This window comes from Saccopteryx leptura, chromosome 3 (genome assembly GCF_036850995.1).
Source record: "Saccopteryx leptura isolate mSacLep1 chromosome 3, mSacLep1_pri_phased_curated, whole genome shotgun sequence".
In the NCBI taxonomy this organism is placed as follows: domain Eukaryota; kingdom Metazoa; phylum Chordata; class Mammalia; order Chiroptera; family Emballonuridae; genus Saccopteryx; species Saccopteryx leptura.
In genome coordinates, this window is record NC_089505.1 from 85,766,431 (window position 1) to 85,837,662 (window position 71,232).

Here is a 71,232-nt window from a genome sequence, read left to right on the forward strand (position 1 = left end):
CTTCCTGGCACCTTCAGATGGAGCGGGGTCCTGTGACACCGTGACCTCACCCTCCAGCCCCCGGGGTGAGCTGTTGGGCTGGTGTCGCAGCAGCCCCAGCGCGCAAACCTCCGACTTACCTGGAAGCCCCTCTGCTTTTCCCCAGGTAGTTGCGCTGTTGTGTCTGTTTGTAACAGGCTCCGTGTGCGCCTGTATTCACTCGCTTTAGACCAGGGGTCTCAAACTTGCGGCCCGCGGGCCACATGCGGCCCGCCGAACAATTTTGTGCGGCCTGCAGACTAATCCACGAAGTTCAAAATATTTTGGATAAAATTAAGTAAGCCTAGGGGCCTACTTGTATTTTTCATTTCTCTAGCATCCTAGCTAGATATTAGCTTAGTTAACAGCAGTTGTGATGCGAACTACAGTTTCTGGTCATTTTGTGACACTGAGTAAACTGCATGGACGATTGTGCTTGTTGTACTGATTTTTTTTTGTTTTCAACTGCAGTGAGAAAAGTGTTGCGTAACAGTTGCCTTTTATAGACCTAGTGCGGCCCGCGGAACGGCTGTGATCTTGCTCTGCGGCCCACATGCTGAGTTGAGTTTGAGACCCCTGCTTTAGACCGTACCTGAACTAGCATCTCTGGAGGTGTGGTTCTAGCCCATCCGTGGAGGGGGAGTAACCCGTGCAGTGGGCGTCTGCCGGCCAGGACGGGGGTGGGGCGGGGTGCTCTGGTGGAGGCCATCTCCCCCTGAGTCCACACAGCCGGCCGTTGCTCAGAAGGAAAGGAGCTTCATCTTGTCTGCAGGTTGCTGGGTGTCTTCCTCCCGATGGTTGTTTGTTTGGAAACTCGCCACATCAAAGGCAAGGTACTGCACGCGGGGAGCCCAGCCAGCGCCGTGTACGGAGAGCCCGTGGTGGGTGGGTAGAGGGGCTTCTCTCAGCCCCTCGCTGCGCTGCCAGGGCTCACGGCCGCACGTAATGAAAGCATCCGGCAGCAAAAATATCGTCCATTTGCATATTTCTGGGGACGCGAGAAGGCAACTCGGGAAACCGACTTGTTGATGAATGCCACTTAAAGTTCACGCTTGCTTTCGTGTCTCTGCAGTTCTTTAAATTGCAAATGGCACGAGAGACGTGGTGGGTGGCGGGGATGGGGGTAGGGGGATACCGGAGATGGAACTCAGAGTCCACAGAAGTTACTGGGGGTGGTTCTGGTCAACCTCACTTAACGGAGCCCAGAAATGGCGAGCCGACTTTTCCTATGCTCTATGAGGTGGACTACTGTGCCGTCTGAGGACTCCCAGCTCAGCGCCTGCCCAGTCACGGGACAGCGTCCCACGGTCTGTGCTTACGTTTCTCTGGACCCAGTAAAACCACACCTGGTGTGGTCACCTGAAGATGCCAGGGGTCTTTCTGTATTGAGGCCGTGTCTCTTGTGTCACACACTGGAAGTGACCCCAGGGTACCTTTCAGTGTTTCCAAACCCTTGCAACTCTCTCACGGACACTCAGACAGATGAGCAGAGGGACCCGGTGGCCTGGGGGCGTGCAGATGACCCAGACACGTGAGCAAGAGCCTGTGTTCTAGGTTCCAGCCTCAGGACAACCCCACTGATTCTTAGAAAGGGAGGGGGAGGGTTCGCCAGGTATAGGGACACCATGTTGCAAAACTGCTTTTGCATTTTAATCGGGAGAAGGAGAACCTCAGGACACAGGCAATGGACACTGGGACAAAATCCGTCTTTAAACAATCAAGGGTCAGACGTTTTCCGAGGGCCTGGTGTGTGGCCCACGCTCTGCGAAGCTCTCTGTCTGTGGCTTCCCACGGTCACCGTCGCGTCCTCCTGGCAGCTCACACACAGGTTCTGAGACTGTCCTCGCTGCGCGGATGGGGTGGGGGCTCTGAGAGCACTGGTGGGTGGCTGGAAGGTGCTGGAGACGGATCTGCCTCTGGCTCTGCATCTAAACCCTCCCACGGCTGGAGTCATTCTCGGGGCTGCCATCACACATGACCACATCCTAGAGGCTTGAAACAACACAGACGGGTCCTCTCACAGTCCGACAGGCAGGTCAGACATCGGTGAGAAAGGTGTTGGGGGCCTCACTCCCCTGGAGGCTCTGGGGAAGGATCCTGCCTCCCCTCCAGCCTTGGTCGGACCCGCGGGCAGTCCTCACCGTTCCTGGGCTACGGCGGCCTCTCTCCGATCGCCACCTCTGTTGTCACATGGTCATCTATCCCTGTGTGTCTGTGTCCAAACTTCCCTCCGTGGAGACACCAGCCATTGGACTTCGGGCCCACCCTCACCCAGTCTGACCTCATCTCCTCTGTCCACCGCCTTCAGGCTCTTTGGCTCATCGCTGCTCTGGCCACAGAGCTCCAGGTTGAAGCCGGAGTCTTCCGGACCTGCTCTGTGCACTCAGATCCGTTTCCCCTTCGCTCCTTCCCGAAACCCTGCTGGCAGGTACCCTGGTCCACGTCTACGGAAGGTCGGCCATCTGCTGCATCCACCGGGCAAGGGCGGCCGGGCTAGAGCCACGCGGGCATTCGGCACCCTTGGATCTCAGTCTTTCTGGAGACAGAGGCCCCTCGGAGTCCAGAGTGCTGGGGTTAAGTTTGCACAGGGTGTCCTCAGTGGCCGAGGCCTTGCTCCCTGACCGCCAACCCCGGGCACCGAGCGACCTTTGAGCTGGGAGCGCGGGAGGAAGATTGCTTCTTGTCGCTGCAGCCTGCTGGGCCGCCTGCCTCTCTCCTCGAGCTCGGCCTTCCTGCCTTGTTCATTTGGGGAGGAGGTCTGCAGAGAAAGGGCTCTGGTGGAGATGGTGGGTTGTACATGCATGTGCGCGTGTACGTGTGTGTGTACGTGTGTGTGTGCGCGCGCGCGTGTGTCTTCCTGGGAGAGAGCATGATTTTATAAATCCTCAAGTTGGCTTGTGACCTCCTGGAATCAGTAAGAATGAGGGACCTGGGGACAATTTTTTTTCCTCACATGAGATCATCAAGCTGTGGTGGACCTGTCTCTAAACGCAAAGCTGCTGACGTAGCTCAGTAAGAAATTACTAATGTCCTGCCTTGTGCTGGCCCATTCACAGGCCGCGTCCCCTGTGCCCTCACGGTTTGTGGGAGCAGCTCCAACAGTGGACGGGGATCGTGCCCCACCAGTGGCCAGGAGACGGAGGCCCCCAGACACCATGTCCGCGGGGAGGTGACCGCCCTGCCCACCCCCTCTCAGCTTCCACTGTGGTGTTCGCTCCGCCACTGAGCAGCAAGAACAGAGGACCAGAACTTCAGAAGAAGCAGAAAGAGTAAGCTGCCTCTTCTATCAGATGACCAGATGTCTCCTTGAGACCTCAGAGCGCGGTGAGTATGGTAACTGGATACTTCCCGAAGTGTATTAGCTTCCCAGGGGCCGTGGGGACAAAGACAGGGCAGCTTCAACAGCACAAATCGCCACTTCTGGGGGCCAGACGTCCAAGGTGTCAGCAGCCGGTCCCTTCCTAGGCTGTGAGGGAGAATTCGTCCAGGCCTCCGGCTGGACTCTGGGGGTCTGTGAGAATCTCTGGGTTCCTGGTCATCATCCTCCACATCCTGGCGGCCTTCATAGGTGTGTATATATGTCTGTGTCCAGATCTTTCCTTTTCATCACCACCAGTCCCTGGACTTAGGCCCCTCCCTAACCCGTGATGACCTCATCTTAACTAAGTACATCACAATGACCCTATTTCCCAACAAGGTTGCATTCACAGGTCCTGGGGACAGGGCTCAAACATATGAATTTGGGGTGGACCTGAGTCAACCCATAAAGGAAGGCTACCAGGTATAAAATTAACATGCAAAAATCAGCAGAGATGAGAAAGAAAAAAAAAAGAAAAAATCTAGACCTGAACACAAGGAGCCACAACAGACTCCAACTGTATTTCTGCTGAATAATTCTGCATTGAAGAAAAAGAACCCAGAAAACTAAAACCAAACATTGGACACAGGGCTCTGACAATAGACCCTCTCTGTCCAGGGAAAACCCAGCGGAACAAGCCGGAACTTGTGTCAGGGGCCGTGGTTTGGCGGCCGCGAGGGTGTAGCGATTTTGGAATGATTTTGCGGGTGTTGCCGGTATGCCCAGGTGAGCACGTGAGTGCAGGGGTCGGAAGGTGGGTTCTCCCTGGGAGTGTGGAGTGGAGGGGGCACGGAAGCCTGGGGCGGGATGGAACTGGAGATTTCAGTAGGAGCGGGTATGACGGGCAGGTTGGAAGGACACAGGGGGCTCCCACTGGCTCACTCTGGGATGACAAGAGCGTGGAAGCAGTAACAGCAATGGGCTGTGAATTTGTACTGATAGTACATACATAGTTCAATAAGTACATGAAGGAGGGAGAGGGCGGGCTGGCTGATATGATGGGGGGTGTCGGAGAACACAGTTGCTATCTTGCAACAGTTACCGTCAAGCTTGGGTTGGAGGAAAATGGTCAATGGACGTAATATCGGTCCCTGGCTGGTTAGCTCAGTGGCAAGAGCATCAGACGGGTGTATGGATGTCCCAGGTTCGATCCTAGTCAGGGCACACGGGAGAAGCAACCATCTGCTCTCCTTCTCTCCCACTTCCCCTCTCTCTCTCTCACTCTCTCTCTCCCTCCTGCAGCCATGGCTCAATTGGTTCGAGTGCATTGGCCCCAGTGCTGAGGATAGCTTTGTGGAGCCTCTGTCTCAGGCACTAAAAATAGCTTGGTTGTGAGCATGGCCTCATATGGGCAGAACATCGGCCTCAGACAGGGGTTGCCAGGTGGATCCTGGTCAGGTGAGAATGTGGGAGTCTATCTCTCTATTTCTTCTCCTTTCACTTGGAAAAGAACAAGGAAAAAACAGATGCAAAGTTGGAGAGAGGGGTCAGAGAGGGACAGAATGTCTGCATGGTCACAAGCTGGGTACCATCTTGAAAGGTGAGTCCAAGTCTGCATCCCTGAGAGGGAGTCAGGGAGCCATCGAGCCCCTTCTGAGGTGAAACCCGAGAGGATCTCAGCACCTTGTGGGTGGTGTCCTGGCTGGACATGGTGACCCGACTCTGAACATCAGGAAACACCACCAGACCAGCTCTGATCAGGACTGCCCTGCGGAATCGCTGGCTTGTCTTCTTCCCAACTGTCTGTGTCGTGAAAAACAGAGCAAGCCCAGGTAGATGGCCAGTGCTGGAGACTCAAGTGATACGACCAATAAATGCAATGCGTCCCCAGAACAGGACAGTGTACGGAGGGGACACAATACCTACTGATCACGTCCCTGGGAAAATCTCAGTTCAGAACAGAGACTGTGGACTTGATATAAGTAAGCATCACACCGGGATTAAATCCTCGGCTTTAATAAGCCGACTGCGGTGATGTCAGGGAGTCAGTTTTTTTTTTTTTTTTTTTTTGGGCAGGAAAGTCACACTGAGGTATTAAAGGGCAAAGGAGCAGGATGTATGCAATTTAGTCTCAGATAATTCAGAACACCATATTATATATATATATCTGGAGGGTGAGATAAACTGTCAGAATGTTAAAGATCTGGTGAATCTGGGTAAAGGGCATTTGGGAGTCATCTGGACTCTTCTCATAATTATTCTATTATTCTGTAAGGTTACCATTGCTTCAAAATAAAAACTTCAGGAACTCATAATGCTCAGTAAAAACAAAACAAAAGAAGACAAGTTACAAAAGAAAAGACAAAGAGTCCACTTACGTGAGATGCGAAACCTGGTGCGGCTGAGCCTCGCATTGTTTAGGGACCCGTGCAAACCTTCTAGGGCGTCACCAACAGGAAGACGGAGAGGCGCACAGAATTCAGGGGGACGCGGGCTTGGGGGACGCGGAGGTGACAGGGTGGGGGCAGGGCAGGCCCAGCCCCTTACTGGTGACGTTCCTCCAGTCGGGTGGTGGGGAGACCGTCCTTTAAGCCATGTAGATAGGTTGTATATCGTCTTTTGAATGTCAGCATATTTCAAATGATAGTTTTAGAAACCAAGAAATAGATGTACAGATATTATTACACCCTTCTCTCCCCATCCCTTTTTTTATTTTTTATTTTATTTTATTTTATTTTTTATTTTTATTTTTTAGAGAGACAGAGAGAGAGTCAGAGAGAGGGATAGACAGGGACAGACAGACAGGAACGGAGAGAGATGAGGAGCATCAATCATTAGTTTTTCGTTGCGCGTTGTGATACCTTAGTTGTTCATTGATTGCTTTCTCATATGTGCCTTGACCGTGGGCCTTCAGCAGACCGAGTAACCCCTTGCTCGAGCTAGCGACCTTGGGTCCAAGCTGGTGAGCTTTGCTCAAGCCAGATGAGCCCGCGCTCAAGCTGGCGACCTCGGGGTCTTGAACCTGGGTCCTCTGCATCCCAGTCCGACGCTCTATCCACTGCGCCACTGCCTGGTCAGGCCCCTTTTAAAATTTTTTAAAAAAAGATGAAGTTCAGGGATTGGACAGGGCTGGGTTTGAACCCAGGTGCCGTAAGGAAGAGACCAAGTGAAGAGAACCAGAAAAGGAAAGGAAGGAGACCCAGGGGGAACTGGGTAGACGGGCACCTGCTCTAATGTCCAGCATGGGGTGCCCACGGTCGGGTCCCTGCGATGCACTTGGGGGGACAGCAACGCCCAGAGCGCTCCTGTGCTTTTTGGCTCCTTTCCCGAGTTGACCAACTATGGGGACTTCAGGGTAGATTTCCCTCTAAACGAATTTAAATGAAAAAGTAACACCTGACAAGAAGTGTGAAGAGCGGCCAGATCAGACTGACCCCTGACAATGGCAGAGCTCAGCCAGCCGGCCTGGACCGTGCCAACCCCCGCCCATCCCGGTGACGCTGGGAAGAGCCCCCGGGAAGCCCCGTGTTCACCAGTGAAGGTCAGGAGCACGGCGTGGCCCTGTCGGGACCATCGGCCACACGGCCAGATGGGTACACACAGCTGTCGTTATTTGCCCCGCGTCCTTTTGTCTTTGCGCCAATGTGGGCCCATGGAATGATGCGCATTTCCCGAGACTTTTCGGGACCTGCGTGGAGTCCCCGCTCCGAGGTCTGGTCACCGAGGGCACTGCCGTCCTGCTCCTGCTAACAATGATCGAGGTTTGACCTGACTAACAACGCGTTTCTAATTGGTATTTGCTTTCAGTGTGCGGGGCGGTGGGCCACTGTCTGACCATGTGATGCCCATTCCCTGGGCATCGGCTCCTTCTGCCGTGCTTGCCTCCCTGTTCCCGCGCACACGCCCTGGTGGAACTATCTATGTTTTTAAAAATAAATGCAGGTGCTGGAGAGGAGGCTTTGGAACGACCTCCCGTGCCTGACAGCTGTGCTCATGGTGGAAGCCTGCGTGATTGTCTTCGCCATGAGGGCACGCGTTTTCCTGAAGCTGCAGAGTTAACCCTTGTCCGTGTTACGGAAACCAAGCAGGTGGGAGGCCGTGCCAGCTCTCCCCTGGGGGGCAGAGGAATGCCGAGAGCTATGGGCTGTATAACCTCTCAGAATAACATGATGACCTTCCTACATCAAAACGCCTTCGTCCATGTCGGGCTGATCCACACGGTGAAGATGCTTGTCTCCGGGATAGTCAGACTTCACCACGCTGGCTTTCTACATCTGCGAGTGAATCAAGGCTCTGTCATCCAGTCGTGGCTCCGAATGGTGGTGTCATGGGACCGGGCTGTCCACTGGGGTGGTTCGGACACTGGACAACTTTGCGTAGCTCAGAGGCACCGTTTGTTTGGGGGACGCAGCAGGAGAGGACCACGTTTCCCTGCTCAGCTGCATTCGCTGGAGGAAAGAGAGAAGTATCGGTAAGTTAGAGTTTGGGGTCAGGGGGGAATCGGGGAGCCACCGGGCAGCTCAGACCGGCTTGGCCCCTGTCACGACGTCTTCTGGGCCTGTCTCCTAGAGACTAAAGGGCTCTGGACATCTTTCCAAAATGTGGGGTCCTGGGAAAGTGGCTCTGGCTCTTTGGAGGAAAGACACATCCAAGTCTAATGAAGAACGGACAGCAACCCAGGGATCCCTCGTCCAGAACCGGTGGCCAGGAGCAGCTGCCAGGGTCCGCGGTTTCTGTTTATGTAGGTTGTTTTTAGATATTTTTTAACTTTCAAGTTAATTTTTAGGGAAAGAGACAGGAAGGGGGAGAGAGAGAGAGAGAGAGAGAGAGAGAAACAGCGATTTGTTGTTCCACTTATTCATGCATTCATTGGTTAATTCTTATATGTACCCTGACTGGAGATCAAACTTGTAAGCACAGAATGTTGGGACAATGCTGTAACCAACTGAGCTGCCCGGCCAGGGCTCCATGTATATAGGTTTTTTAAGAAAATTGCTTTGCTTTGCACACAATCCAAATGCAATTCATGCAAAGGCCCGGGACACTGTGTTCTATGGGCTCCCAGACGTCTTGCGTCCCATTCTCGGGTCCCTGGGTGCAAATTTCCGAGGCAGCAGGTGCCGGGGTGCCTCAGCTGAGTCTGGTTCCTGGCCCCTCCCTTCTCACACTGGCGGTGTCCACAGTGCTGTGCCACACTACGCTCTTCATTCCGCGTGGTCTCGGGGAGCTCTCCGTAGCTAACCAGCTGCAGCCACGCTGTCATATGGTGGCCAAGCGGGTCAGATCCATGCGTGGTCATCCACTCACCAGTCAGTCGTCTGGTGACGGACACTCGGGCTGCTCCTGCATCCTCTGCTCTTACAGACAATAGTGTAATGGAGAGCCTCAGGTACACGATGTTGGCTGCCCTTGAGTGAGTGACACCCAGAGGACACAACCCTAGAAAGAAGTTTCTAGTTAAAAAGTCTGCGCCCTTCCCAAGGCCCGGTTAGCCTGCACAGAGGTCATCACTGATAGTGACACGCTTTGCCCAGCCTGCCTGGTGTGGTATGGGTAGGGACCCCACCCTGTGGGCTCACTTTTTTTTTTTTTTTTTTTTTGTGACAGAGACAGAGAGAGGTACAGAAAAGGACAAACAGGAAGGGGAGAGATGAGAAGCATCAATTCTTTGTTGTGGCACCTTAGTTGTTCATTCATTACTTTCTCATATGTGCCTTGACCGGGGGGCTCCAGCAGACTAAGTGACCCCTTGCTCAAGCCAGCGACCTTTGGGCTCAAACCGGCGACCATGGGATCATGTCTATGATCCTACGCTCAAGCCAGTGACCTCACACTCAGGCTGGATGAGCCTGCGCTCAAGCCAGCGACTTCAGGGTTTTGAACCTGGGTCCTCTGTGTCCCAGTCTGATGCACTATCCACTGCACCACCGCCTGGTCAGGCTGGACTCACATTTTTGATCCTCGTCATCCACCTGGGGTTTAAGTTTGCATCTCTGACCAGCGGCAGAGTGAGGAGTCCTGACTGTGCTAAAACCATGGCGCTGCCCTTTCGATGAACTATCGTCTCCCCTTTGCCTATTTTTCTGGGCACTTGGTTGTTTCATTATAAATTTGTAGGTGCTCCTCACGCATCAAATAATTAGCTCTTATCTGCAATGGGAATTATAATTTTCCTTTCCTCCCTCTCTCCCTCCCTCCCTCCGTCCCTTTCTCCCTCCTTCGTTCCTTTTATAATACTTTCCATTGACCTTGGGCTTTGACTCTGCTTCTGAAGCTCTCTACGCCCTGCAGAAATGATTTATTTTTACACGACCCAACACCGGTGTTTCCTGTCGGAGTGTCTGGGTTTTGTAACATCCCTGGTAAAGTCCTTCCTGCTGGGAGATTCTACAAACAATGATGAATTAGTTTCTGATTTTTTTTAATATTTACAACTTTGATTCCTCTCAACTTACTTTAGTGACATGTGTCCAGATGGCTCCTGAGTTGTCCCCGGTCTCCATTCTCTCTGGCACTCAGGTTGGGGCTGGGGACCGAGTGGTCAGGGGACTATGGGCAGTGTGGGGTGAGCCATGTTCGGGCCAGGCCCTGCAGAACTGGCCACTCAGCACGAGGACACCCCCCTCCTTGCTCTGGTGACCTGGAAGACCAGGTGTTCCTGAAGGTATAGCCGCAGGGTGTTGAGGGGCCAGCAGGCCCGCAAGATATGTGAGAGGCTGACCCAGCGTCTCCGACACAGATCACCTGTCCGGGTGCTAAACCACGCACGTGTGTGGGGAGCTGTTCAAGGTCATTTTCCTGTGTCATCTGGTTTAACCCTCAGCACGTCTCAGTGAGGTAGATGCTACTGATGGAGAGATGGGTGACTCCGGCACGTCCGCGCCCCTTTGACTGGTGGACTCAGGACTCACAGGACGGTGCCCTGCAGCCTGTTCTCAATAGTCACCTTGGTGATCCATCCCAGACGCATAACCCCATAATGAAATCCTCCTGTTGCATTTTCCTGTGGGTTCTTCCTGTGTGAGAGAGGACCGGGTCTTCTGGACAAGGCCAGCGAGGCCACAGAGGAAGCCACCAGGGCCCCTCAGGGCCCCAGACACTTGGGTCGGGGCAGACGGGCCATTTACCCGTTCCATTTTTCCAGAGCGAGACGGGTCCTGGAGGTGCAGTCTGTGTTCTCATTAGCGCGATTACCCAGCTAATTGCTCTGATCTGGACTTGGCCGCGGCCGTGGCTGCAGCAGGGCGTCCCCCGAGCAGGAGCAGATGGACGGCGAGGAGGATTCAGTGGGAGCCCGGGCGGGGGGCTGGTCTCCGTGCCTCAGCCCTGCTGTTCAGCACCGGCCACCCGCGTTCATTGGTGGACTGTCTCTCCTCGGGGACGCCTCTCCCCGCGTGTCTACCGCAGTCAGCCGACAAGGCTGCTGGGAGCTCTCGCAAAGGTGACCTCGGAAACTTGGACACAGTGGAAATGAGGCTATTGTCCGTGATGTCCACTCTTTGGTCATCTCGTCTGGGTCAGGGCAGAGATGTGCAAAGCCACAAAGGTGATGGAGCTGTTCCCAGGCCAGCAGGCTCCGGCGGTCACCCGGCCGTGTTGTTCAAGTAGCAAAAACAGGCTGAAATGGGTGGAAACTGGTGAGTGTTGCAGCTGCGTGGGTCTATAGCCTCCTCCCTTCCTCCCTCCCTCCCTCCCTTCCTCCCTCCAGAAGCTGATCCTGAGAACACTTCCCATAATCCCCCTCGCCTGGTCCACGGATCTGCCTGCTGAGCACCTCCCTGACTCCCCAGCCTGCCAGTGGGGTGGATGTGCTGGGGTTGCTTAAATTCCCAACTTGCTCCCTGGCCTTTGGGTAGGCAGTCTCGTAGCAGGAAAGGCGGAGAGAAAGTTTCTGGAATGCTGGCCCCCTTTGGTCAAGACAATGAATCAGAAATAGTATCCTGTCCTGGGGGATGACAGCCACCCTTAAAAGCCTCAGGGATACAGCGATGGGCCCCGTTAGACCCCCACTGAAGTCACCACTCTGGAGGACACCAGTGGACAGCTGTGTGCACTGGACTGAGTGACGTCCCCGACTACGGCGGCTGGGCTGGGTCTGGGGTCTCACTGCAGAGGGTGGACGTGGTCCTGGGGGGCTGTGCAGCCGCCGATCTGCAGAATGTGGTCTTTTTGCTCCCTATTGGGAGCCATGAGAGCAGCTCGCGTTCCTTTGGGGGGACCTCTGGGTACATTTCTGTTCTTGTATCAGTCTTCCTGTCTCCTGCCCTGACCTGGCAGAGCCCGGAGGGACGCAGACCATCTGTCCTTCTGGGAAACCTCGTGCGGGCCCGCCCATCAGTGCCATTGCGCTACTCCGATGGAGTGAGTGACTGGCGGCAGGGACGTGGGCAGCCTCGGTGAGGCATCCGGGCTCCAGCAGGCGGGAGCACTCCACAAAGTCTCAGAGCTCCGCTGCATCAGCGATATCCAAGGGTCCAGTGGCCTCCCTCTTGCCGAGATGGTCCTTCCGAAATAGAGGACAGACACTTGCTTCTCACTGCTTCCTCCAGTAGCGGGGGAACCGCAATGCGGGTGGTCTCCGGATTGTGAAGGCGGCATGTCCCCGCTGGGGAAGGCATCCTGTAATCCCTTACGGCGAGAGACACAGAGAGCTGCCAGCGTCTAGTGGGGCCCAGGCAGAGCAGGGCTCAGGAGCAGGTCTGACGGCGGTGTCAGCAGCCTGGTACCTGGACCCTGTGACTGGGACTGTTTCTGTGATCAGTAAGGCTTTTCTGGTCAACAGTAGGCTACAGACTTAAGGTTTGGGGAGTCAAATGTTCTGTGTGGATGATTGACCGTGCAGGGGATTGACCCCCCTCATGCCCGTCTTGCTCAGGGTCAACCGTCCTGATCCGTGACCAGTGATTCCCGGTGGTTGTGGACACACAGGGGTTACTCTTCCACAGTAAGGGCTAGAGGGCAGGTTTTTACACCTTCGCGGAGATTTTTGGGGCAATGTCTTCACCGTTGTGGCCGTTGGTGGGGAGAGATGTCACGGTAGGTTTGGCATTTTAAAGTCGCTCCCAGAACAAGGGTCCTGCGTTCCCCTCCCCCACCCCCAGCAGGAGCACCGTGGCCCCCTCCCCACTGTCTCCACAGCTGGGCTCCTCTGCAGGCGGGGGGGAGGGGGTGTTCCAGGCAGACTCGCCTGAGCTAATTCTCCTCTAGGTGACTTTGCCGGAACAAAGTTTCATGAGGCAGAGAAGGAGAGAGGCACCATGAACTCCTAAAGGATCAGACAATAATTTCCAAAGAGACCCCGAGAACCCCCTTCCTGGGAGGAATGTGCACCTGGAACACGCCGTTTAATAGACATTAAGGTCGTTTTAACGAGGAGGCGGTTTAAATATTGATAAACATGTGTCTTGTTGACATGAGGCAGAGATTGTTTTTTTGGGGGGGTGGGGGAGGCGGGGTTGGGGGGGACATTAGCGCCAGGTTGCTTTATCAGGCGCTGTGTCATGCCTATCTGACGGGCTCAGGCTCAAGCCTGGGTGCCCGCAGACTTGGGTGTGATGATGGACAGACTCTGCTGTTCTGGAGCCGGGTGTTGCCAAACCCTGGTGTCCCGGCGTCCGGCAGCCCACGCCATCGCCCCCTGAACTCTCACGGCTCCCGTTTGAAATAGACTGGGCTTGGGACAGAGGTGAAGACGTCTGAGGGGTTCATGACCCAAAACCTCAGCCTGCTTGGGTGAGAAAGTCGCTTTGGTCCCCTGGTGCAGGAAGCTCCCACCTTTTTTTTTTTTTTTTTTCTGAAGCTGGAAACGGGGAGAGACAGTCAGACAGACTCCCGCATGCGCCCGACCCGGCACGCCCACCAGGGGGCGACGCTCTGCCCACCAGGGGGCGACGCTCTGCCCCTCCGGGTGTCACTCTGTTGTGACCAGAGCCACTCTAGCGCCTGGGGCAGAGGCCAAGGAGCCATCCCCAGCGCCCAGGCCATCTTTGCTCCAATGGAGCCTCGCTGCAGGAGGGGAAGAGAGAGAGAGGAAGGAGAGGGGGAGGGGCAGAGAAGCAGATGGGCGCTTGTCCTGTGTGCCCTGGCCGGGAATTGAACCCGGGACTTCTGCAGGCCAGGCCGACACTCTACCACTGAGCCAACCGGCCAGGGCAGAAGCTCCCACCTTTTTAGGTCCCGGCACTGGGGAGTCTCTGGCCAGACTTGTATCCCTGGGTGCCGCCAGTGAGCCAAGCTGGCCGCAGGTCAGGAACACCGCTTGGTCTCACATCCTTAAACCGTGGCTGCTTCCCCGGCGAGCTAACAGGACGGAGCTCGCTGTAAGTACCCCTCAGGGGTGTCACCCACCTGATGCTGTGATGGTTAATAACAACCGCTCGTGGTCACTCAGCCGGACCACATGCCAGGCACATGTTCAGCATCCTAGGTGGATTCTTGGTGGCGTTTTCTACTGTGGCATCACCCCTGACCATAAACTTAGAGGCGACAGTGGGTTTTATGGGTCAGGAGTCCGGGCGTGGCTCTGCTGGGTTCTCAGCTCAGGAGCTCAGCCGGCTGAAGTCCCGGCCTCAGCCTGACTGTGTTTTCATGGGGGCTGAGTTTGCTCAGGTGGTTGGCAGGATTCCTTTCCTGGCTGTTGCAGACTCATGGCGACTTCCTTAGCCGTGGCCAGAAGATGGGAGAGTCTGCCGCTTGGACGCTTGGAGCCTCTGACTTCAGGGAACGCCCCTGCCCCTCTTTCAAAGGACCCACTCAGGATGATCGCCCTTTCGATGAACTCAGACGCCACTGAATACGGGCCCTACTCACATCTGCAAGGTCCTCTTACCTTTGCCATATCCAATTATTTAGAAGCCGGTTATAAGTCCCACCTACATTTAAGGGGCGGGGACCACACAAAGGTGTGGATATTGGGGGGGGGCAGGGACCAAGGAGGTCAGCCTGGGGGGCATGTCCATCATGATCAATAACACCCACCCAAACCCTGCGAGCTGGGTGCGTTATGGTTGATCTTCCGTCAGGGAGGAAACCGAGGCGTTTCAAGGTGCGAGGCTTGTTGGAGGGCCCCCAGCTAGAAATGAGTTGATCCAGGATTCAAACTCAGAATGCCCGATTCCAGACCCCGCACAGCAGCGCCCTGCGTTCCTCGGCGAGAGAATAAGGAGGCAGAAAAGTCCTGTGAGAGAGGTCGCGGTGGCTGGGTCACGTGTCACGTGGCCCGTACAAATATGTCACGTGGCCCGTACAAATAATCGGTTGAACTTGCTCTTTGGCTCAAGCAAGCACGGGACACATGTCAGCTACCACCCTGATTATGGTCATTTTTAATTTTTTTGTAAACTGCAGCAACAAAGTTCAACAGGATTGGCTGACCAGTCACGCAAACCAGGGTCCCCGGCTTGTCGTGACACACTGGACACACTGTTGACTAGGCAGCAGGACCTAAGGGTCCATTAGAAGCCGGCGTGTTGCCCCCGGGGTCTCTGCTGCCCCACGCCGAGCAACGGCAGGGAAGTGCCACCTGGACAACAGGTGTGGCCTGATGTGGGCCTGTGCTGCGCATGGATGTGGGTCAGCGGATACACTTAGTAATGACCGTGGACACCAAATGGGCCTTTCGTATCAGGAAGTGTTAAGTTCCAGTACAGGTTTATTTTATTTATTTATTTTTTTATATTAGAGTACAGACTCAGGTAGTGAATCGTATAAATCTGAAATGGTCATCTTGATGGAGTCTCACAGAGGGACTAAACCTATGTAACCACCACCACGATCAAGGTCTGGAGCAGTGCCTGCCCCCCAGAAACCTGCCTCATGCCTGTTCCCACCCTTGTTCCCCAAAGGAACCCCCCACTCTTGACTTCTATGACCATAGCAAAAAAAAAATATTTCTTTTTGTGTGTGTGTGATTGTGTGTGTGTGACACAGACAGAGAGAGTCAGAGAGAGGGACAGATAGGGACAGACAAACAGGAAGGGAAAGAGATTGGAAGCATCAATTCTTTTGTTGTGGCATCTTACTTGTTCGTTGATTGCTTTCTCATATGTGCCTTGACCGAGGGGCTACAGCAGAGCAAGTGACCCCTTGCTCAAGCCAAGCGACCTTGGGCTTCAAGACAGCAACTTTTAAGCTCAAGCCAGCAATCTCGGGGCCTTGAATCTGGGACCTCTCAGTATCTCAATCTGACGCTCTATCCACTGCGCCACTGCTTGGTCAGGTCATAGCGTAGTTTTGCCTACGTTTGAACATCATGTAGATGACTCATTAAGTGTTATTGCTCTTTTTTGTCTGGCTTTACCCCTGCCCCCAATGTTATGTGCGTGAGATTCAGTCATGTTTTTGTATACAATGAAATTTCATTATTTTCCATGTGCCGCCCAGAATGGCACTGCGTGACTATCCCATGATTTATTTATCTACTCTTCTGTTGTTGGGACACTTGAGTTACTTCCAGCTCTTCGTAATTAGGGTAAAGGAGCTAGAAACATGGTGCGTGTCTTGTGTAGGATACAGGTGCTCGTTTTTCTTATGTGTTTGTGGACAGACATCCCTGGGTCCCAGGGTAAGAGTATTTCCACCTGCAACAGGTTCTGACAGACACTTTCCCAGAACGGCTGTCTGAGTGTGTACTCCATCAACAACGTGCGAGTGTCCCGGCTTGGCCGTCAGTCACATGTCGGTTCAAATCCGTTCTTGGAGCTTCTGTGCTTGGCATGTGTGTGAGATACTACACCTGCCAGAGGTTTGGGAGCTTGTCCTTTGATGGCTGTGACGGGGGAACATAACCTGTCTCCTTTGTGTGTGCAGAGTGCATGTGTTTACTTACATAGGACAAGAACTCAAGAAAGTACAGTCCTGGCTTCCTGTGCATGTTCAACAATGTTAGCTACGACCATTCTTATCAGTATTTATCTAGACTACGGAGTGCACCGGGCTGCTGTCTTCTGAACTGTGGCGTGGTGGGGTCATTCCATCTTGAGGCGTCACAAGCACACATGACCAGAGGCTGGCGGCAGCTGCAGGACGTCCGCCCATGATTGGTCCTCTTAGGAATATCACAGACCATCTCACACAGTGTGGTTTTGCAGAATGTGGATTTTCAATGAGAGCTTGTCTCGGGTGAAGTAATGACAGAAAACGTCACTCAGCTGAAATGAAATGGTCCTTCCAGTCGAGCATGTAACCAGAGTGAGCTGGCTGTGCGGTCACGACAGGGCTCAGGCGCTGGAACCTTCCTTCTTGTTCACACCATTGTTGGAGCTGCAGCTAAACGATCATCTCACCAGCCTTGCTCCCATACACCCTCCCTCTCACCCTGTTGCTGTGTCTCAGGGTCTCCACTTGGACGTGCCTCTCTCCTTTGCCGGTGATGTTGCTCTCAGTGGCACCCTCCTCCTGGTCTCCCGAGTGTGTCTCTCTCCTTTGCCGGTGATGTTGCTCTCAGTGGCACCCTCCTCCTGGTCCCCCGAGCTGCCTGAACACCGTTGCACTGTGACCCGATGCTATCTTTTCAAAGACAGAGGTTTTTACAGCTCACGCTGTCTCCTCTGCTACCTACTTGATAGCTGATGAGTTCTTAGTCCACACAAACTAAAACAGGATGTCTCTAGCCAGTCTCTGAGCATGGATGCTACTCTGTTGCAGCACAGAATGTTGCCTCACTGGGAGATGAATGTGTCCCATGCCCTTAGGTGCTCAGGTGCTCAGGCCCTTTGTTCAGATACAATTTGCTAGTCTGGCTTTATGGCTTCTGTACTGTGTGGCCTTGGTCAGGTGGCTTGGCCTCTCTGGGCCCAGCTGCTCATCTTTAAAATGGGTCCATAAGTGTCATTTCAGAGTTGCTTTGTAAAGGTAGATGTGTGAACCCCCAAGGCCAGCCCCTGCTGCAGAGTGAACACTAAGAAGGGTTAGATGTTCTTATTATTGTTTCATACAGCCACCCATGGACCACCGCACCCATCTGTCATTATCCATCCATCCATCATCACTATGCACCAACCCACCATCCATTCATTCATCATTCATGCATCCATTCATCCACCATCCACCCACCACTCACCATCCATCCATCCATCCACCCACCACCCACCTGTCCATCCATATACCCATCTATCCATACCCATTTATTCACAATCCATCCATTCATTTATCCATCCGTCTACCCACACCCATTCATCCATCATCCGCCTATCAATCCCGTGAAGACTCACTTGTAGACCCTGCTCTAGCAGTTGTGAACATGCTATGAACAAACCAGACAGTTCTTCTCTCTTTACCGAATCATGTATATTTTAATGGAGAGACCTGAAAATAAGCAAATGAACAAAATCACTTCAAGTGTGTGTGTGTGTGTGTGTGTGTGTGTGTGTGTGTGTGTGTGTTTGGAGGAAATAAACAAAGCCACAAAGAAGCTGCGATGGCCATTTTTAGAGAAGGTGTGGGAGGCTTCCTGAGGTGCTGAGACCAGGAAGACCAGAGGAGCCGGTCAGGGAAGAGTGAGACCTGGGGCCATGCATTCCTACCTCGGGGATACATGTCAGGCTCCAGAAGGACAGAGGTCAGTGAGTGAAGGAGGGTAGGAGAGGTGACGAGAAGACCCAAGCAACCATCGTGGCTTTCCTTGGGGATTGTTCTGAATTCTGAACAACTGACCAGACACCGGGCATCTGTTGTGAACCCTGAGCAGAAAGGAGAAGAAAACAGGAAAGGAGGGCTCAGGAAAAGGGGAAGGAGCTGTTCATGCCCCTGCCTGGGGCTGGAGCACCCGGTTACCCCCACCCCCAAGGACTGGGCTTGGGAACGGAGCCACCTGCCACTCACCGTCCGACGTTGCATGGCGATTTTTCATGCCAGATCTGCCTCTGCACAGAAATCATTATGCTCCCAAGCAAAGATATCCCCAAATAAAGGTAAGAAATTTGCCCTACAGAGAGTTTTACAGGGGACATGAGCTAAAGGCAACTTTCTAAATGGTTGTCAGGGGAAGCACATAAAATCTGTAATTAGGTGTCTACCTCTCTTCCAAAATGCCAAGTCAGATTCATTACTCCCACAGATTCCCGCCGCCCAGCGCAGCCGGGCGGGGCGGATGCAGCCGGCCCAACCACTGCGGGAGATGTTCCCAGAAGCGACAGGCACCGGTCTTTCCGATCTCACGTTTTCCCGGTGATCGTCTGTGCAGACGGGTGATGATGGAACCCGCTTGGGTAACAGTCCTGCTCTGTCCACCCCCGCCCCCCGTCTCCATGGTTTGAATCAGTCTTTAAGAGGGGTGGGGCAGGACAGCTTGCCTAGTGATGCTCAGAGACACCCCGGAGAGAATCTCAGGTGATCAGTGACTTTCTCACCCGCAAAGACCGTCTGCTCCATGCCGCTGGAGACTCAGCCAGCGCAGGAGGCCAGCTGCCGGCCTCTGGCCCAGCGTCCGACCTGCGGGCGGAGACTGACATGACCAGGGAGGGTGGGCAGCGGTCAGGTCCCATCTCCTCATGAGCTTGGCCCCTGACTCACAGGTGGAGTCATCTCTCTCCTGCTCACGGTCCCCTGCCCAATGCCATCACGTGAAAGAGAAGCAGGCAGCATGGCAGCCCGCCTGTCACCCGGGAGGGCTTCGTTCTCCATCTTTCCTGATGAATCCTTTTGCCCCAGGGCATCGTTTTTGAATTAGTGTCTTCTGGAAATAAAAGAAAAGACAAGAAAAAGCAGGAGTCTGTTATAAACAGGCAGTTGTAAAACAAGTCATTGTCCTCTGGCCATCACTCTGCCGTTGTGGAAGTTATCTCTCCGCTTCAGGTGGCGGAGAGGAGACGCACAGAGAGGCGGTGGGACGGTGAGGGGGCGGGGACGCGGCCAGGGCTGCCAGGCGGGCCCTGCGTTCAGCCCTGGGCACACGCCCCTCCTCCATCCCTGCCTCCTCTGCATTCCAGAAAAAAGCCTTTGGCCCTTCGTCCATCATGCCCACCCAGACCTCTCTGATGGGTGTCCATGTCAGGACATGGGTCAGGGAGCCGGGGTGGGTGTCGTAACCAGACCAGGGTTTGCGCTGATCGGGTGTCCTAAGGACCCAGACACAGAAGTGACAGCCGGAAGGAAGAGGGTTTTATGCTCACAGACCCCCTGGAAGCAGGAGACACACATGCCACTCATGCCACTCACACCACACGGGGACGTGCTGGGGGTGGGTGCGCTGGGGAAACGTAGGCCAGGACTGTGGTTTCTGCAGGAAAGACCAAGGGAGGTGGGTGAGCCGGCTCAGGACTGGCCAGCTTGAAAGATTTCACTGGGTTCTGGGCCATTAGGCTGCTCCTGGTTGCCCTGGAGGTGACTGGGGCAGGGGGCTAGTAGCCAGAGCTGATGTCAGACCGCTGAGGAAGGAAGGGGGAGTCTGCGTGGATTAGTTCACACACGAAGGGCTCACGGCCCCAAGGTGGTTACTCTCTTTAAGAGCTGGCTGGCCTGGAGGAGCAGTCTGTCCAGCGTCAGCAAGTCCCCTGACCACAGAGCATCAGAGATACAGAAAATAACAAACGTGCTTAATACAGGGCGGGAGGCGGGCAGCTCCCTTTTGTGGGGCACTTATTACAGACCAGGAGCACGGGATACATGAACTCACCCATGTTTGTGCTTCAACCCTAAGAGGTGGGTATAGAATTACGCCCACTTTATAGAAGAGGGTGCTGAGGCTGACAAGCTTCAGAGAGTTGTCTGGGCTCCCATGGCTACTAAGCATTCCCTGGGGGCCCATCCCAGGTCTCTGACCCTTCAACCAGCTCCAACCAACTGGCTGGTGACTTTCCCCAAAGCCCCCACCTGCTGTGCCTGCCTGTCTTCGAAGAGACTCGAATCCTAGATTGGAAATCCAGCCCTCCGCCTCCAGCTCAGCACCCCCCCCCCCCCCATCTATTTCCACTGGGTTTCCATCCAATCCCAGGGCTGCCGCCTCAATTTGTTCTCCAGGCCCAGGCTTTGCTGGGCCTCTCGTGTTCCATTAATTCTTACCTGACCTCTCTCTCCCTCTCTCTCTCTCTCTCTCTCCTTTCCTTCCCTTCTGCAAACTCGCTTAGCATCTCAATTCAAGACCAGTGAACATGGTTTCCAGCCTCCGAGGAGGTACCGTTCCTCCACCCTTCTTCTGGATGGAGTGATTCCACCCGTTACCACTCAGCACGTTCCTCCCCCGACGTGGTGCTTAACCCTGGTAGATGTCCAGAGGGGGAGAGCCCGGGCTCCCCTCTGCCTGGCTGTGGCTCCCAGCCCGCAGGGTGCACCAGTGGGGCGTGCGGAGCTGCGGGAGGCTGTGCTTCTCTTGGTTCACTGAGCGGCTTGTGCTTCAGGGTTCGAGATGTTCTGGTTCGAGCTGTCTGAGGTCGTCCACCTGGGGACTGGCCTGAATGAGCCTCTGGTCCGTGGGGGTCTCTGAGCACAGGGACAGAGCTCAGGTCCTTGAGATTTCCCCCACGGGAGGCCAAGGCTCCAGCCCAGCCCCACCCTCCCCCAGGATGGGATTTCACTCAGGGCCCCCTCCCCAGGGGAGGGTGATGGAAACTCAGAGACCTCTCTGAAATTCTGACCAAGAGACTCAGGTCCCTCTAAACTGCGTGCACACATGCACACACACACACACACACACACGCGCGCGCACACACGCAAAACCACCAAGTGTACAAAGATGTGAGAGGCTCTGCAGAACCCCTGAGGTCCATCTAAAACTCCGCCTGGATGAAGAATTCCCGACCAAGAGGGGCTTTACTTTGCCTGCTGTCACTTCCTGCTGTGGCATCCCCTGAACCCCTCGTGGGTATGTGTGCGGCCAGCTCACACTCCCACCACGGGGAGGCAGGGGGTGGGACAGGTGGAAAAGCAGGCAGGTTCATCAGCTGCAGATGAGAAGGGCTGGTGTGAGACTGCCCAGTGCCAGGCTGTGCTCTGGCAGGAGTGAGGAGAGCGGGTCTGTCTCTGCCTCTGTCACTGGTCTCTCAGCCGTGGATGGTAGAGCCCTCTGACGAGGCTGTCGGGTGCTGGGAGAAAGGTGGGATGTGTGCTGCGTGGCCCCAGCCTGTCCCGTGACTCTGACGCAGAGCCAGGGCTGGAGGACAAGTGTCCTGTAGTGGGCAGGGCTGGGAGAGAGAACCCTGGGACGCGACTGCCCCCACCCCACCCCTGTAATAGCCTGGGCAATCACACCCATGAGCTGGGGCGGGTTCAGAGACCCACAGTGGTTACTGCTACCGGGATGAGGGGGGAGTTGGGCTGTTGGTGATTACTGCAGGGAACTCAGTGAACTCGAAGTTCTCAGCCCAGAAACAAAAGTTCTTTTCTTCCGACAGCTCAGAACTCCCTGGGATGCAGTGGGCTCGCCTGGCTCTTCCCAGCGTCTGCTGACCTCGGGGCAGGACTGCCCAACGAAGCGTGCAGGCTTGGGTCTGGACAGCGAGGTGGGCTGACGCGTCTGCCCCATGCAGACGGGGGACGTGTAGTCCTCCCTCCCCAAGTCTCGCCCTCTTCCTGGGGGCCACGTCCGGTGCCCTTCCTCTCATGCCCCTGTGAGCTCTGCAAACACAGGCCTTGGATATCGCTGGGGCTGCTGGGTCATTCACAAGGAGGGATCCTTTCTCTGCGGCCTCGGCCTGCGCTGGGAAGCCCACCAGAACTCTAGAGCCTTCCGCCATCAGGGCAGCTGTCCCAGAGATGGAGACATCCCACCACTGCCACCAGCACATGGCCCTTGCAGCTGAGGAGGTGATGTGGGTGAGGACAGTTTATTTGGGCAAAAGGGAAGCGTGCAGGCACTCAGAGTTCCCGTCAAGGGCACCACACGCAGGCTCAGAGTTGGCATCAGGACGTGGTTCTGGAGGAGGAAGACGTTGGGGCAGAAAAAGGACCTGGAGTGAAGTTCATGCATCGAAGTCAATGAGTCAGGGAGGCAGGTGATGTGCAGAGACACAGCTGGTGATTCTCCTGCAGGGACAAGCTGAAGTCTGGATCCTGCAAAGCAGGAGGGTCAGCAGCCAGAACCCGGGCCCTCTCCACTGTCCCCAAACTGCTGTGTCCCCTGCCCGGCCTGGCAGCCGCCTGGCCATCTCCTTCCCCACAGTGTGACTCAGCTTGTCTGGCTGAACTTTGTTTCCTGACAGCAGATCTGGTGCATGGCCGGCTCAGCGTTTCGCCCGTGCCCTGACCTGAACCCCATCTCTGGGGTTCAGACGGGCACGGGTCGGAGTTGCTGCCCCGTGGCACTCCTCTCTCCCTCTCAACAGAGGCGCAACGCCCAGCAGGCACGCAGAGCTTTTAGCACATCGGGCAGAGTTGCAAGAGGCTCGCCTGGCTTCCCTGCGGGAACAGAGCTCAGCGCTGGCGACTTTCCTGCACTCAAAAATAGTGCTGCGTCCTCTGTTGACAAGGAGACTGGTGCTTGAGAAAAAGACCGCGGGGGAGGTGACATTGTGATATGCTTTCTTTTCCTGAGTTGGTGTCTACCGGGAGGCGTGGATGCCAGAGGGGACACGGAAGCCAATTAAAGAAAGGCCGTTGAAAATTTGGCTGACGAAAGGTTTTCCTGAAGACAGGCCCGCTCTGGCTGCCACTGTCACAGGTGGTAACAGAAAGGGCAGGGCGCCTCCTGCAGACCCCGTGCCCCTGAGCTACAGGGCTGTGGGCTGGGAGGGCAGGTGCGCTGTCCTTGGCGAGTCGACCCACACTCTGGTGAATTCACACCGGAGGGTGGACGCCCTTGGTGACATCACCGCCCCCCTTCTGGGCTGACACCACCACAGCCTGGTCTCCACGCCCATGACGGGCTAGGTCAGAGGGCCACCCCACTTTCTTGTCCATGGGGACAGGATTTGATTTAAAGGCCTGTTGCTAAGGAGCTGAAGCACCTGGTGGCCTCGTGGTCCCCCGCCCCGCCCCCCAGCATTAGCTGGGAGGAACTGGGATAGGTTTGTGGTTTGCACTTTATTCTGACTTTCAGTAAAATAGCCCAGGGGTGTCATAGTCTCTCTGGTTGTCCTGGGCTTCGCCTGCACAGGGTGTCCTGGATGGGGCTGTGTGGGAAGAGTGGCCTCCCGGAGCCTTGTGCTGTCACTGGGCCCTCTCCCATCTCCCACCCCCTTCCCAGGGTATTGAGGTCAGCTTCTGCTTGGGAGAGGTTTGTGGTTCAGGCTCAGAAACCGCCCTAGGGCACCAGAGCTGCTGGTTCTTGTCCTTGCAAATCTTCAAAACCAGCTCCTTCCTCCTCCGCCCCCAGCCCCCCCCCCCCCCACAGTAGGACAAAGACCACAGGCAAAGTCAGAGCCCTTGGCGGGAGGGGTCACCCAGCTGGGTCTGTGAGCGCTCCATGAGCTGTGCTGTCCGACACGGGGTGGCCCACAGCTACATGCTGCCACGTAAATTTAAAATCAGATCACTGAAATGGTATTAAAAGTTAAGGGCCATGGCCAGGTAGCTCAACTGGTTGAGCAGTGGTCCCCAACCCCCGGGCCACGGACCGGTACCAGTCCGTGGGCCACTTGGTACCAGTCCGCAGAGAAAGAATAAATAACTTACATTATTTCCGTTTTATTTATATTTAAGTCTGAACAATGTTTTATTTTTAAAAAATGACCAGATTCCCTCTGTTACATCCGTCTAAGACTCACTCTTGATGCTTGTCTTGTAAGTTCGACAATTATATTTAAAAATACCACAGTTTTTACACCAGTCGCATAATTTTATTTTGTGCATTTATCCGTCCCACCCTAAAGGCCGGTCCATGAAAATATTTTCTGACATTAAACCGGTCCTTGGCCCAAAAAAGGTTGGAGACCACTGGGTTAGAGTGTTGTCCCGACATGCCAAGGTTGCGGGTTGGATCCCCGGTCAGGGCACATACAAGAATCAACCAATGAATGCATAAATAAGTGGAACAACAAAGCAATCTTTTTTTCTATTTCTCTCTAAAAAAAAATTTAATAAAAAAAATTAAAAATTAAGGTCCCTGGCCCTGCTTGTCACGTATCAAAGGCACACTGGCCATATTACAGACCATGTCCACTAGCCCGGAAGTCCTCCCAGTAGGCCGCACCCCTAACCTCAGCTCCTCACTTGATTGACACCCCCATGGCCAGGACCTGGTCAGGGCTGCTGTCCTCTCATGGCCAAGCCGAGACCCAGAGGCTCCTGGAGGATTACTGGTGACGCTGTCTACTGTCCCTGGGTGTCCCCAGGGGCCTGCATGTCAGAGCTCCTGGACAAGGGACAGGAGACAGCAGGAGTGTCCTTGGGCCCTCCCGGGCCAGCACATTTCCCTCAACAGAAAGGGGCAGGAGGGATCCGAGGAGCCCTGGTCTCAGCCTCATTCTGGGGCCCACCGCTGAGGGAGGTGTTGGCACTGTCCGGCAGAATCTCCTGGTAGCCGCTGGACGGGGCGCAGGGCGAGGCGCCCAGCCAGCCCAGCGGGGTGACATGTCCCAACGAGAACAGCACAGTATCGTTTTTTTCCCTTCACGGCATCCCTGCTGTCCCTCGGCTTGGATTCGCCTTTGTGGGCCGGGCCAGCGGTCTTCTAAGCCCCTTCCAGAAGCTCCCGTCTTGGACCCTCTGGCTTGGCTGCACGGGAAGGCGGTGCAGCTGCCTGCTCCAATGGGGGCTCAGAGCTGGTGCTCTCCCCGAGACGAGAGTGGGTGGGCAACCCTGCCACAACTGGCATAATACCCGTGGCCACTCATTCACGCAGGGGCAGTTGCCGGGGGCCGCCTGTGTCCCTGCGACCCAGCCAGGCTGGAGCTCCTGGTCTGGAAGGTGAGTTAAACTCATGAAGCCTGGCGGGAGCTCTGACACCAGCATATAGGGCTCTAGAGTCTCATGCTTCCCCTGGGAGCCTCTGGTGCTACTGGGAAGCTGGGAGCTTGCCACGTGGCCATGCAGGAAACAGACCTTTCTGGGCCGATCTCTGGCCTGGCTGCCACCTCAGAACCACTGAGCCTTTTCCTGTTTGCCCAGCAGCTGAGGATGGGACCAGGTGGCATGGTTTCTGGAGTGGCAGCCAGCAGCCCCCCCACCTCTGAGGCTGATGTGAGGAAAAGGGTGGCCCTGGCCAGTCAGCTCAGTCAGTTAGAGTGTCGACCCACAGCACCAAGGTTGTGGGTTCCACCCCCGGTCAGGGCACAAACAGAAAAATGCACGATAAGTGGAACAACAACAAAGGAATGCTTCTCTCTCTCTCTCTCTCTCTCTCTCTCTCTCTCCCTTCCTCTCTCTGTCTTTCTAAAATCAATCAATCGCCTGACCTGTGGTGGCGCAGTGGATGAAGCGTCAACCTGGAAATGCTGAGGTCGCCAGTTCAAAACCCTGGGATTGCCCGGTCAAGGCACATATGGGAGTTGAAGCTTCCTGCTCCTCCCCCCATTCTCTCTCTCTCTCTCTCCCTCTCTCTCTCTCTTTCCTCTAAAATAAATAAATAAATAAAAATAATTAAAAATAATCAATCAATCCAAAACACAAGGAAACGAGAAAGGGCAGTTCTTACCATCCCGCGGCCTTGGACTCACATCCTCACTGCCTCCTCCTCTCTCTGGGCCAGCTGCTCTGCCCTTGGTGTTGGGGCCACGGCTGCTCTGGGATTTGGACGGATCAACAGAGAGCCACCCAGTGCCTGGGAGGGAACGTGCCCCGGAGAGCCCCGCACTCAGGACACCGGCCTGGTGACTTGGTCCTGCCGCTTTGGACAACCTGGGGGAAGCTTGGGAAAGTCACCAGAACTCTCTGGGCCCAGGAAGCTGCTCCCCTCCCCCCAGGGGACTGCAGTGAGCACTGCGCGAGAGAACCCCAGGAGGACACTGAGCCCCGTCTCGCAGACGTGCTCGGAGGGAGCGGCTCCGACAGGGACTCCTTCCGCGCTCCTCTTTCCTGAAGCATGGTATCCCTCTTCAGTTCATGTTAGCGTTGTTTCGGTAGTGCTTTATTGAGGCATAATCTACATACCGCAAGATGCTGACGCACAACTCAAGTGAACAGCTAGCTGGGCTCTGACAACTGCAGCCTCACCAGATCAACCGGAGAACATTTTTATCATCCCAGAAAGAGCCCCTCCCACCCCCATCTTACCCCTTTGCAGACAACCTCCCCTGTAGGCAGCCACGGATCCGACTTCCACCACCCGGAGGGGCGGGGGTGCGTTCAGTTTGGTCTTGAACTTGATACAAATGAGATCACAGTTTGTGCTACGTTGTGTCTGGCTTTCTTCATTCCACATGATGGTTCTGAGATTCATCCAAGTTGCTATAGGCATTAGCAATTTGTACTCCCCCCCCCCCCCCCACACACATTTCCCACCACAAACTGAATTTCATTGCATACAGAGTATGGTTCATCTCTCTTCTCTATCGATGGGTGACGTTTGGCTTCTTTCTAGGTTTTTGCTAATTATGAATCCAACTGCCGTGGACACACGTCCTCGTACCGGCCTTGACGGACACATGCGTTTATCGATCTTGGGTATTTACCCAAGAGTGGAAGAGCTGGGTCTTAGGGTAAAATGTATCCAGAGTCATATCAGAAACTGTCCAGGAGTTTTCCAGAGAGGTCTGACCTCCGTACACACAGCCACCCCTGACGGGCAAGGGTTTTCAGCTGACACTCGGCCTCTGCCCCACTTGTGGCCGACAGGCTCCATGACGTTGCCGGGCTGGTGGGTGTGAAGGGTCAGGGTCCTCGCTGTGCTCGTAGTCTGCATTGCCCCAGTGGCTGGTGATGCGGCACACCGGGCTCACTGGGCTTTCCGTGATTGTGCTCAGAGTTCGCTCTGGTCTCCAGCGCGTTTCGGGGGTAGAATCGTCTCTCTTGTTATAATCGATTGCTGGGAGTCCTTTACAAATCCTGGTGTGAGCGCTTTGTCTGACACATGTATCAAAAATATTTTCTGTCGGACGGTAGCTCACAGTTCCGTTTCCTCTGCAGTGTCTCCTTTGATGAATCAAAAGCTTAAATTTTGGAAAAAATAAAAGTCAGAGGTGCCTGGTTTCTGGCAAAGGAGAGTGTAATTGGCTGTCCTGCGGGGTTTCTGTGTCTCCCAAGGCTGTACAGACCGTCTCCTGTGTTTTCTCCTGGAAGCTCTGTGATGTGGGCTTTCTCGGTCACGTTTGTGATCCATCTCAAATTAACTGGCGTGTGCGGTGTAAGGTAGGGGTCGGTGACATTTTATTTCCACGTGGCTATCCAGCTAGTTTGGTGCCATTTATTAAAAATACTTTCCTTTGTCCATTCAATTGTGTTGGCATCTTTAAAAAATGTTAATTCACACACACACATACAAACACATGTACACATACACACATGCACACCTATAAACACACGTACACATGTAGACACACATATATATACGTACACAGAGTCAGATGAGAAAAGAGAATTAGCTACAAGAGGTGGTTGATGAACTCACCAGGAGCCTTTTTGGGGTGCTGTACTGATGTGGGGTGCCTAGGGCGGATGGAAGGGGGAGCCGTGGGTGTGGAGACAGGGACACGGAAGTGGGGGAGCTTTGCTGCAAAGTGAGGCAGAGAGGGAAGCCCCGGGGACAGCACCATCTGGGTGGGGGGGGGGGGACAAGCCTGGGTCTGGGCTGGGACAGTGAGGATCAACTCAGAAGGAACCAGACCCCCCCGCCGTCCCCCAGCTGCGGTCCCTCCCCATATCCTAGCCCACCTCTGGGTCCCCGTCTCTGGGCTTTGTTCCGGCTGTTTCCACGGGATCTCCTTCTCCTTGGCACTTCCTGTCTTTAAAGCCCAAGTCCAATGCCGTTGTCCTGGACCCCCCCCTTTGTGTGACTGTGCCCCGCCCACCACTGGGCTGTGTGGGGGGCACTCATGGACTGTCCCTGTGTCATGCTTGCTGGCGGCACACTTTCTGTGTAAGCACTGAGATCCCTGAGAACGGACACATGGCTCAGGTTTCCTCAGGATCCCATGGGACCCCGGACCCCTCGGCCTCTGCCACGCCTGGTGTGCCGGGGGCACCGGGCCAACACCCACAGACGTCCCTCCACCACCCGGTGCCCTTGTGCCCGACTGTTCCCGGGAGTTCCATTTGTCGGCCTCCGGAAAATGTGGAGCTTCTCTTCTGGGAAAACCAGCTCCCTGACACTGAATTGAAAATAGTTCTGCATGTTCGGGCTGGTCCAGCCATCCACACGGCATGGTGCCTTTGACGCTAGTGAAATTCAAGGCGTGTTCACCTTTCTTTGTAAGGGCGCTGACGTCTGCTGGGGAACAGATGGATGGTGTTCCCTCCCTAGGGAGCTGTGCCACAGCCTCAGGGCTCTGGTCTGCACCCCCTCCCCCAAATACAACCACATTTGGGACAATGACCCTCACCTTCCCCTCTGTCGCTGGTGAAGAGAGAGAACCAGTAGGCACCGCAGAACATCACGCCTCTGCCTGTGGGATGAACGAGCCCCATTCACATACCGCTCCCTCCCCGCCTGCCTCCTTGGAAGCTCCTGGAAGGTGGGGCCGTATTGGAGCATCTCTGCCTCCCCGGCCAACCGTGTCTGACACAGAGGAGGCCCTCACTGTCCTGTTGGACTCTTCTTCCCGCATCGGTCCTTCTTTCTCAGAAGGCATACAAAAGTCTCCCTCACATCAGTTCTTCTGTGTGTCAGGAGGAGGAAGAGGGTCCCCAGGCTTCGAGGCGGGACCTCTGGAACAGCCTGAGGCAGGAGCAGGGTTGGGGCGAAGACCTAGCCCAACCCTTTCTCTTCTGATGGCCTGGGGCTTGGGGCCGTCTCAGTGTCTGACCCGAAGGCCCCCTCCCTTCGAGGCCGCTTCTGGGGATGACCTTCCATCTAAGGGGGCGGTCACTAGGTTTGCCCCCGACCATAGCCAGTGGAGGGACAAAGTGTGGATGGGCGTCGTTAGAAAGAAGAACCGGACAGGAGCTCATCCACTGAGCCACCCTCCTCCAGCTGCTGTTCCTCATCCCTCATCGTCACCTCCTACGAGGTAAAGGGGAGTCAGCGTGGAAGCAGGAAAGACAGAGGAGGCACAGGACCCTCCAGTAGATGCAGGGAAATGTGCGCAAAAATAACATGTCATAGGTTCTTCGGAACTCGCCAGCCTTCACCCCCACCAGGTGCCCCTGCTTCTCCCTCTCTCTCCCTGAGATGACTAGGGAAGCTCTTCCTAGCTCCCTGGCACGTGGGGTGGAGAGCAGGTCTTCCACTATGTACAACTTTTAAAATTTAGGACAATGCTTGTCACATATCCTTTGTGTGCCTCTAGTTTTCTGGCCAACTTCAGCTTTTCTTCCTCCCTCCTTTCCTTCCTTCCTTCCTTCCTTCCTTCCTTCCTTCCTTCCTTCCTTCCTTCCTTCCTTCCTTCCTCCCTCCATCCCTCCCTCCCTCCCTTTCTTCCCTCCCTCTTTCTCTCCTTCCCTTTCTCCCTCCCTTCCTCCCTCCTCCCTCCCTCCCTTCTTCCGTTCCTTCCTACCTCCCTCCTTCCTTTATTGAACACCTGTCACATACCAGACACTGCTCTGGGCACAGAGGATAAAGCGATGACCAAAACAGACTAACTCATTGCCGCCAGGACCTTTGGGCCAGTGAGCAGATCCTGTCCATCAACGTGGAACCAGACCTCAGGGACTGAGGTGTGTGGGAGACCTCGGGGCCGGGTGACGGAGGACAGCGAAGGAGCAGCCAGGCAGGGGCACAGCCAGCGCAGAGGCTGGGGCGCAGGAGTCTTGGCTCCACGGAGCCGTATCCTGGCTGTGACCGCTCTGCGTCCGAGCCCATCCTGTCCATGAGGCTCTGTGCCGGGCACTGGAGGCCAGGGTCAAGGTGGAGCGGGCTGAGGGTGAACCAGGGAATCGGTTGCCAGGCAGGCAAGGGGCGGAGTCCCAGGCACCTGCAGGGAGATGCGGGGTTTGTCCTCTTCCCATGTGCCCAGCTGTTCGTGACTGTGGGGCACAGCCCGGGCTCCTTGGGGCAGCCCTGGGACCCTTGGGCCCTCCTCCTGCCACCCAGTGCCCCCTCACTCACGTGCTCTGCCTGTTCTGCCTCCAGACCTCAGACCCATCCCACCTCCCACTCCTCCCGTGATAAACAGCTGAACATCACCTACGACGCCAGGGCTCAGAGTCCACCTTGAACAGGACACCGTCCTGGGTCCCCTGCCAGACACGTCCGTGCCCCATCCCAGCCCCCGCTTTAGGACGACTGCTGTGTCTTACAATAGTCTGCCTCTCCCTGCCAGGCTGTGGGCTTTCCCAGGGACTGGCCACGTGTCGTTACTTTCATGCCCCCACACTTGCCCCAGACCTTGTGTCGGGCAGGCTCCCAGATGCCAGCTCTGGGGCTGCTGCCTGAGGAATAAGCAGCATTTAAGACACGCTTGTGACCTACGCGGCAGGGACACGAGCAGAGGGGTGTCAGAGATGGGCCCCGAGCACTAGCGGGGACGTGGCCTGGCCGGAGAGGGACGGGCCTGCAGGAGGTCCACGGTGAGGGGCTCTGGACCAGGATGCTGTTCCGCGCCCGTCTGCCCGTGAGCATTGGTTACCCGAAAAAGGGAAACACGCCTTTTTAAGTGTCTTCATTTTCTGCTCCGTTTTTAGCAAGGTATAAATTGTTACAGCTTTAAAATGGGGGGATGAATACGGCCCCTCCCCACCGAGGTGTCCGTTCTGTTCATAATCTTTCCAAGCAGGGACTAAAGACGAGGCTTGTCAAGATGGTTACATCCCAAGTTGGCCCGGTATCAAGTGCTCTAATTAGAGAAGGGTTGGGGTTTCTTGTTTTTTCAAGCGTTTACCCAGGACGTTTTCGGTGAGGTGGGGCAAATGGATAGATTGGCTGACGCGTGCGGCAACATGGGGGTGGGGAGGGGATGGCACGAGATGATGACCCAACCCACTGAGGCTGAATGCCAGGACTTGTTCGGAAGACTCGGGAGGACCCACGAGGGGGGCCATCAGTCACCCCCTAAGGGAACCGACGGTTAGCTGCTGCGGGAACGCCTCGTTACCGTCTCCCATTCAAGGTGCCCGTTCCTGGCACCTGCACCTTCCTCAGCCCCGTCTTCAGCATGGCACTACTCCTGGACTGTTCTCCCTCCGCCTTCACCCTTCCTGGGAGAAGGGTGGTGTATACGCTTGAGGCACGATGCTCTGTGATTCCCAAGGTGACAGTCCTCCCCTCCTGTTGCCGTGGGGATGGCCACCGTCAGTCCGCCAGCCTCCCCGTTCCCCACATCACCCAGTGTCCCGGTGGCTCACGGATCACGTTTTCGGCGTCTGAACCAAAAGCCCCCCACGCCGCAAGCTACTGTGTCTGGTCCCTTGGAAGGAGGTGACAGCGGCGTGTGGCAAGGTATGGTCTGATGATTATGATTCCACAGAGCATTTCTTTCTCTCTCTGCCCCCGGGTTTCTGCTTCTCTCTCTCTCTGTCCGGATGGAATGAACAGGCCTGGAGAAAGCCATGTGACAGACAATAGGGCTGCAACCATGATGGATGTGGTCAGGTTCCTGGCTTCCGTAGTAAGAAGTTGGCTTTGTGAGATGAATCCTCTCACTTATCCAACAAGCACGCACGGACCACCTGCCCCGTGACTCCCACTGTACACGAGGGAAGGGAGGTGAGCCCCCCTCTGCCTGGCTGGCGCTCACCACCTCGTTGGGGGAGGCGAGCAGGAAGCACATTCACAAGACCAGACCAGCGAGGGAGCTGCGAAGCGGAAGCTGAAGGAGATTAATGTGGGACGGCTTGAGATTTGGGCCCGGAGAAGAACTCAGGGAGAGGGGATGCGCCGGCCGAGACTCGAAGGAGAAGGAGGAGGTGGCTGGTGAGACTCTGGGTCCTTCCCTGGGGCGAGAACTTCCTGAGAAGCTACACTGTGTCCCCAGTGCTTTGCAGTAAAGGCACAGTTCAGACCCGGGTGTGATCACACCCCTCACCCCCTCCAATGGTCTGTGGGACCGTGGGAAAGACCTGTCTCTTCTGGGACCTCAGTCTTTTCATCTCTAAAATGGGGCTGATGGTCCTAGTTTGCTTAATGCAAACTCAGGGCTGTTGAGAATCAGATGAGAGGCCTGTGTGAGCGCTCCGTGGAAAATGGATCCTGTTGAAGGACCACACGTGGTCTTGGGTCGGTTCCCGCAGGGCGGGAGCACAGGACACAGAAGCAGTAAGCGAAGTATCACCCGGCCCTGCAGGGAGCCATGCCCTCCAGCCCTGCCTCAGAGTGTCTTCCAGGAAGAGGAAGGCTGTGCCCATAGCTGCCTGCAGCCGTCGGCCATGGACTGAGGACCACACGCAGTTGAAGGGCCTGGGAGGGGTGCGTCGACTCCTGGACATTCCTCTCCCTGTCTTGCAGGTGAAGCAGCTCAGCAGCCTGTGTGCAAGGCCTGATGTCACTTGTATGTGCCGCTCTGACGTCTGAAAGCAGAGGGGCCTTGAACGGTCCAACCGTAGGGCCCCTCCCCTCCTCCACACTGCTCCCATGGAGACGGCCCCCAGCCAAATGACTCCCTTATCACGGGAACCCAGCACAGAGCCAGCTTATCCCTGAGTGAGGGACTTCCGCTCCCCACCGGCCCCCAGAATTATTCACACAAACCCATCACATGCTCCTGCGGGAACCAGGAGTGGACAGTCCCTCTGTCACCGTGAAGCTTGTCTCCCGCCACCCCTGCAGGACCTCTGTACCTGAATGCAGCCCCGTGTAGGGTGAGCTCTTCACCTGGGCTCTGATCACGCCTCATGTGGGGCAAGCTCTTCCCCTAGGCTGTCAGCACCTGTGACTAATAAAGTCACATCTACCTCTTCTGTCCGGTGTCGGGTGTCGTGCGTCCGGTCATTCCATGACTCTAGGTTGGAGTCCTTCCCTTCCCGTCAAGGTGATCAAACACAGTCAAGGTCAGTCCTCATGAGAGTCTCAGATCTGGGGCTGCAGGTGGACCTGTCCTATTGCATGGCAACGGTCTATTCTGGTCATAGATGACAGCAGGTTGGGACTGGGCATCAGGGAAGAATACAGAATTGGGAAGGCCCCCTCTCAGGGTCTGGGTCTGCAGACACGGTGCATGAGCAGCTGCGAGAATTCAGCAATGGAGTCTGAGAAACGGGCTGGGGCTTGCGCACCCCTTCCTGTGGTGTAAATGCTCAGGAGAGCTGTGCGCCCTGCAGCCCGGATCCAGGAGAAGGCTGCAGATAGGGGGGGCCAGGCTCCTCCTCCTGAGGGACAGCAGGGAGCCTGTCTCCACACCAATGTCATTGGACACTGTTTCCCAAAGGACGACCTGCTTCTAGCTTCGGCACGAGGACAGCACTGACCACAGCTGACCGCCCTTTCAGGTTGAAGACCCTCTGCGCACGTGCCCACTTCCTGGGGCTGCAGGGAAATTCTGCTTGGGTGACATGAATGTTGGTGGCACGTGGGACTGAGCGTATACTGCTCAGCTGCACACGCACTTCGTTTTCCTTTCACGCTTACGTGTGTCAGTCGCAGAAGGTTTTTGATGGAGACCTTATCACTGCAAGTGAAAATGGCTCTGCTGAGACGGTGGGATGACAGTGCCCCTGATATCTCTCAGACCCCTTTAACACTGCGTCCTCAGCGCTTCCTCCGTGATTATTTCTGAAATGTGTAACCGCGAGGGAGCGGGCGATGGCCACGCGGCGTCTCTGCCAAACCAAACAGAGCTTGGGGCTAGAGGGAGACGGCCATTGGGAAAGGCGATATGGGTGAACCGCTGTGCTGAGCCTCCCCAGCCTCCAGCTCTGTGGTCTCTGCCACAGTCTTGCTGTGGGATTGGAGCACCATAGGGCTGCCTGTCCCCGCCGTCTAGTGTGTTAGCAGAATGCGTGGCCCTGTGTCACCGCAGGCGGGGTGACCTCGGTTACCCAGAAAAGGGTTGCTGAGTTGTGGGAAGCAGTGGAGACAAGAGGAAGATGGGGTGAACCAACACAGAGCGATGGGCCCTTTGTGAGGGTGTGTCTCATGTTTTCCAAGAGTCCCACATCCAAGGAAAGAAATGGAGCTGAGGAAGAGAAGGGGACGGTGACAAGAAAAAAATAAAGTGAGGAAGAGGGAGCAGGCCACTAAGCTGCAGGAGTCAGCAGGGTCTAGTCAGACAGAAACGCGTCAGACAGAAACGCATCAGACAGAGCAGTGTTCCAAAGCGCACGGTGAGGGCGAGACAGGGGCGGGAGGGATGAGAGGACAATAGCTGAGGGGAAGTGTGACCATGTATTTCATGTGTCGACTCAACGGGGCCACAGGGCCTGAGCATTCGATCAGATGTGACTCGGTTTGTGTCTGGGGCTGTCTTTAGAAGAGACTGACATTGAGATGGGTAGGATGAATAAAGCAGATTGCCCTCCCCAACGTGGTGAGCCTCGCCCAATCAGGTGAGGGCCTCCATAGAACAAAGAGGCTGCCCCTCTGTGAGTAAAGGGAGGTCCCTCCTGTCTGACCGCCTTTGAACTGGGGGCATCTTCTCTTACCTGCCTTCTCACTTGAACGGGAACTACACCACCAGCTCTCCTTATCTGAAATATCTCACGTATGTTATAGGTATGTTTCTCTGCAGGACCCTGACTGTCATACAGCACAGGGTGACCCAAGAAAGTGAGCACAGGTTGTGGCATCTCTGCCCTCATGGGTTTGTGGGAAAAGCCACAGAGCAGAAACCTGGAACTATACTCTTTTTAGGGGGACAAATACATGCTTTTAGCATTTGTGAAGTAGAAAAATAAAACAAACAAACAAAAAATGACTCAGAACATCAAGCACATAGATGGGGGAAATTAAAGTACATAAAATATTTATCCACTTGGCTTCCTGGCGGCCGGCCTCGCGGGCAGGGTGGAAACGCTCACGCACCTCCCTCCCTCCCATCCCGGCCTTGGGCTCAGCAGTTTGGTAAATGGGACGAAATGCCAAGTTCATTTCTCACATTTCATTACTGTTTCCTTTCTAATACTTTTTTCAGTGTATGTTTAAAAACACAATGGGAATTGGGTCTCAATCACTGGTCTCAGTTAGGAGGGAAATGGAAATGCTTCTTGGCGGGCGATGGGGACCCTCGGGAGGAGCGTGGGCTCGTGGGACGGCGTCCTGTGAGACAACAAGTGTCTTTTCGTTAAGCCGCCCAGCCTGGGGCGTTCTGCTGAGGCCACCCGAGTTAACTAATGTGGGTGCTGGGAAAGGCCAGAGAAGAAAGAGGGGGAAGGAGGACACGGGGCTCTGAAAGGGGGACCACTGGGAGTTTAGGAAGGCGGAGGTGGGATATGTGCAGAGGTGCCCAGGGGCCAAAGTTCAGACAGAATGGGAAAGTGGCCATTGAACATAGCAGCAGCCTGCGGGACACGGGCCAGCTTGGAATCCGCAGAGTGGTGATTCAGGAACCCAGGCCGCTGGGGAGGGGTGGGGCGACTGGTCCCTCAGGAAATGCCCTGTTACCCCATTTACTTATCAGAAAACCGAGAGTTCACAAGGTGAAGCGAGTTGCTTGAAGCTACCCCGTCAAAAAGCACGGAGCAGGGGTTGAGCCAGCCCTGCCGGCCGTCCAAGTGTGTGCTTCCATCAGAGCACCAGGGGGCGCCGCGTCAACAGGGCTCCCCATGTGCCCACTGTGGGGTGGGATGCTCTGGTCTCGGGGGGGGGGGGGCTCAAAGGTGGCTGTCCTGAGCAACACCAGGATGAACTGTGTCCACGGGGCCTGAGCTGGGGTGGATGGCACCCTGAGGCACTAGGGCAGCTGAGCTGAACTGCAGGCATGGCAGGGGGTCCTCTGGGAAGGGGCCTGGGGTCTGGTCACTGTCATGTTGGTGGGGGAGGGATGACAATGTTTGCTGTGGGCCAGCCCTGATGGGCAGCCGTGACTTTCTTTCTCTTCCTCATGGCCCTTGGTGTCTGACACCTGAGGGAGCCAGTCCGAGGGTGCTCCTTGTGCAGCTGAAGCAGGAACAACCATCCCCGGGGTTGTGGGGTCCCAGCCCTGCTTCTGGGGAAACAATTGCCTGCTTCGCTGGGCCTGGCCCAAGGCACCAGACTGTTCTAGCCACGCGGCATGAGTTAATTTTAGTCTGCTTAATGGGACGTGCAAACTGCTTCGTGTCACATCCTCCGAGCCTGTGATTATGTTGTTTTCTCCACACAAGGTCTGTAAGTCACTGGGAGCAATTTCCTGTCTCTGGGGAGCCCCAGCCCTCCTGGGACGTGAGCCCCGTCTTCCGGAAAAACGTTCACGGCTTCCTCTGGCGCTCTGTGTCCCGGGGCTGCTTGGGGGGCCCTGGCCCAGGGAGAGGGGAGTATGGGGGCGGTAGCTTCGCCTAGCTGGCCTTCCTTCTTGTGGAAATCCTAATCGCAACAGCAGCTCAGGGGCATCCATGACTCTCTCTAATCTTAGTGGTCTAAGATTAGACCACTTCCTCAGGGCTGGCCTTCTTCCTCCCACCTTGCAGGAAACTGAGGCACGGAGAGTTCACAGCAACCCTGAGACGTGTGCTGTTGCTCCCCAGCGAGCTGGTCACTCCGCTCACAGGGGAAGCGGACCGGCGTCACTCCCAGAACGGAATGCAGTGAGCAGTCTGAGTCCGGCTCCCGCTCACACCTCCCCTGGGGGCTGGTTATCCGCCAGGCTGGTCTCCTGGCGGGAGAGGATAGCATAGGACAGGACAGGGAGGTGGAGAGAATGCAGGGCTGCAATTTGGGCTGGCCATGGGGGGGGGGGATTTGATGTCTCAGTTGAGTCCAGAATCTCGGAAGCTTTTTCTTGTCTGCACTGTGGGGGCAGCGGAGCGGCCCCAGGGAAGGTCTGAGTGGTGGGATGGCCAATTGAAGATGTGCAGAGCCCTTGAGGAATCACCACTGGCCAAGGATCATCTTGGCACTCCATGAAGATCAAAGGCATCTCTCTCCATCCTGGACCCCCTACCTGTCTCTGGGCAGAGCTCACCCTGGATGTGAGTGCCAGACTCCCAGGTGTGCTTTGCTCCTGCTGTCGGGACCCGGGGCCCAGTCTCCCCATCGTGGGGCTGGTGGCTGCCCTCCCGATCTCTCGGACTGGACTGCAAGGCCAGTGTCCGAGCGTCTGAGCGTCCGAGCCACCCTTCCCGGTTCCAATCCCGCTAGCACAGAGGATCCAAAGAGGTGCTGTCGGCGAGTCTAGTATCTTGGACGGGCATCTGTTTCCGAGGAGTAAAAATCATTTAACGGCTCTAATCTCCGGTCCACTGGTTTCATTATTTAAACCAAAATGAAATGTGACCCAGAGTGAGGAAAACGTCCAAGTGCGCAGCTGAGAGCAGTAATGAGGCATTCACAGCCTCGCCGGAGGACGCCAGGTCCCTGCCCGAGAAAGGATCAGGAGTCCCCCCGGGTGGCAAGGAGACATAAATGACTATTGCCAAAGCTAGCCAGTGGGAAATCTAACAATAATGGTACATTTTGGACAGAAAAAATCAACTCCCACATTATCCCGATTACAGCGGTCCAGAGCTGGAGGCCCGGCCATTGCCGCCTGCCAACTAATTATCATGCCATCCTCATTCCCAGCCCAGGAGGACTTTTTAATCGGCCTCTAAGAAGGAACCCGGGACGCATCTCTAAGCTAGGAGGTCTAGGCGGACAGTTGTTGGGGAGGAAGACATGTTTCTATAAAGACAGGGGTATATTTGCGTGGCTGGAGGGGACTGACCCTGGACAGCATGCCGGGGCCTCTGTGGTTGCGTCCACACACGTTGCTGGAAGGTGATGTGGATCTCCAGAGACAGGAGAGGGGTTGCCATCCAAGCACCGGCGCAGCTTCTGGATCCAAGGAAAAGAATGACAAAGCCAGGAGTCAGGGGGAGCAGGGCACTCGGGGTTCCTACACAACTGCTGTCAGCTCACCTCAGCCTACCTTTGTTACCAGGTTCTGCTGCTGGTCTTTCAGCAGAACTGGCCTCAGGAACCCTCCATCTTCCCAGCTTTCATTCCTTGCCTTTCTCTTTTTACCTGCCCAGCCAGCATCCCTGTGCCTCTCTCTCCTCCCCTGGCCTGACCCCTCTTTTAGAGTTTATATGATTTCCTCCCCTCTGGGGTATAAGAATTGTGTTGATGATAATGGTGTTGATGATAGTGGTAGTGCTGATGGTGACAACAGTGGTGATGATGGTGGTGATGATGGTGATGATGGTAATGATGGTGATGATGGTGCTGGTGATGGTGAATATGGTTATGGAGGTAATGATGGTGATGATAATGATAGTGGTGATGGTGATGATGGTTATGGAGGTGATGGTGATGGTGGTGATGATAATGATGGTGGTGATGATGGTGATGATGATGTAGTGATGATGATATTGTTGGTGATGATGGTAGTGATGGTGATGATGGTGGTGATGATGGTGTAGATCAGCGGTTCTCAACCTGTGGGTCACGACCCCGGCAGGGGTTGAACGACCAAAACACAGGGGTCACCTAAAGCCATCGGAAAATACATATTTATTATACAATACATTTTTAAATAAAATATGTATTTCCAATGGCTTTAGGTGACCCCTGTGTTTTGGTCATTTGACCCCCGCCGGGGTTGCGACCTACAGGTTGAGATCCGCTCCAGATGATGTTGATGATGGTGGTGATGATGGTGATGATGATGTAGTGATGATGATATTGTTGGTGATGATGGTGGTAATGGTGATGATGGTGATGATGATGTTGATGATGGTGGTGATGATGGTAGTGATGATAGTGATGATGATAGTGATGATGGTGGTGATGGTGATGATGATGTTGATGATGGTGGTGATGATGGTGATGATGATGTAGTGATGATGATATTGTTGGTGATGATGGAGGTGATGATGATGCTGATGATGTTGATGATGGTGGTGATGATGGTAGTGATGATAGTGATGATGATGGTGATGATGGTGGTGATGGTGATGATGATGTTGATGATGGTGGTGATGATGGTGATGATGATGTTGATGATGGTGGTGATGATGGTAGTGATGATGTTGATGATGGTGGTGCTGATGGTGATGATGATATAGTGATGATGATATTGTTGGTGATGATGAAAATAATGATGGCACCTGCTGAATATCTTACACTATTCTTTCCGGAAGTATGTGTATTAATTCATTTAATCTTTGTAGCAATCCTGTTACTATTATTATTTAGTGGCTACTATTATTTTCATTTTTAGGTGAGAAAATCAAGGCCTATAGGGGACAGTGTCCACGTTCACCTGACTCCCCACTCTGATGACCTGTCATCTACTGGGCAGTTTCTCTGGTGTGCTCCTATCACCCTTAGGACACCTACAAGTGTGACATCCTTCATGCCCATTAACTCTCTAGTTAGTTCTGCTCTCTGTCCCATTTGGACTTCCTGTGTCCTGTCCACTTCTGTATCTGCCACTGTGCTGGGCATGTGACTTCCTGCAGAAGTTGATACCGAGTAGAATACGCAGCTTCAGCACCCTGGCCAGGATTTAGAAGATGGTGGATTTGGGGCTGGAGAGGGGAGGGGGACTGAACTGGGGAGGGCAGCCTGTGTGCTGGGGCTACTCCGAGGGGCAGTGTGGTGGCAGCAGCTTAGAACCTCTGTCCCCAGGGGAAGGGTCTGCTTCGCACCTTTGGCTCCGGAGCCCTGGCCAGCCTTCCTGGGCGCCTTCAGACACGTGAACAGCCTTCGTGTTTATTTCCGTAAGGTCCCTGGGAAGCTATTGAGAGATACTTCACAGTCCCACCCCCCGGGGACATCGACACTTCAGAAAGAGAGGAAAGAATCACTTATTTTCCCTTCTTACACTCCAGGGGCAGCTTTGTACGCCCAAGCTGACAAGCTGTGTCTAGATAAATGACACCATGCTGAGGGGTTCGGGGCACGAGGGAGAGAGAACTGGGGGTAGGGATGGGGTGGGATGTGGCAAGGGGGTGGCGGGAGGCGTTCTCCAGGGACCCTCACAGCAACTTCCTCGGGATAGCAGGTAGGAATCACTTGAGACCAGCGAGCAGACATAACATGCATTTTTTAAAATTTATTCCCACACCCTTACACGGCACTTGTTCCACATCAGACACTGTGACCGGCACGTTATAACACTAACCTGCTTAATCCTCAGACAGTCACGAGGAGGACACCAAAGCCACCTCCATCTTACAGAACAGGACACCGGCCCGGAGAGGCCGAGGAGCTCCTGGACCACACAGCTGCCCAGGCGAGAGCCGGCCTTGCCACCAGCGTCCGGGCAGCGCCCGCACACAACTCGGGCTGCCCAGCATGCATTTCAATTACCTCGGACACGTTTTAAGCTTAATCTTTTAAAGTCCAGGCAGGGGAAGGGCCAGAGGACTGTGCTGGGGGAGCAGGGTTCACACCGAGGAGAAGAGTCCATGCCAGGGAATCCTGCCAGCCTGGGTCCTCTTCCCCATGGATGGTGGGGCTCCTGGCTGGTTCTGCAGGAACAGAGGCCGGACAGTGAGGCAGGAAGGAGTTGGAGCCTGTGGTTTCCTCTTGGGGAGCTGGCACACATGGGACAGGTGGGGAGGGTGGGCAGGGTCTGCAGCCTCAGAAGACCCTGCTTGTCACCCACGCTACGTCCCACACAGCAAGCCCGCCATGGGCCAACAGTATGAGAGCCTTGGGCGTCTGACTTGGGGGCCACCAGGCTTCTTGTAGCATTATACTCAAATAGTCTGAACCCCCTGCAAGGGACAGGACAGAGAAGGAGAAGGAGAATGAGGCTTCTCTCAAACCGTGTGGCATGTGGCATGCCCTGTCTTCTCCCTTCCCATCTCCACCCCGTGCCAAGAGGTACTTCTTGTCCTGCCAGGAAGGGGGTCCTCAGACCATCCGCAGGCTGAGACGCGGGTGGACACAACCAGACTCGGTTCCCTCTTCCAGAGGCCCCTGGAGCCTGTGTGATGTGCTTGGGCAGGGATGGGGGCACAGGTTGAGGTGCCCTGGGCGAGCAGGACACCAGGGCGGGGGAGGAACCTGTGTGGGAGGCTCCCACACAGGGTCAGGAGTGGGAAGAGACTTGGGGGCGGGATGTAAGAGATGAGGATGCCCATGGACAGAGCGCCCGCCGTGAAAAGTGAGTGGAGGATGACCTGGGGTGGGGGGCAGGTGGGAGGAAGGCGGAGGCACGATGGGGACAGAGGGGAGGTGACGGGGACACAGGGAGGCAGGGACAGAGAGAGCTCACTCAGGAACCACAGATGGCAGGACAGCAAGGGGCCACCAAGGTCTGGGAGCCCAGGGCAACAATTCAAATGCTATAGAGATGTTTACCTGAAACCTACGTACTCTTATTGGTCAATGTCACCCTATTAAATTAAATTTCCAAATTAAAAGAAAACAAGTAAAAAAAAAAAGAAAGAAAATGAATCTACGAGACCCATGACTTTAGAGGCTCCTGTTTGACAGGTGGGGGAGTGGAGGCCACCTGCTTGGGGAATCCGGCCAGCAGGCTGACCGACCCGGCAGACGACACACGTCAAAGGGGACTGTTTTTCCTCTTCAAATAGTTGGTAAAACTGAAAATGGGCGGGGTGCGGGGGGTGCGGGGGAGAAGCAGCCGAGGCTCAACCCTGCCCAAGACCCTCGTTCTCTCGTTCGCACCTGGAGGGTCAGCAGGAAGGACGCCCACTGTGTGAGGTTGACCCCGCAGGTGCGGGGCCGTCTCCCCGTGCCCAGGGCTGTGCCCGCACACACTGGGTGTTCACAAACACCTGTGAGGGCCTGCAGGTATTTGCTACAACCCTTAGAGGAGTCATTGGACACTATCCAATAAAATCAAACAGTACTAACATCCTACACTCCCACTCCCCCGTGACATCTCTCTCAGGGTGTACCTGAGGCACGCTCCCATGCGTGCCCGGAGACACGTACAGGAATATCCCACATGTTGCGAATATTGCGAATATTGCCATGCAGGTGCATGTGCCACTGTGAGACGGAGTCCACCTGGGCGTCCGTGGATGGGGTGGTGCAAGAAACACGTGACAGTATCTCCCACAGTAGGGACCCTGCCACGGCCGAGACGCACGTGTGACATCGACCTTTATCAAGATGCACGGGTCTCAGAACCATACCGGAGAAGAACAGCGAGCTGCAATGGGGTTTGTATGTCAGGTTATTCATGTAAACGTCTAAAGGGCTCCTAACACTATACGTGCACATGCTGTCTGTGCGTATGCATGTAGATTTGTTTATATTTACACTTAATGTATTTATGTTGACATACACTTAGAGAAAGAGGAGAGAGCGAGAGAGAGTGAGAGAGAGACGGAGGAAGAAGAGAGAAATGGAGGGAAAGAGGAAAAAATAAACACAACAGGAAGAAAACAGCCTCCTGGAAGGTGGGGGGCAGGCGAGGATTGGGGTCCCAGTACATCCAACTCCATCGGCAACATGTTAACTGAAAGAAAAAGGCCTGAAGTTCATGCAGTGCACTGTGAGACGAGTGACAGTGGGTACAGGTAATGAGAGGGTTAGCTCTGTCTTTTTCTCTTGATTTCTAGCTTTGCAGACTGACTGTGGGAGGTGGGCGTCCTGGCGTGTGTGGGGCTGTGTGGGGAGAGAGCCCCCCAGCACTGGGACAGCTGCTCCTGCTTGTGAGGACAGGCACGGGTAGGGGTGGCCATGCAGGGCCCCCCCGCCATGGACTGGACCCTGGAAGGATGGTTATTCTAGACTCAGTGACGTGGGAAGCTGCCCAGGGTTTCTGGGCAGAAGAGGAGAAGGGGCAGCTTTGCATTTTTAAAAGTCTCTTCTTCTCCCTGCTAAATGATGGCAAGGTCACATGTTCTTAATTTCTGGGGCAGCCTTAGCAACTTACCACAAACTGGGGGGGCTTAATGAGAGCAACACTAATCTATCCTCTTCTGGTCTTCAGGCCAGACGCCTGAAACGCCGGCTCCCTCCGAAGGCTCTGGGGAGGGGCTGTCCTGCCTCTGCCAGCTGTTGGCGGTCCCGGACGTCACCCCAGTCTCTGCCTTGGTCATCGCTGGGCCTTCCCCCTCCATGTGTGGTCGGTGTCTGCATCGCCTCCTCCTTACGAGGACACCACGCCTGAGACTCAGGGGCCACCCTCCTCCATCTTCCGTCTGGAATGACCCTGTTTCCAAATAAGGTCACACTATGAGGTCTCGAGTGAACATCCATGTGGGGGGGACACTGTTCACCCCAACGCACAGGGGTCAGAGGGGATGTGGGAGGTCACATGTGGGGCGGTGGTGGCCCAGCGCTGCAGGAGCACCGCGGGGCTGTGTGGTCAGGACATGGCCGGGAGGGCAGGGCCAGCGTCCAGGATGACTCGGGGTTCCCGAAACCTGATGGGGTGGGGGCTGTGCTCACTGGGCCCTGGGAACTCTGGCCCGACCTACTGGGTGGTGGGACTGAGCTGAGGGGGGGGGGGGCCTTGGACGCCTCCTTCCCGCTGTGTGTCCAGGAACACACTGGGCCCTGGGAACTCTGGCCCGACCTACTGGGTGATGGGACTGAGCTGAGGGGGGGGGTGTCCCTGGATGCCTCCTTCCCGCTGTGTGTCCAGGCAGCGTGTCCAGAGGAGCAGGTCCTGCCTGAGTTCCAGGCTGCCTGGCTACTTCCTTTTCCAGGACACTGTTTTCACGGCACACGTCCGGGGCTGCGGCAAAGCCAGCGTCCCCTTGCTGGCTTGGAGAACAGAGGGCTCCGTCTGTCAGCTGTCAGGGTGGGAGTCACAGAGAGGTCCCACACTACCCAGGAGATCAGAGAAGTGGTGGGCGGGCCCGGAAGGCCGGAGACCTGGAGTTGAGGCACAGTTGACACAAATAAGCGGCTTTTACACCCGTGATGCTTGGGGACAGTGGAAGTAGCAGAAGAGGCAAATTGTTCCTTGAGAGTGGGGGGATGGGGCCCAGCCGTGTCACCCTGCAGCTGGCAAAGGCAGAAAACGGGAATGCTTGCTGAGAAGGTATGGCTGGGGTGTGCAGGCCCTGGGTGTCCTGTGATCCTGGTCTTTGTGTCCTGCGGTGGCCTCCTTGTCATCTCCAAGAGTCAGATTCTCTGGGCTTCAGGGAATGGACACCCAGCTCAGACTGGCGGAGCCCAGAAAGGATGGGCTAGCTCAGATACACAAGTGTTCAGATATGCCCTGGCCAGTTGGCTCAGTGGTAGAGCATCGGCCTGGCGTGCAGGAGTGCCGGGTTCGATTCCCGGCCAGGGCACACAGGAGAAGCGCCCATCTGCTTCTCCACCCCTTCCCCTCTCCTTCCTCTCTGTCTCTCTCTTCTCCTCCCACAGCTGAGGCTCCATTGGAGCAAAGTTGGCCCGGGCGCTGAGGATGGCTCTATGGCCTCTGCCCCAGGTGCTGGAGTGGCTTTGGTTGCAAGAGAACGATGCCCCAGATGGGCAGAGCATTGTCCCCTGGTGAGCATGCTGGTTGGGCGCATGCAGGAGTCTGTCTGACTGCCTCCCCGTTTCCAACTTCAGAAAAATACAAAAAAACCAAAACAAGTGCCCAGATGTGCAGTGTGGCCGGATTCAGGACTTGAGCTGAGTCACCCCAGCCCTAGTCCACCTGTCTCCTCTCCACGGCTGACTCTGCCCCTGCTGGCCACCTCCCCTGGGGACCTAGCTCCAGGCTGCGTGGCTCTGGGCACCAATCCAGCTCCTCTGTGCCCGGTTTACTCCTTTGACGCAAGGATGCCAGCCTCCCCGGGGAAGGTCTGGGACTCAACGGGTTAACAGATATAATGTGCTCGGAACAGGGTTTGACGCACAGAGCACTCTGCAAATGTTGGCTGTGATTATTCCTAATGGTTGATATTCATCAAGCCTTTCCTGTACTCCAGACACGCGGAGAAGCATTTGATGATCACCATGCCATTTAATCCCTGGAGCAAATCTATGGGGGCCATGCTGTCGAGTGTCCCCACGCCTACAAGTGGCCGTGCTGGGGCCTCTCCCTCTCTCTCTCTGTGAGTCACAAGCCCAGAGCTCGAACACAGAACCCCCCTTTCCTCCATCCTATTGTTTGATAACAATGTTAAGAACACAGAAGCCACTCTGGGACCGGGTACCGCCTCTGGGGCACAGGGAAGGAAGGGACCCGGCCAGCAGCCTCCCGCCACGATCCCGTGTGATACACTCAATCAGCTGACACCTCCCGGATGAGAAGCCCGGCTTCAGCAAGCTGAAAGAACCTGTGCTCGGCCCCAGACTCAGAAAGTGGTGGAGCTGGGATCTGAACAGTCCTCGGCCTTCCCCGCGGGCGTGCTCTCCCTGCCCCCACTGTGTCTGGGGTGATGCTGCGCACCCCGTGGGCAGGGCCACGTGCCGGGGGCATCTGGCCAGTGGGACGGGAGGCAGGAAAGAGGCTCCGAGATGCTGAGTCCGATCTGAACGCATCATGCCGGCCCCTGTGGATTCCGACACACAAAGGGAACACTCATTTCTTCACGTCACTGCCGTTTGAAGGTCTTGGCAAGGGGCAGACACATGCTGTGTTGAGTTAGATTTAGAAATAAAATCAGATCAGAAGGTGTCAAATGCTTCACACTGTCCCAGCGGAGTTGATCTGTGAGGCAGCTTGCTCATGAAGGACTTCTCCCGGGAGTTCCCAAGGACAAGAGCGTGTGCTCCCGGGCATGGAGGTGGTAGAGGCCCCCTGAGAGATGCAGGGTGTGGCTCACCGGGGGTCGGGACCGAGGGAGGTGTGAGCAGTGTCTGTCTCGGGAGGGATGAAAGCGTGAAGCTGGGTGGACGGTATTGAGAACCCAAGCCGCCGACCACCATGACCTCCCGGCTTCCCTGTGGCTGTCTCCCCCACAAATCCCTGCTGCCCCTGCCACCCAGGGAAGTTCACCCTACCCGCTCCTCCTCCCTACTGATGCCCCCCCCCCCTTGTCCTCAACATGAGCCTCTGCTCCCAAGACATGACACACACGTGCCGGGCAAAGTCCAGCGCAAGGGGGCTCATGGCACATTCCAAGGATTTGCCTCTTTCTCCCGGTCCTCTTGCCTGTGACTCAGCTTTAGGGAAGGAAGGGAGAGAAAATGAAGCCCCATGTTTTGTGAGGATGGTGCCAAGGCCATCTGAAAAGGAAAGTCATCATCACCTTCATGGAGCGTGGAGTCCGAGCCCTCTGCCTAGCCTCTGCTCTGATCCGCCGGCTCCTGTCCCCTTGTCTTACGTAGACCGGTATCACCCTCGCCCACTACTCTCACCACGTCTGTAAACATGTGGTTGTCACATCTCGCATTTCCCTGGGCCTCACTGAGCTCAGCGGGAACGAACCCATTCACAGACCAGTCATTCACTCCAAACACGTTTGCCAAACTTTCACCTGGTGTTGGGCTGTAGTCTAAGCAGTTGAGGAGACAAATAGGACCGAGTTCCCTCCGGCCAGAGGTCGGGGTCCAGAGACACACAGATGGCACGTGTGGCAGACGAGAAGGCAGGGGTTTGCATTGGCACTGGGCACAGCCAGCCTGGGCCAAGATAGGGTCTTCGGTGGAAGGTTGAGAACCTCGTGGGGTCAGGGATTTTGTCTGTTTACTGGCTGCTCCGTGTTTAGCACCCGGACCGCGTCCAGGGGGCAGAGTGAGGGGCTCAAAGACCTTTAGTAGAAGAAAGAAGAAAGAGGGGGGGGGGAGCTATTGCTGGTGGTGAGGCTAAAGGTAATAGGGAGCTATGGGAGGTGGTTGAGCAGACATAGTAGCTGCCACATTCACACACTTGGTGTCTCTGGTCCAGTCCCACCGGAAGGGGCTCCAAAATAAATTAGTGTTCATGGAGCACCAAAAACATGCAGATCGTTGGTGCCCAAGGGGGTCTGGCTGTGTGACCCATCAGCTCGTGGGAGGGCAGGGCGGTCCCCTCTGTCCTGCTCTGCTCTCCTGTCCTCTAGGAACAGAGGACCTGGCGTCTGACACACTTTTGAAGGAGAGCCAGCTCTGAGACCGGGTGGGGCTTCATTTCCTCCGACGTTCCCGGAGGTTTAAATCACAACTTCCCTTTTCAATGTTCATTGTGCATCCGTGTACACTCAACGCCGCACTTAGATTTTGCTGACGAGGGATGGATTGGAGAAAAAAGTCTTTTCCATCTCCGAAAGGACCCAAAGGGTACCTGTTTATGTAGCTTTCAACTCTAATCAGGAGCTTTCCGAAACCTGGCGCCAGAGGGGAAGCAGCGCTCCGCGGTGCCCGGGGATGCATTGCTAATGTGCAGACACGCGCTTGGAGTACTCCCACGGCCCGAGCGTTTGGGAGGGAGAGCATGGGGTGTGCCGAAGGGCCCTATGTTCCGGGGAACGGGGCGCCCCCTTCTAGACTTGATTTTGCTTGTTTGGGAACATCTCAGACGGTAGGGTGAGATTCTCTAACCACGTGGCTCGCTGCGGGCACTCAGCCCTCACAGGGGTTGCCGCGGCTCCCTCTGGGCTCCCCAACTGGACAACCAGCCACAGGGGGCGGGGCTTGTCTTCAACATCTGCCACGTGTCATTAATTAGGTGTCATCGGGTGGGCTCCAGTTACCCGGTTTTACTTTTACGGGTGAGTCACCAAATCTCCACATGAGAGGTCGTGAGGGGCCGGGGTGCCGGTGCCCACTCTTGCCAGAATATGGAAATGTCGGTCATAATAGCGAGTCCACTGTGCACGTGAGATTCTTAAAACTTCACACCGAGGCTGTGGTCTTACTCACCTGCTGATGCGATGGGGTGTGTGTGGGAGGTCTCAGCCTGGAGGGGGTTGACAGGGAAACTGAGGCTGGAATGAGCAAAAGCTCCTCTCTTTGTCTTTTCTCTGTGGGACAGTTTGAATCAGGGGTTTTCAACCTTTTTTTTACATTTGGGAACCAGTGAACTAAGAATTATTTCTGGGACCACTAAGGCAGAAATCACCCCGAACATAAGCGAATTCAAGTAAGATCATTGACTCTGTAATCTTCATACAACATCAGGGGTGGTTAACTCTTCCGCGGACCGGCTCAAAATTTCTAGCGCACCGATACACAGACAAGCAGTTGAAAAACAACTGGTTTAAATGATGTTGCAGGGTCTGCCCAGGACAGCTCTCTAACCAGAACACAACAGTGGTCAGAACCAACACGGCCCAGCCTGCTCGAAGCCACTTCTGAGTGTGAGCCCCCAGTCCTGTCCTGTCCACAGCATGAGGATAGGTCCCCATGGACCACAGGAAAACCCCAGTAAGGGCAGAATCAGGGTTTTGTATGAAGAAGGAAAATGACAAAATCACTTTGCATTTGCGTAGTTGTTTAAAGAAACATCACCACCAGAGCCAGCGCTTGGAGGGCTCTCTCGCTAAGGGCCAGGCAACGCTTCCAAGTGCTCTACCTAAAGCGACTGACTACACTGGGTGCACTAGGGTCCCCACAACAATCCACGTCCACCTGGAACCTCAGAACGGGGCCTTATTTGGAAATTGGACCTTTGAAGGTGCCATTAGTTAAGATGAAATCCTTCTGGGTCAGGGGACCCTAAAACAATGACTGTCATCCTTGGAAGAGGGCACAGAAGATACAGAGAAAGGCCATGTGAAGATAAGCAGAGACCACAGCGATGTACCCACAAGCCAAGGACTGCTGGCACTACCAGCAGCAGAGAGGCAAAGGAGGAATCTACCCCGACTCTCAGAGGGGGCACGGCTCTGTGACACCTTGACCTCATACTTCTGGTCTCCAGGACTGTGAGAGAAGAAATGTCTGTGTTTATCCTCCAACACTTTCCACCCCCAGCCTGGGGCACTTTCTTCCAACAGCCCAGGAAGCTAACAGGGTCTCATGTGATTCACAACCACCCATAAGGTGGTATTGTTACTTCCCTGCAATAGACTTCCATGCCCTTTACCCAGCTGGACACTTGCTGGATCCTGTGCATCCAGGTGAGAATTTATGACTTCATCTGGAAATGGGTCTGATGAAGCTCAGAGAGGTTGAGCGGTCAGCTCTAGGTCACACAGCTGGATTGGGGTCAGGAGGTTGGCTTGAAGGAGAGCTCTTTGGATCTTCTTCTAGACCCACTCTGTCTATCTAATCTCATTGGTGGTGAGTCCCCTCATCCCCCCAGTTTCAGAGAACAGAGAGGGCAGAGATCTGGGGCCTCACTTTACATAGAAATTCATACAGAGGTCGAATAGCACCATTGGAAATTATAGTTTATGGTGGAGGGCAGGGGTGGATGTTGGTATATTTACCACAAGGCAGGTGGGAGAAATCTGGGGAAGGTAGCTTCCTCCCCCTCCTTCTTCCCCCCTCCCTCAGCATTTAAGGAACCCCCACCTCTATGGGAGTGTAGGCTCCACTGGGTCCCAGAGACCCTGTAATTATCATTAAAACAGTATTGTGTGTTCGCTAATTAGACGAGAGCCTTGTTCTAATGGGAAGGCTGCAAAGGAAAATCGCTCTGTGGTGTTGATGAAGTAGGGGGCGGGGTGTTGATGGAGTAAGGGGCGGGGTGTTGATGAAGTAGGGGGCGGGGTGTTGATGAAGTAGGGGGCGGGGTGTTGATGAAGTAGGGGGCAGGGTATTGATGGAGCGTTCTCTCCGAAGGCTCCAGGGGGCTCCTGCTCCATCTCTGGCTGCTTCTTCGTCCAAAGATGAACTAAATGGAGAGGATTCAGGGACAGCAAAACCTTTTCCTTCTCAGGGTCAATGCCTGTCCTCACCAGACAATTGTCGCATAGGGCAGAGGACTTGCGGGGACAAGGGCAGATGGAAGCTCTGGCCCGGGGTCCTGCATCCAAGGTGCTGTTCAGATGGGACCAGAAGAGTCCGGGTCCCATCTAGCCTCCGCTCCGCCAGCGGACACACGAGGAAGCCAGACCGTGGGCTGTCACAGGGCCCCAGGGGCCGTCAGAGGATGGTTTGGGGGCTCTGCAGCCTGTTTGTTTGCTGGTGTCTGCTCCCCCAGCTACCTCTGTCCACACTGGCCTCGGTCCAGCCGTGTGGCCCTCCGACATCCGTGTGAGCATGCCAGGCTCTCTCTAGCTGCCGATATTTTTATTGTTTGCTCGTCCTTCAGCGGGGACACACGTGCCCCTCCTCCCCATGCCGGCTCCTGGCCACTCACTCAGCCAGCAGGGCAGGTGGAGCGTCTGCTCCTGGTGAAGGTGGGTCCATGCCCTGTGGTTCCAGCAGGAGAGGTGATGGTCATCAGGGTTGTGTCTCCTTCCCCCTCTTGTCAACCCTGTGGGTCTCTGGCATGAGAAACGCTTGGTACGTGTTGAATAAATGATACAACAATGGTGCTCTTCACAGCGGTTCTCAGACACAAGCTTGACTCAAGGTGCATGGCGGACCTTATCCTAACAGATAGCACAAGGTCGTTCGGGCTGGATGGGACTCCAGATCAAGGAGTCAGGCCATGCGTGACCTTACCCACGAGTGACCGTGCCACCAGGTACAGTTTCAAAGGACCCTCTCTGGCCCGCCAGCAGCCTGCCCCACCTGGAGCACATCACCCTCGGGCAGACGTTAACCTTCCTCTCTGTCAAATCCTGGTTTAGGTTCATTTCGTGGTTTTCTTTAACTGGACGTCTCATGTGGCTGAGCCTGTGCTATCCAGACTTGCTTTCGCTGGAGCGCTGTGTCAATCTTAAGTAATTATATCTCCCCACCTTCATTTCCCATGGAAATTTCAGTAGGATATCTTCCTCAGACCCTGGATTATATGAGGCGTATTACACATTCACTTCTTAGCCGGTTCCCACGTGGCTCTGTGAGGGGCCTGGCGGCGGGGGAGGGGGTCTCCTCTAGAGGCCTGTCTCGCTCTCAGGGACTGACTCTCTCCATCCCTAACCCCATGCCCTGGTTTCTGCCTGCTTTCTCTTCCTCTCTCTGTCTCTGTCTCTTTCTCTCCTCCACGGGGAAGCAGGTCCCTGCCCGTGCTGTCTACCTCTGCCCTGAGATTGGGACCTGCAGCATTGCCTGGTCCCGCAGGGTCACCCTAGTTTTCGTTTGCCCCCGTTTTATTATAGTTCAGGAACACGATCCTGATGAGTCTTGTGTTTCCCTATGGACCAAATTGTGTTCTCCCCGATCTCTGATGTTGAAGCCCTATTCCCCAGGGTGACTTTATTAGGAGAGGGGGCCTGTGAGAACGTAATTAAGGTTAGATGAAGTCATAAGAGTGGGGCCCCGATCTGATAGGATCGTGTTCACATAGGGGGAGACACCAGAGAGCTTCCTCTTGTTGCCCTGTGAAGACCCAGTGAGAAGGAGGCCTCACCTGCCGACGACACCTTGGTCTGGGACTTCCAGCCTCCAGACTGTGAGAGACAGCACAGCTCTGTGGGTGAAGCCCTCCCCTCCCCACCTGCCACGGTGGTCCTTTGTCACGGTCGCCCCAGGACTCTAGGACAGGCACCTCCGTGGGCTCAGCTCTGCCACCCCAGGACCCCAGAGAGCTTTAGGAGCCACAAAAGGATGCCGCCACACCCTGGCCTTCCTCCGCTGACCTGGCTCTGTCGGGGACTTCTGCTCTGAGGAGACCCTCACAGGGCAGCTGAATGAGCTGACATGATCAAGTTGAAACGGTCCTCAGCACAGAAGTGGGCTCGAGAACCCTGGGTGCCCCCCCCACCCCGCTCTGGAGCGCTGCTGTGGTTGTCTGTGCCGCTGGGACACTTGTTCTATCACCTCTCTTTTCCCGAGCCCACGAGACATCACCTTGGACGTCTACCAGACAGGAAGCCCGTCTTTCTCTCCTTCCGGCATATGGTGTTTAGTAAGGAGAACGGTCTGTAGAGACATCGCAGAGCCCTCCGTGGGTCGTGTGGCTCTCCCCAGCACTGGGGGTGCCGCCCGCCGCCATGGCCTGTGGACAGATGGCCCCCGGGAGAGACAGGCGCTTCGGTGCTCTCGAAGCATAGCTGTGGCCTCATGTTTCTTTGCACGGCGATGCTGACTCTCACAGAGCCCGGACTGATGCTCAGCTGTGGTTGCTGCGACCTGAGCTCCGGAACAATCCTCCACCCATCGAGAAAGCATATGGGAGAGGGTGCGCATGGGACGTGTGAGTGGCTGGTGACTCCATGGCCAGCATGCTTGGCAGGGAACTTGGAAACCCTGAACCCTCTAGAGCAGGGTTCACCCCATTGAGAAGCTGATTGGCAGTTCTTGGCCACATGGCACCCCAGGAGTTCGGAAGGCTGCCCGAGACAACTCAGGGGCCTTTCACCCCAGCCAAGGAGTGACTGGTCCAAGGCTCCGCCCAGGGAGTGGTGCAGGCAGGTTCGGATCTCTGACCTATGCTGCTCTGGCTTTGCCAGGTTGACAGATAACTGAGGAAAAGCAAAGCCAGAGAGTGGATGGGCTCTAACAAGAGAGTGGTGGGGGAGATGGTGCGGTTCTGAGCAGGTGAGCATGGAGTTGGAGGAATAAGAGAAGATTACTCAGGAGGCTGAGCCAGCAGGTTCTGGGGGTGGGGGGGGGCAGGGGGGAGCATCAGACTTGTTGAGGTGGCTCCTGGTGTCTGGCTGAGGTCCTTGGCCGGTGGGGAGGGGACAGAGCCAGGGTCAGGGAGGCCAGCAGGTGTGGCCCCGTCTGCCTCTGTAGCCCAGACCAGATTCTCTGGTGTCAAACTCCTCTTTTAATCTGGATTCTGCCAAGAATGGCTGTCTTCTTCAGGTGGCTTCTCAGGGAGTGGGGGCAGTCATCAGTTGAGGACGAGGGTGCCTAAGAATTTACCTGTCCTTCTAGGGGTTATATGGGGATGTTCCAAGGAGCAAAAAGATATTGTCGGGTGGAAATAGGTGTGCCTCACAGGACACAGGGCAAGCCCCACGCACGGGTAAACTACGCACATGGAGAGGGTTCAGGGAAGGCTTCCGGGAACAAGTGGTGCCCCAGCTCAGTTTACCTTATGTAAGAGTCGGAAAAGAGGGAGGGGCATTTCAGGTGGGTGGAACATTGTGAGCAAATGGTCCGTCCTGTTTGGAGGGTGGGAGGCTGCAGAGAAGGTGCCTATCCCACTCCCCACGCCATTCTCCAGGGCCATCGTGAGGGGTGGAGCTTCAGAGCGTACCTCGGAGGCCATCTCTGGTGACCCAGCTCTGAGTTCCCAAGCCACGTGCCTCCTTGGGGCTGAGACACCCCTCATGGTTGGGGGCTAATGGCTCCTTCTTCTTCTTCCTTTTTCTCAACTGGCAAAGGCCCTCACCCATACCGGCTTCTATCACTGTAATCAAACATGAACTTTAAGCAACTTTCTTTTGGAGCAGTTTCCCCCAGTCTTGCAGAGAAGCTAATTTACAGCGGAGCAAATATCCCTGACATACCACATCCCCCTTGTCTCTGTTCCGGGGAGGCTGGGCTCAGAGACCAGAGCTCGGAGACCTGTCAGAGCAGGTGCACAGAGGCCGGCAGGGTGATGGGAGGGGATGGTGAGGACATTGTCGGGGAGAATAGGGAGGAGGGAGGATGGCTTCTTGTCCTGCTCCCTCTCAAATGGTGATGGCAGTCACCGATGGGAAGGTAGAGAGCTTTCTGAAAGGTCAAAGCTGTAAAAACAATAAGGACTTCCTTCAGGGCTTTTGCTATTTCTACAGATTTTATAGAAGTCGAGGAGGAAGGTCACCTGCCTCCCTTGGAACAAAGGGGTGGGGCGTCAGTCTCGGCTTCTCTCAGTAGGTGTTTCCTGGTCCCAGCAGGAGGCAGCCTTGTGTGGCCATGACAGTTATGGATGAACCATTTACAATATGACTTTGAGCAAAGTACTTCACCCCTGTAAGCCTCGTTTTAGTTTTTTTTTTTTTCAATAACTAGCTAATGGACTGGCTAACATTTTTTGAGTGCGCATTGCTTAACCTAGCACCGGACTAATTGCTTCCCATGGACCCTCTCTTGGAATCCTTACAATAGTTCTGTGACGTGAACGTGACCATTTACCCCACCTCAGAGGTGAGGAAACTGAGGAGCAGTGAGTTAAGTAACTTATCCCTAATGGTACAGAGCAGTAATTTGACAGAATCAGGCAACCTGATTCCAGATTTGGCATCTAATCCTTTAGCTAATGAAACATTGCCTATAAAATTAGGGCAATAATGCCTACGCTAGAGAAATGTGCAGAGATTACACGAGCTGATGTGTGCGAAGTACCCAGCATAGGACCTATGACAGGGCCAGTACTCAATAAATGTGGTGATGGTGAGGATGATGATGGTGATGGTGATGGCTGTGATAATGATGATGATGATGATGATGGTGGTGATGATGGTGATGAAGGCGGTGATGGTGATGATGATAATGATGGCGATGACGATGATGATGATGGTGATGGTGGTGATGATGATGGTGATGGTGGTGGTGATGATGATGGTGATATGGTGGTGATGATGGTGATGATGGTGATGAAGGCGGTGATGGTGATGATGATAATGATGGCGATGACGATGATGATGATGGTGATGGTGGTGGTGGTGGTGGTGGTGATGATGATGGTGATGATGGTGGTGATGGTGGTGATGATGGTGATGAAGGCGGTGATGGTGATGATGATGGTGATGAAGGTGGTGATGGTGATGATGATAATGATGGTGATGATGATGATGATGGTGATGAAGGCGGTGATGGTGATGATAATGATGGCGATGACGATGATGATGATAGTGATGGTGGTGGTGGTGATGATGATGGTGATGGTGGTGGTGATGATGATGGTGATATGGTGGTGATGATGGTGATAGAAATGATAATATACATAAGTAAGTGCCAAGTCTATGATAGTTGCCTGAAATACAGAGAAGGAAAACAGAGCTCCCAATGACAAAAAGATGAGGCCGTAGTGAAAAGGAAATAAAACTCAATGTTTAAATAGTTCGTTGCAATAACCACCTGAGGCAGAGTGGCAGTTTGGACCAGGTTGGTGGCCCCAGATGCTGTGAGACTGGGACACACATTGGAAGCAAAGCCATGTGTGTGTTAGTGGTTTGGGTGTAGGACAGAGTTCCTCAAACCTGCCACAGTGACATTCTGGGCTGGATCCATTCTGTTCTGTGTGGGGGGCTATTCAGTGTCTTCTTAGATTCTAGCAGCATCCCTCACCTTTACACACTAGATGCCAATGGCACCCCTACCCTGGTTATGACAACCAAAATGACACTTTCCTCATATCCTTTGAGGGAAGACCACCCAGTTGAGAGCCTCTGATGAACGGGAAGGAAAGAACCTTCTGCAGTTCCCAGGACCCTTGGTTTGAGGAATTGGCTTGGGTACCTCATCATGTCACCATTTTCCAGAAAGGAACCTTTGTCTCTTCTGTTCATCGCACCAAGGACAGTGCCCGCTCGCAGTCGGCACTCAGTGGGTATTTGGCGAATAAAGGAATGATTTCATGGGGAAGGCTGGGGAAGAGAAGTTTTGTTTTGGTTGTGTGTGTGGTGGTGGGGGGTACAAATCTGTGGTCTTGCTTTTGACAAAGTAAATTTGAGATTTACCGAACATCTCAATAGAAATACGGAGCTGTCCATTAACCATGTATCTCTTGAACCCCCGAGAAGCGAGGAGGTAAGCCTCAAACGTCGTCAGCACATTCTTGAACTTAAAGGCGTGGGGCTATCTGAGGTCTCCTGGAGCAACAAGGTGAACAGAGGGGAGGAGAGGCTGGGGAAGAGCCCCGGGGAGGGGGCACTGAGGAGCGGCCGGGGAGACAGAGGGAGGACACAGGCAGATGTCTGCAGCGCGGAGAGAATGAAGAGTCAAGAGAAGTGAGCAGACCACCGTGCTGCCGAGAGGACAAGGTGATGAAAACAGAGAAGTGGCCATTGGAGCTGGTGACACAGAGTCCAGCAGTGACCGAGGCAGAAGCCAGTTCAGCAAGACAGTGAAGACAGAGGCACGTTTACCGTGAGCTTAGGAGAGGTTGGCCAGTGGGGACATGAGAGAACCTGTGAGGTCTGCTCTGAAGGCCATTAAAAAAATGGGGCAGCAAAGGGAGGAGCGCGTGGGGTGTACAAACACCCATCTGACACTTGTTAGATTGGCAGGAAAGGCTTCATTCAAGACCATTGCAACTGGGGAGAGTGGGCGAGCTCAACTCTGAATGCAGCAGGGCCCAGTGGGGATTTACAGCTAACACGCAGGGGGAGGGGTCAGCAGAGGGAAACCTACCCAGAGGAGACACCTAGGGTGGTTTCTTGCTAAACTGGCCTGTGCAGATTCTTGCGAAAGGCTGACCAACGTCAAGGTCTAATGGAGAAGAGGGCTCAGAGCAGCCTATTAAAATGTGCTCGGTGAAGGGGTCTCTGTCAGGTGTCACAGGCAGGTTTTTAAAGCAGGGAGACACTGGGCATGTTGGTACGCCAATGGGAATGGCCCTGGAGGGAGCTCTGTCCCTTCTGGTGCTAATCTCTGGTGGACACGGCAGGACCTCTAAGCTGTCCCACGCATGGCTCCAGGCCTTGCACCTTCGCTCTGGCCTGTTCCCGAGGCCACAGAGCTCTCGACTCTGCCACAGAGGAAGCCTCAGATGGGCTCTGTTCTCTGCTAATCCCCTAATCATAAATTTGGCTTTCAGGACAAGCCGTACTAATCACATCACTCTGCCTTGGCTCCCCGCAAGTCCCTGGCTGGGCTATTGGTGGGTTTGCTAATCCAGCACAATAAATTGACCACGGACACCAGGTAGCGACCCAAACAAGAAGACAGGACTTCCTGCATCTTATTAAGCACGTCCCCGCAACCCCTCCCTCCTTCCAGCACAGCGAGTGTGTGTCTGCTCTCTTCTCAAGGGTGCGGAGGGGCCCCCAGCCAGGAGACGTCTCCCGATTTACCTTCGGGTAAGGAGAGAAGGGTGTTAGATGAGCTCCCTCACAGTCAGCTCCCGGTTCCTTGCAGAATCCATGGTTACAAGATTGAATTGATCCAAAGGTTGAGTGGTCCTCCCGACCGTTGGGAGGCGGCTCCGCATCCAGCATTTGGGGTAAGTGTGAAGCCCTCCGTGAGGGGTCTGGCACACAGTCAGTGCTCAATACACATTTGCCACCGTTGCTATTTTTGTTTCTGTTGTTTCTGTGAGTTCATCATCTGACTCCAGTGGCAGAAGCTGGGTCATTTGTCAGCACAGTTTCCTAATACAGTAATCTGCGGCCAATAACCTCAGTCTTAATGCATCTTTTCCTCAGATTCCAGAGGCCATGGTTAAAGGCAGTGGTGGGCAAAGTGAGGTGGTTGATAGAAGGAGATTGAAGAAGGAGATGGATTTAAGAAAGGCTTGTCTCATGATGGAGATCAGGATGGATTCACACAGGAAGAGAATGGAGCAGGAGGTACTTTATCCTTCCGTTCCTGTCTGATTACTTAAAAAAAATGATTTGGCTGAGACCTCTCTGTTTCTAGGGAGTCCCACTAGAGAGGGACCATATCCAGGGTGGATGTGAGATGAAGATGTCACCATGTCCTGTGCGGCACCTGCACTTAGATTCAGTGCAGTCTCACCATTCCCACCTGCTTATCCATCTGCCTGCTTCTTTAGCCACTCATCCATCTACCCACTTATTATTCATCCATCCATTCATCCATCTATCCATCCATCCATCATCCATCCATCCATCCATCCATCCATCCATCCATCCACCATCCATTCACCATCCATCCACCATCCATCCATCCATCTATCTATCCATCATCCATCTATCCATCCATCCATTATCCATCCACCCATCTATCCACCATCCATCCATCCATCCATCCATCCATGCATCTATCCATCCATCCATCCATCCATCCATCCATCCACCCATCCATCCACCCATCCATCCACCCAGGTATCCAGTTAGCAATGATCACTGAGCCCTTCCTGTGGGTTGAGCAGACAGAGAAGTCATAAGGAAGGGCCTTCTGCTCAGGAAGGGCTCACTTCTACTGAGAAGACCACAGCTGCACACAAATGGGAAGTACGCACCACGTGTTGTCTTCACCCAGAGGGCGCTGTGATTCACTGCGGGAAAGTCAGCAAAAACTCTTGGAGGAGGTTTGACCTTGAAAGGAGCATACCAATTAGCCAGGTGGGCACCCCAGGCAGAAGGAGGAGCATTTACAGATTCACCAGGTGACTTGGCCCGGGTTTACGGGTTGCAGGCTTTGGCTGCGTGGTGGGACCACGGGGCCTGTGTGAGTTTGCAGGGTGATGACCTGGAAAACCAGCAGACGCCGGCTCACAAGGGCCAGGCCACTGTGTTTGGACCTTGCCCTGAAGACTAGGGGTCAGACAGTGGTGGATTTCATGAAGGGGACATCATGATCAGTCTTATGCTGGAAACAGATCACCCGGATGAGGCTTCCGCCACCGTTGGGAAGTGAAGTGTTAAGTGTGAGGGCTGATGTGGAGAGTGTGGGGGCAGGCAGTGATCCAGGACACTGTCCACATGGAATGGTCACCTTCACCGTGGTCACCCTGGCACAGCCAACATCTGCTTCCTGTGTGCCCCGTGCTGTTCTACGCAGCGGAGTCTGTCTTGCTGAATCATCCCAATGTCCCCTCAGGTGGCAGCCAAGCAAACAAACTTATCAATGGCTTGAGAGACGTTCCCAAGGTTACCCCACCAGTGAGAGGCAGAGCCAGTTCAGGCCGGGCAGTGAGGCTCCGCCCATCCTCTGTCCTCTGGGTCTGGGTGGAGCGCAGGAAGGGGGTCAGAGGGGGTTGGGAGGGCTGGAGACCCATCTGAGACCTCAGCTGCTCATGGGGGTTTCATCCTGATGTGTTCTCAGAGGGAGACGTGTCTATGACCGTGAGCTGTGATTACCGTTGACTGGAGAAGGGGCCTAGTCCTGAGGGAACCTGGCCAGGGTGGAGCCCACGCGTGCGGCTCACCTTTCTTTCAGTAAGAACCAACACACATGCGCGGTTGTCTGCTGTGCATGTGAGTCTTGCTCACGGCTGCAGCCTTTGAGACCAAGGACTGTGGTGGGGGCGTTCCAGCCCTGACCAGTTTCCCAGTGGGATGGTTGCTTTGTGTCCCTGTCACTAGGGCTTGTGGCTGCCACACGGAGTGCTGCAGGGACTAAGGCGGGTGGCGGAGTAGTGGGGACCCTCAGACACTGCTGGGGACAGGGCGGAAAGCACGGTGGCTACCGGGGTTTTGTAAGTGTCCAACCAGCATCTCCTCTGTGACCCAGCGACCTCCCTCCTACCCAAGGAAGTGAAACAGGTCCTCCCAGAGGTGCGTGTGAGGGCGCACGGCAACTCTGTTCACCCTGTTCACCGTCTCCATGAACGCCCATCGAGACGGGGGCGGGACAGACAGATCCTGGCACAGGCTGTTCCCTGGGAGGTAACAGAACAGCCTACAGCCCATGGGGCAGGAAGGGACCGCAGGAGCACAGGGCGCTGAGAAAGCTGACCCGGGAGGCTGGGTTCCGTGCGGTCCCATCCCTATGAATCTCCAGAGCAGGGAACAGCGTGCGGGGGCAGAAACCTCAGCAGAGGTTGCCTGGGAGGGGGCGAGGCGGGGAGATGGCAGGGGAACTTCCCCGGGGCTGGGGATGGTACGTTCCCTTATCTTACTGAGGGTGGTGTTTACGTGGGTGCAGGGATTTGTCTACATTTATAAAGCTGCTCTTAGAATCTTTGCATTTTGACTTCACTGGATGCAAATTACACTTTAAAGACCAAAAAATAAAAATAAAAAGGCAGAGAAAACAGGGAGGAAGGAAGGAAGGGAGAAGGGGAGGCAGGGAGGACATAGGCCCAAGCAGCTCTAGCCTCAGGGGGCCCCAGGCCCGCCCGGTGTGGGTGGGTGCACGGTTGGACCCAGGGGTGTGGGACCCGCCCTGCACGTGTCCCACTGAACTTGCGGTTCCTGGTGTCCTCTCTGCAGGTCCCCTGTTGGCATCATACTTGGGATGGGCAGTTCCTGGGTGCCCTGAGCAGCCCTGGGCAGAGAGCCGGGGACAGAGGAGCAGGGCTGTGGAGGGGGATTCGTGTGCCTGGAGGCTGCGCTGGAGGTGGGGAACTGTGACCCCGCTTTCTGTGGGACCGCTGTGATGTGGAGACGTCTTGCGCTGTGTTTATGCAGTAGAGAAGCAGGTAGGTGGGGCCCGGCTGTGTGTTACTTCCCTCCCATGACCCTGTGCCCTGCCCTCCACACACACCTGCACCAGGTGAGGCATGAACTCTCAGCAGGTTGAGTGCCTTAACTTCAGGAAGTGGGTACCCCAGGCTGGGCAAGTCACAGGGACAGCTGCAAGGGTGGTGGTGCCCGGGGGATATCGTACCCACTCAGAGCCATTTGGTGGCATGGCTTTGAGAGGTCTGTATGGCACATTAGTCCCTGATGAGGAAGCTGTGGATGCAAAGGTCAAGTGACAGCCCAGGTCACATAGCAGCAAGGTCCAGACGGAGAGCCCTTGAATGCCAAGGCCACACACAGCACCCGTCACTCTGTGACTGTTGGTCCAAGGCATGGACGTGAGGAGCCCTGAGGACTAACACCTTGGGGGGGGGGGGAGGCATCTGTGTAAATGCTCTCTGTGCATCTGCCCATATGGGGACACTTGTCCTCCCTCCGGTGACAAGTGGTCACCCTGGAGGGAACTGCTCTCCTGGAAGCGGGCTCAGGGCTGTTTTCTTCAGAAGCCCGAACACTGAGCGTTTCCATCGGCGGCGGTGGTTGGAGGACAGACCCCGTCGTGCACAGTGGAGGTGTGAGCACTAGAGGACGACAAGGACGTTCAGCCAGATGACCAAGTGGTTGGTCCAGGCACCAATGGTGACCAGGAACACCTGGACTCTCCCGATTTTACCCGGAAGCCAAGTGCGTTTGTATCTGGAGACAGAAACAAATCCACCTTCTGGTAAAGGGGGACACCAGCCAGCACAGAGCAAACACGTGTCTCTTTCCCGAGATCAGCCTCGGAGAGACTGTAGAGGCTGGAGGAGGGGAGCGCCTCTGAGCCCAGAGCCCCATCCTGCGGGAGCTGATGGGGCCTCCACAGAGAGCGCGTGGTGGACGTGCAACCCAGGGAGGGGGCGCCAGCAGCAGATCCCTTGTGTGACCCTGAGAGGTCACAGTGCCAGGAGGGAGGCAGCACGGTCAGATTCCTGACACTGACTTTGTAACACTCCCAGGTGTGAACGATTATCTCAGGAGCTACTGTGACACCCCCTCAGGACGTGACACCCCTCAGGACATGACACCCGCTCAGGAGGTGACACCCCTCAGGACGTGACACCCCTCAGGACATGACACCCGCTCAGGAGGTGACACCCCTTAGGACGTGACACCCCTCAGGACATGACACCCACTCAGGAGGTGACACCCCTTAGGACATGACACTTGCTCAGGACGTGACACCCACTCAGGAGGTGGACTTCAGTGGGCTCTCGTCTCAGAAACGAGCGCTCCATGTTTCTGCAGGGCTGGCCTCCCTGGGCTGCTGGGAGCATGTGGCCCTTCTGCTGAATGGTAAACAACCCTGACCTGAGAACACAGTCCTAGTGCTCCTCGCTCAGCTCCCCCAGCCCGGAGCCTGTTCTGCTGAAGGGAACAGAGATGCACATGACGTCTGAGCATCAACACCTTCAAGGCATTGCCACCAAAAATAAAGGACAAGCAGAGCAACCATGTTCGTGTAGGCAGAGGAAGCGTTGACCATGGCTCAGCCATGGGATGGATTAGTGTGTAGCCCCAGCAGGGGGGCTCACCCCTATCAGAGCTCTCAGAAGGAAGTGACTCCATTGATGGCTTGACCTTGGACCTCTGGCCATACTGTCCATGAGCTGGTACCCCATTTTTTTCTTTTCTTTTTTCTTTTCTTTTCTCTCTTCTCCTTTCCTTTCCTTTCCTTTTCTTTCCTCCCTCCCTCCCTCTCTCCCTCCCCCCTTTCTTTCTTTCTTTCTTTTCTTTCTTTTTTTGTGCAACAGAGACAGAAAGAGAGACAGATAGGGACAGATGGACAGGAAGGGAGAGAGATGAGAGGCATCAATTCTTCACTGCGGAACTTTAGTTGCTCATTGTTTGTTTTCTAGTATGTGCTTTGACCGGGGGGCTACAGCTGAGCCAGTGATCCCTTGCTCAAGCCAGTGGCCTGGGCTCAAGCCAATGACCATGGGGTCATATCCTTGATCCCACAGTCAACCCAGTTACCCTATGCTCAAGCTGGTGAGTCCGTGTTCAAGTTGGCAACCTCGGGGTCTCAAACCTGGGTCTTCTGCATCCCAGTCCAGCTCTATCCACTGTGCCACCACCTGGTCAGGCTGGAATTTTTCTTTCTTTTTTTTTAATTTTTCTGAAGCTGGAAACGGGGAGAGACAGTCAGACAGACTCCCGCATGCGCCCAACCGGGATCCACCCAGCACGCCCACCAGGGGTGACACTCTGCCCACCAGGGGGCGATGCTCTGCTCCTCCGGGGCTTTGCTCTGCCGCGACCAGAGCCATTCTAGCACCTGGGGCAGAGGCCAAGGAACCATCCCCAGCGCCTGGGCCATCTTTGCTCCAATGGAGCCTTGGCTGCGGGAGGGGAAGAGAGAGACAGAGAGGAAGGAGGAGGGGGTGGAGAAGCAAATGGGCGCTTCTCCCATGTGCCCTGGCCGGGAATCGAACCCAGGTCCCCCGCATGCCAGGCTGACGCTCTACCGCTGAGCCAACCGGCCAGGGCCTGGAATTTTTCTTTTAAGGACAAACCAACCTAAGCACAATTTGGGCTTTGAGTTACAGAGTCACTGGCCCGGCACACTGCAAAGACGTGAATGGAAGCTACCTTTGGGGTGAACGTACCGGGTGAGTGGGGATGACGCTCTCGAAGGCAGTGTGTCCACAGCTCGCTGCCCACGTTATGGACCATAAAAGGGAAGAGGAGCAGAGCACGCAGGTGTCTGCACGGGGACAAGGTCCAGCATCATCATCTCCCTCAACAAGGAGCCGTCACCAGGGATGGGGCGGGAGGTGACAGGAGCAACCTGGGATTTGGAGGAGCCGCCAAGTCTGGTTTTTTTTTTTGTTATTTATCTGCTACTCACTCCCCCCCAAGGCCAGACCATCTCAGTGTGTGTTGGGGTCTTCAACTGTCTTGGCTTGTGAACGTAAGAAATATATCCATGTTAATATTTGGAAAGGTAAAACACATACAGACGTAGAGAGAAGACAGTCGAGATTCCCAAATCAAGACGCAGCTCAGACGTCACCTGCCCATCCCCTAAACTCCTTGCATCTCCACGTGACCTTGGTCCCTCTGGATTCTCCGCGGGAGCTAGAACATTTCTGCCAAAGAGATTCAGAAATAGTGACGGGCAAAAAAGCAAGGCCCCCTACAAACTGAGTGCATTCCTTAGCAGGGTCCGGACGAGCCCCCTGCTCATGCCGGTTTTATTCTGAGACCCTGAACCTGGCCGGGTGGGCAGGAGCCGTGTGTGTCACCCCCACCCGAGCAGCTCTGGGCTGAGTCCCCGTGCCGATCTCTGCGTGGTGACGGACTCCACTTGACTGGTTTGCCAAACACCCAATTTTGGTGACTGAGCTCACAGGGCTGAGCTGTGACAATAAGAATGCCTCCATTTCACACCAACCGAGTCCCAAAGGCTGGTCTGATCCAGATACTTTTGGTGCGGGTCAGAAGTTTGTTCCATGCCTAAATGTTCTTTTCCCTCCTTTTCAAACTAGAGCGAGGCTAGGTTTTAATTTCAGCTTTGACTTCAGCTGGCGAGGGGAGGGGGGCGTGTGGAATGCGACGCTGAGAAAACCTTCTCTCCTCCCTCTTCCCCCTTCCTCACCCTCCGCAAACTTCCCGCAGAACTGGTTTTACGTGCTGCATCTCCCGCGGCTGCAGATCCCGGCTCTGTAATTGACATTGATTGGAACACGTGGGATCAACCGCCAACGTTTACGGAGCATGGAGAACGGTCCACATCACCAGAGGGTTCAGCGCCCACAACGAGGTTGTAGGCAGCTTTGAATTAATGACTTCTGAGACCTTGGGACCCCCACTATCGCCCGTCGATAGGGCTTGGGGAAGAGCCAGCGTGTCCGCGTGATCAGTCGTTTGTCAGGTACGATTTAAATCGCCCCAGCGATAACGGGAATGTCTCGGTCGGTCAAGGTTGGAGAAGCCTCTCTGTTCCAGGTGGAATGGTGGTTTGTTGGGGGCCGGGTCGGCCTTTGGAAAGTCTCCTGTGCCCCTTTTTTTTAGTCTAATTTTTCAGGAGCAGGTTGGTACTGGCAACCACTGAAGAGATGACCAAATCAACCAACGACGCCGGCGTTGTTCCGCCAGGCCTGGAATGAGGAGCCGGCGTGTTTCCGTTCCTGCAGTTAGCGGTCTGCCCGCCTGCGGGTGTGTGGGCCCCGGGGACCTCCTGCTCCTCCAGCCTTCCTGATGGACAGGGGAGGACCGTGCAGCCGTCCGTAACTTCAGCGTGGTTGCGCTGTGTGCTTTGGGTCACGTCTCACACGGAGGACACTCCGAGAGCTTCATGGGCAACCGTTTCTCGGCTCCCAGCGTTCCCGCCCCACGGAGGGGAGAACAGGCAGCCACCCACCCTGCCGGAGGACCAGTGCTCCGGTTCTGGCGTCTTGGTCCAGGATGGGCTGTGGAACCCGTCCCAACTGCTGCAGAGTTGGCAGCAAGGAGCATCACATTCACGGAGGGTCCTTGGGCAAGCCCCTGTTGTGGGGGCTGTCCTTTCCTCATGAGTCTGACGTCTTGGCCAAGAGAGTGGACTTTTCCAAGGCTTTGGACTCATTCTCCAGGGCACGTCCCAGCACAAAGAGCCAGACACTAGATTAGCACCTGGGGACCAAAAGCCAGGTGTCCCCAGGTGAGGGGGCAGGTCCCTTCCACCTGGTCTTATGACACCGTGAGGAACCTGGTCTGGTGGTCCTTGGGTCTCTGGGTCCTAAATGCCTCTGAGGAGCCAGTGAGACCCACACACCTCCCCTTGGTAGGCTTGCCCCAGGGCAACTCACAAGATTCACCTGCCAGGTTCTGGGAATGTTCCACGGCCATGCTGCCCAGCCCGGTGGCCACCAGCCACGTGTGGCTGGCATAGCTGAGGATGTCACCTTCTAATTTCATTTCATCTTAAATGGTTTAGAAGACTGAAGCAGCCACAGGGGCTAACGGCCAGCCCTCAGAGGGCCTGGCTCTCAGAGTGAGGACCCTGGATTAAATTCAGAGATCCCTGGCAAATAAGAAGTGCCAGTGCACCCTGGGTTTGCATTTCTTTGCCCCTTTGACTTTCACTTCTTTCTGCTTCGGGTCTGGAAGCGGGAGGTCCAGTGAAGGCCTCGGGACAGGAAGCGGCGGGGAGGGGCAGTGTGCTCATCATGCCGGGCGGGCGGGGCCTTCACCTCTGGGCCCTAAGAACCTGTTAATGGCAGCTGTGGAGGAAGCCTCTCGGTGCCCACTGGCCGACCTTCAGGCCCGCTTCCAGGTGGGTGCGGAGGGAAGCCAGACCTTCAAGGAGGCACTGTGTTTCTCCCGGTGACCATGACAGGTACTCAAGTTTTGTCTCGGAGGGAGTCAGGGGCAGGTCTGACTGATGGACAAACAGGACAACGGCTGTCTGGAGGGTTCCCTCTGTGGGGAGTCATGGGGGAAGGGAGGGTTTCTCCCGTGGGTGGTCTTATGAAAAGCCGACGTTACTGCCCCAGTGGTCTGTGTTCCCGGCACCCCGATGGGCGGCACGCGGCTTGGCTGTCCCGGGCTGCCTTTGCAGTCAGGCCCGTGGTGCGGCCAGGAGCGGCCAGCAAGCAGGTGGGTGGCATCTGCTGTCCTTCTGAAGTGACTGTGTTAACCCAGTCGGGGTGAGGGCCTGCCCTTTTTTGCCTTTGTAAACTTTTTTGCACTGGACGGATGGGCGGACATGGGGTGGCTGATTGGTCCTGTGTGCGGGGGGCACTGCCACTCCAGACTGGAGGACACACAGACACTGTCCCTGGGCCTCTTGTCCTTCACGGCTCTCTCTCTCTCCCTGTGACTTATGGCCCCTGATAGCGTCCTCACCGCCTTTCCCTCCGGTGACAGCTCCGCCGTGTGCTGAGGCAGGTTTCCTCCGTGCGTGATGAATGGTCCTCATTCTCTTCCCGACAGTCCCACGGCCAATACAGAGCAATAAAAAGCAAAACGATGCGCAAATTGTATCCCCAAAGAGTCGTAACAGCCTAAGCTGTCGGTGCATCTGATGCTCGGATGGGATTCTTCGCCTTTAAACAAATATCCCTCGTTAACAAAGGAAGAGACGGGCCTGTCGGGGCTGAGGGCCGGGGGTTGGGGTGGGGAGGGCAGGTCAGGGGGGCCACCTGACCCAGGGGGGCTGAGGCCTCTGAACGCACTCTAAGGGTCAGAAAGCTGCCCTCGGTGTGACAGCAAATGTCAGGGCATCCCACCCGGAAGTCTGTGCCGTGGTGCGCAGCAGGGTGCTTGCTCTGGCTCCAGGCAGGTTGGGATGCCATCTCTGCAGCTTTTCAGGAGGAGCCTGGAGAAATGGTCGTCCCCAGCTTGTGAATCTCTGTGATTCCTGGGAGCGGCGGGCTCTGAGTCTCTCCCACGGGACGGAGGCCAGGGCCGCTGCCCAGACCCCAGGCCTGGAGAGTCTGATTCTGTTGTTTTGGGGTGTCCCTGTATCGGTGTCCTTTAAAAGCAGGTGCGTCCAATGTCAGCCATGCCGTGGGCCCCGAGGAACCTCCGGAGACCACACCCCCACAGAAGTGGAAGGCAGGGATGTTAAAAATTTTCTGTTCGCTGAGACGACAGCCTGCTGGCTGCTCCTCTCCGTCTGGGGTCTCTTTTTTCCCCCCATCATCCCCTGGCATGGAGACATGTGGTGTTTTGTGCTTAACCAGAGAGCAGAGGAGGAGGAGAGCACGGTGACTTCTGCTTGTGCTGGTATAATTTCTATCTCCTGTGTGCCAGGTAACCCCTCACTGTCCCCTGCACACTGCCCTGCATGCTACGGTCATCCCCTTGGCATAGGCCATGATGGCGAACCTTTTTATAAAAACTGCCCACTTTTGCAGTGCTGGTCAACCTGGTCCCTCCCGCCCACTAGTAAGTGCTCCAACTTTCATGGTGGGCAGTAACAGAGCAACCAAACGGCGCTGCGATTGGCCCACCATGAAAGCTGGACTGCCCACTAGTGGGCGGGAGGGACCACTGAGATGGGGGGGATGGCAGGAACGGCAGGTACAGGTGTGGCCCTGAGCACACAGGGACCGGACAGGGTGTGCGTAATGTTGGGGGCGTTGCTGTGGCTCGTTGTGGACGTGAACACTATTTTGCATTCGCCCGTTCCCCACAAACTTTCCTGGACCAACATGATGCATCTATGCAGAAGGCGTCACCTTCACTCCTTCACCGGGACACAGGCGAGGGAGGCTTTTGAGCGAGGACGCAATGGCAGCCCCACTGGGTCAGGTGGAACACAGACACTGCAGCTGCCTCGGGGGCGCCATGCCCTCCCGATCCTCATTTTCCGCGGCTGCAGGCAGCGTCCATCATCCTGAGCATGGCGAGCGAGCCGTCACGTCCGTGCCGTTGGGGTGACCTTGTCTGGAGCCCATAACCCCTGCTGCGCTGGCATTCAGGACCATGTCTCGTCCATCAGGCTCTACGGTCCAGACGAGCCCAGCTGCCCTGGGAGCTGCTGAGTGACCGCTGCTTCCACCGTGACTGCCTTCCTGCCGCTGCCTCTGCTGACGCCTGTGCAGCCAAGGGAGCACCGCCCCCATGCTCCAGGAGGGGCGGGGCTGGAAGAGCTCACCTGCCACAGGAACAGGCTACAGGATGCCTTGCGAGGCAGGCACGGCTGGCTGGCCTGGGCAGAGAGGTGGGAATGGTAAGAACCAGGGAGCACATGGGAAAAGTGTGGGCCATCGTTGTCACGGAATAGCAAGTGACCTGGAGTTGTTCCCCCACTGCCCACCTTTGCCACATGCGAGGGAAGAACAGAGAACAAGAAGGACTGGCCAGCAGGGATGTAAATGTCCTCTGGGGAGCTGGCATGGCTCAGCAGCAGCGGCTGACCACCTCCATGCCTGCCGCTGTCCACCCATGCTGTGAATGTCTGTGAGACCAGGCATGGCTCAGGGCCGCAGAGTGACAGAGAGAAGAGACTGGAGCCCCTGGACGTGGTCGGGACCTCAGGTCCCTGTTCCCCCTGCTCTGCCCTTTGCTCCCTGGGAGACCTTCCCACGGAACCCCATCTCTCCTGGCCAAGGGCTGCCCACTCGCTGTCCCGTGTCCGAAACATTCTTAAAGGGCCACTCCTTCCCATCTTCCAGCTCGTCCAAAAGGACTTCCCCGCCCACCCCAACTGTAGATACCATCTTCCTGGTGCTCACTGTCACCACGGGCTGCTTCTGTGACCTGTGTTGGATCGGGTGGGTGCTCCGTCCCTGTTGTCACTTCCCTTCCCAAGGTGCTAAGAGGCTGGGATTCTGCTCACAGGTTCTTCACCACCCGGCCCCTCCCCGGGGGTGTGTCCACGGACAGTCTTTGCCCGCTTTATTTTTGGGTGCCTTTCCCTTACGATTGGTAGAAGTCCTTCATGTACGACAAACGCCATCACTTTGTCTTATAATCATCAGTATTGTCGCCAGGTAGCTGTTTCTCTTGTCTGTGTCTTTGCCCGTGGCTCCCTGTCGTACAGAAGCTGTGATTCACACGGCCACACTTCTTCCGGCACGGTGTCTGCTCTGCTCTCGTGGGGGGCACCCCCTCTCCTATGCCTTTGTGCCCGAGGTGGCTGGGGAGCTCTTCGGCTTGTCCATGCCACTTCCATTCCCCATGCCAGTGTGCCACTGCGTTCAGGGTTTATTTCTGCAAAGCCCAGGTGCCTCTGATTGTGTCTCCTTTCCGTTTCCATAGACAGTTGTCCCTGCACAATCTGTTGAGAGGCCCCACTGATTGGCAATGCCTCCTCTACCAGTTACACTGACGATCTAGTGGGGGAAACACAGCCCCTCCCCCCCCCCCCCCCCCCCCCCGCGAGAGGCTGAAACAAGATGGAGATGCAGTTCTCTCTCCTGTGCGTGTGTCCGGGGCCCCCTCACCTTCCTCCACCCCCTAGGGCATAGCACTGGTTCCGGAAGAAGCCCCCACCATCCACCCACCCAGTTTCCAAGCTGCATGGTGGAAGGGAAGTGGTGAAAGAATAACAGTGTCCCCAGGATTCTAAGCCACCCTCCGGAGTTCCTGCTTCATCCCTTTGCTAGAACTCAGAAGGGAAGGACTTCACGCAGCCAGGTACACACATAAAATCTGCATGTGCTAAGATGGGTAACTAAGCAGCATGGGCATGCTTTGTACCTGATGCCCGAGTTGCATCTACACGCACACACATTTCTGAGCTTTTATTCTGCCCTGTCGGTCCAGTTGCCGATCCAAGTAGGACAGCCCATGACCACGGATAGCCTTGGTGCCGGGTGGGGACACACACGCGCACACACACACACACACACACACACACACACACACACCGTTTTCTGTCTTTGCCTCAGCACATTCACGGCTATTCTTTGAATGTTTACTCTTTTATATGAATTTTTGTAAGAAGCAATGTATTGGTACGACAGAACTTGAAGCTGTGAATTTTATCAGGATTTCACTGAAATGACAGATAAATTTGAGGAAGAGCTGATTTCTTCATTGCTCTTTCTACCTGTGACCGCCATAGTTTCCTTCATATATTCCGTTCTTCTTTGAGGCCCTTCAATAAAACTCCATAAATATCTTGGCTAGCTCCTGACCCCGTCCTTAGAATGATCCCTGGGTAACCCGTAGTTTCGTTTGTAGCTTCCCAATGGGCTTTTTCTAATGGACAGAACTAGACTTTGAAACCAGAAAACACTTGACGTGTCCGTGCTCGTAGGTACATTTCTCTGTGGACAGCCTACTCATCTGTGGACAGGGGCAGCTTCCCCTGTTTCCCCTCATCCTCAGACCTGTTTTATTAGTTCGGCGTCTTAAACGCATCATGCCAGCCAGCACCTCCAAGGACGCATGGGGAATGAACTGGGAAAGCAGCATCCTCAGACATTCCCCTGTGAGGAGGTGGATCTAAAGTTTCTCCAGGAAGTTTTGTGTTTGCACCCTTTCTCCCTCCTCTCCCCCTCCCACCTTTTGTTTCTGTTGCTGCTATTGTTGCTCTTGACCAAGGAGAAGACGCTTATTTTCTTCTCTCCTGGATTTGCTGGGAGGTTTCTGGTTTGTTGTTGTTGTGTTTCATTCTGATACTTGCCCTGGACATTGAATGCTGCGAGGTAGGGTGATGGGGTAAGAACAATCCTGGCTCCAGCCACGCTTTTCCCTGTGATGGCAGATTCACCAGGGATAGTCCCGGACTCTGACCTGAACAGACTCTTCCTTCCCACGACAAATACACCCGCTTGACTACGAGGTGCCCAGGAACCATGTGTTAATGCGTGGTGAGCATCAATTCTGAAGTATTGTATCGAGGGCTCTTGCATCGACGTCCTTTGTGAGACTGGCCTCTGATGTTCTTTCCTCCTAATGTCTTTCGTCCGGTTTTAGCATTCACTTATAATGGCACCGGAAAATGAGTCAGGTGTTTTATCTGTTCCATCTATTCTCCGGAACAATTTGTACAATGAAAGAATTTTCTGTACCTTGAAGCTTTTGCAAAACTCTGGATTTTTTTTGTGTTTTTTTTAAATAATAATTTTTACCTAGGAACTGTACATCTCACCAAGGTTGTTTCATAATATTCTTATGATGTTAACATTCTTGTTTATCTGTAGTTAGTGTGGACTCTGATAGGAAGGTACCTATTAAGAAGAGGTCCTGGTCACTAACTGGGCTCAAATTAAGAAACAAAAACAAACAAACAAAAAAACAATAATAACAACAAAAAACAGAGCTCAGCAGACATCTCTGTACAGGGGTCCCTCAGACAAACTGCACCTCAGGGGGAACTCTGTACTGAGCTGCCTGCCTGCCCTGTGTCCCTGCCATCTAAGCCAGCCTTTATAAAAGACTTTCTA